The sequence below is a fragment of the Euprymna scolopes genome, chromosome 6, assembly GCF_053919585.1.
Source record: "Euprymna scolopes isolate OS-2025 chromosome 6, ASM5391958v1, whole genome shotgun sequence".
NCBI lineage: Eukaryota > Metazoa > Mollusca > Cephalopoda > Sepiida > Sepiolidae > Euprymna > Euprymna scolopes.
In genome coordinates this window covers 136,547,413-136,605,367 of record NC_136487.1, presented here as the reverse complement: position 1 = coordinate 136,605,367, position 57,955 = coordinate 136,547,413, and the positions used below count along the sequence as shown (strand labels likewise).

The 57,955-nt window shown below is 36.5% G+C and overlaps 1 protein-coding gene across 1 annotated transcript; it reads right to left on the bottom strand.

Moving 5' to 3' along the window:
• Positions 1–302: 302 nt before the first annotated feature.
• On the bottom strand, positions 303–31,550 carry LOC145277975 (midasin-like). Its single transcript, XM_080130110.1, has 2 exons — positions 31,338–31,550; positions 303–17,167 (listed from the first exon to the last, which is right to left on the bottom strand). The coding sequence occupies exon 2, from the start codon at positions 17,060–17,062 to the stop codon at positions 734–736; it is 16,329 nt and encodes a 5,442-aa protein (XP_079986236.1). The 5' UTR covers positions 17,063–17,167; positions 31,338–31,550; the 3' UTR covers positions 303–733.
• Between the last annotated feature and the right edge of the window lie 26,405 nt (positions 31,551–57,955).

Below are 57,955 nucleotides of genomic sequence, written 5' to 3'. Positions count from 1 at the left end.
AAAATCACACACCAACCGTTTTGGAGTATATAGGAAACAAACGCACAGAAAGTTCCTTTTATATAATAGTTGATAGATAGATTACTATACTTATTGTTAAATTATATAGCTATCTTATTTAAATTTAATTTGCTTGCTACGAATGGTACTATTATATTTAGTGAGTTTAGAAAACTTGAGTCTTGAAAATTTGACCCAAAAGATTGCAATTTCGGAAACTTGTCTGCCCCCCCCCCCCTCGCCACAAGATTTCATCAAGAATTAAAAGAAATGAGAACAAAACAATACATAAAACAATCATATCAAAAAGGTATTTTTTTATTATAAGATGATACGTTATATAAACAGCAAATAAATGTAGGACTCAATTTTTCCAATAATACAAAAAAAAAAAATAAAAAATAAACCCACAAATAGAGTTACTTAAATATGTCCATCTTGTTAAAAACAAGTTGTTTTATTACATTATTCAAATTTTACAATACTGGATAGAACAAATGCGATTATATGTACGTGTTAGCAAGTTATGAACTAAATTTATAGAAAAGGACTGCCACAAAGAAGAAAAAAAAACTTTTTTTTTTTTTTTAAAATGCTAAGTTCATTTTTAAAAGAAGTCTAATTCAGAATTTGGTGGGTTTCTCATAGACTTATGTGTTCTTGTCAGTTTTTTTTTATTTTTTTTTTTTTATTTATTAATGTTTGGCTAAAAAAGGTTGGAGAGTGAAGGATATTATTGTTGTTCACTAGTAACCAATTCAAACCACTGTCGTAGGGCATCACCCAGTGTTTGTGGCAATGAGTCTATATCTCTTAGGATGATATAAAATGGAAAAGGAAAATGGTCCATGTAAGATTTTATTTCCGGAAGCTGACCAGCCTCTTTGAATATGGGAATCCTGATGTCAAGGATAGAATCCTTGTTCAACGGGTTATCAAGCACAACAAAGACCACAAAAATGTTGGCACTGCGAGCCTGACGGACAGCAGCTTTTACAAAGTCCACACCTTCGGCAAATAAACCTCTCCCGTCGGACACAATAAGCAGAAGCTGTGAAAGGTCAGGGTTACTTATTTGGCCCTGGTGGTGCTCGCGAGCCTGCAATAGCATAGATGTCGAATGCTGCAAGAGCTGAGCAATGTTCGTCTTTTTCTGGGCAAACGTAAAGTGCTGTAGCAGACGGGAACCAGATTGATAGCTGAAAGGTTCGTTGAATGGATGGACAACTCGTACGCACTCCCCAAAGCTACAAATCGACAATTCCCCAACTTCAAGCAAGCTGAGGCCGTTTGCAATAACGGCCAGAGATTCAAAGGCAAGTTGTTTCGAATGGTTATCCAACATGCTAGAGGAATCGTCAACTGCCAATAGAATCTGGTAATCACGTTTGCTTGGTTTTGTACGACGAAGCCAGATTTTGTCTTTGCGGAAATGACTGGCAATGTAAGGAATCACTTTCTTCATGTTGATTCTTTTGCCCGTACGGTAATCACCCTTTAGCTTTGTTGCTCGGGATGGTTCAAGAACAAGGCGCAATTGTTCACAGAGCTCCTGAGACAAGTTACCTGTCACTTGTTCGTAAAGCTGCCATAAATCGTTCGCTTGCCGTTCTACAGCTGCTGTATTCCCGTACAGCTGGTTATTAGACCAGACAGTCAACTGCTCCTCGATCTCTGCTCGCAATTCTTCGATATCAACCAGGTCGTCCCTATCAAGATATTTCATTGATGTATGGATCGTCGATTCAGGGGGTCGACTAGCATCATCCTTCGTTATCTTATCTTCGGAATGGTCAACTAAACTTTCTATGTCAAAATCCGGTTTTGGAGGCATAATATCCGCCACAACTTCTTCATCTTCCTCGTCTTCGTCATCATCATCAACAACATATTCTTCAATTTCATCCCAGTTGCCTCCAACAACGTTCGAATCTATCATCTCAACATCATCGTCATCTTCCTCATCATCTTCATCAATGTCCTCTTCGATATACGAGTCATCAGAATCTTTGATGGATTCAATGTCATCGTCTTCATCATCATCTTCCTCCACATCTTCGTACTGAGGTAGGTTTGACTGTTGTTTCTCGGTAGCCACGTCGATCATCTGTTGAGTGTAATGTGATGAAGCATCGGACACATGCTGGTAGAGGTCAGACTTCGAATTCTGTTCAGCCTCGTCTTCTCTCTGCTCCTCACCTTCTGTTGGATGATGGACTTCTTCGAGAGTTTTCATGTGCTTTTCGTACTGTTCTTCCATGCTTCCAAGACTACGGTCAGCATCATTGCTACTTGGCTTCAGACCTTCAGGCTTTTGATGGCCTTTAGAAGTAGAACCCTTTGTAACGTCTGTAGAAGACTTGCTGGGGAAACTTTCGATCTCTTCTGAAGGAGCACTTGCACCTTCAACCTGTTGTTGCTGCTGTTGGTCACCGTTACTTTCGCCACCAATATCTTGTGCCAAATCTGATAGTTCAGTATTTTGTTTTTGGTCTTCGCTGACACCATAGAATTTATCGGTGTGGGCTTCTGGGGTTTCATTATCGTTATCATCTTCTTCCATGTTTTCTTCTTCACTTTCAACTTTCTTTTCCTTAATTTGAGGTGCTGCTTCCGAAGACTCCTCTTCCTCCTTATCAGCTTTCTCCTTCTTGTCTTCATCTCCATCGTCCACATCGGCATCTTGCTTCTCTCCGTCACCATCTTCTACATCATCAACGTCCATCGGAGCAGCATCCTCAGGAGTCTGGTTTTCATCCTTTTTCGACGGATCTTCCTTTTCAGCAGCATCATTCTTATCTTCTTCATTGTCATCAGCAGCAGCATCACTCTCTCTTGATTCTTCAGTTTCCTTAAACTCATCAGGTTTGGCATCTTCAGCAGTGGGAGGACTCTCAGGAGCGGCATTTTCGTCTTTTTCGTCACCAGCTGCTTCTGCCTCATCTAGTTTAAGATCGTCCGGAAGATCAAGATTTTCAGCTTTCTCGTCTTCTTTTTGATCCTTGCCGTGATACGGATCTACTTTGTCATCGCACTCGCTCTGATCCATCGATTCAGGTTCATTGATTTTCTCTTCAACATCCTCCTCTTTCGTTTCACTTTCTGCTGGCTTTGAATCTTTATTTGGTTTCTCAGATTTGTCATCGTCATCACCATCCTTGGCAACAATCTCATCATCACCATCTTGACCAGCACCAGGACCTGTTTCATCTTTTTCTTCAGACTTTTCTTCGTCCTCTTCTTCATCCGAACCCCACATTTGATCATCAAGTTTATCTGCTTCTTTGCTATCAACCTCTCCCATTTTTTTGTCCAGATCGTTCTCGGCTTCATCTTCGGATTCATCATTTTCATCAAATTCCTCATCGGGGTTGTGAGTTTTGCCGTCAAAATCATCTGACATTTCAATGGCATTATCTTCAGCTTCAACATCAGGCTGCTCCTCAGAATCTTGTTCTGGTTTCTGCTGTTTATCTTTCTGGTTTACATCCTCCAACTGATCCTCGGTTTCTATTTGGTCAGAAACATCTTTGACACCTTCCCCTGTGCCCATGCCGCCACCTTCTTGGTCCTCAAACTGGGTCGCTCCTTCTTGGGTGTTTTCTGAGATTTCAGGAAGCACATAGAAACCTTTGGTGGCTAGCTCAATGAAGTGAACCAAAAGACTGTTGTAAAGCTTTCCACTGATTTGGTGAGTAATTACCAAGTAGAGAAGGTAATTCTCAATTAAGCAACTGAAGAGTTCAAGCAAGGGAAGACAACTCATCAAGGACTGTAACCACATTGATTTCATGGAAACAACTGATGAAATTTCCTGGTGGTTGCTTTTTAGGATATGATCCCAGGATGAAGTTAATGTATCAATAACCTGGTTTATAGTTTGCATGAGAGTGTCACAATTTAAGTTTTCGATATCATCAAAGAGAGTCTTGTGCAGATGTTTAGTCAAATGGCCGTTCAAGATTTCAGTGTCACTTTCTGTTGAAACGCCAGATTTTTCTGAGGTCTCGGATTCCATCTTCTTGGATTTTTCTTCCATTTCTTTACGATTTTCCAGCAGTTTCTGAATGGGGAAGAGAACTTTTGCAATAAGCTCATCAAAATAATCCTTCAATAAATTATCGTCAGGAAGGGGCTCAAACGGTTTCTCAGAATCCTCTTCTAAAGATACTGTGGTCAGCTGTCTCGGTTGGCCTTGACACTGTTTTATCAAAGCGCTTATCTCATCAGGCCTCTGCTTTTTATGCCAAAAGAAGAATGCATCAGTTGCAGTTTGGATCTCAGACTGCAAGAACGTTAGACACTCTGTGAAGGAGCTGTCGGATCCATACTCAGGCTCCACAAACATCAACTCAATTTGCTGCAAGGGAACAAGTGACTCACGCAAACGTGAATAACCCGACTCGAGTACGTACAAATCATTCCAAGAATAAAGAGTTTTATTCCGTAATTTTGTCAACAGTTTCTTAAAGATGATTTTCAAGTGGGACAGAATTTCTTCAACCTTCTCCATGCATATATTCCATGTGGGGTCGTTAATTGACATGAACGAGGACTGTGGTAAAGTGTGGGCTGGAAGAGGTGTGTGACAAGAACCGTGATGTGAAGAGAGAGGGCAGCATTTAAGAAGGATCTGGAATTGGCTCAAACCTTGTGAGCATTTAACGGCAACGTTTTCTAAGCTGCTCAACCACCCAGAGAATTCTTTCTGAGGCGGCAGGGAGTTGGACTTGTGCAAATTGGGGCACTTCAGGGTGGTGAGAATTTTGCGCAACTCAAAATAGTTGGTGGACAACTTTGACAACATGCAATGTTGGTCAAGGAGAATCTGATTCATATGTTCACTAAACCCACGGCATCGATCGATGTTGGCAAGGCCAAAATCTTTTGCTTCTGGGTTCTGTAGAATGGTTTTTAACTGGCTGTGACGGGACAAACAGTTCAGGTAGAACTGTTGGCTGGATATCCACATACTCTTAAAGACTGGTTCATGAATATCCGAGGTTGTACCTACGATTTCTACAGTGGCTCTGACATCAACTGGACTGATATACAAAAAGGCATCCCCATGATCTTCTTCGGATCGAATCAAACCCTTTTTATAGGACAAACCTATTTTCGACAAGTGCCTGTATAGATTAGCTAAGCCTTGCCTCTGTTTCAAATTTATGTGTTTGGCTTCTTTTTTCTGCTTCTCTAAACTGGACGACTGCTTGACTGTCAATGTTTTTCGTTCCTCGATGCCTTCAATCAATTCACAAGTGAACTCGTCGTATGCCAGAAGCATTTTCGGATACGGAATTTTCTTCTGGAAATTCATGTAATGTTTGTTTAACCTGTATAAAAGAGTGGGAAGCCGAGACAATAAGCTTCCTTCAGGTGTATCGGATAGGCAGATGTCAGGGGTGACATTAACATTCTTAGAGCCTTCTGCCGACATTACTGATTGGAGCCAAATTTCAGGTGCAAGTTCTTTTGTTTCGGATTGTTGCGATCCAGCAGTGTTCTTCACAAGCACACTTTTAACGGATTCCAATAGTACTTTCTTAAATGTTTGGATGTGCTTATGGATGGTTCGATGCGTCTTTTCTGTCGCCTGCCGCAATGCCCAATAATTAATGTCACTCCATCGGGCTATTTTCACAAAACCTTTCAGTTCCTTTTCAATTGGAATACGTCTCTGTTCGATTTCAGATTCAACCGCTGGTAAAAACTGTTTGTAAAATTCATGGATGTTCCACAAAAGCTTCAATAAAAGTTTCTGTTTCGGAGTAGACTCGATGTTTGCTAGCTGACAATGGAATGCATATACAATTCGCAATCTGACTTTAAATTCTCCAAGATTGGAATTTTCCAAAAACTGTTTAAGAGAAGCAATAATTTCTTTCTCTAAATCTGAAGCTGGTTTAGATGTGTCTGCATCTGACGTTGGTTGAATGAAAGCAAACACGAGTTGGTAAAGATGAAACCACCATCGTGAAGCCTCACTTTCAACTTCATGATGTGTCATGTCTAACGAGTTCTTCCAGTAACCAAGTTCAAATTTGCGCCAATCTACAACAAGGTTAGAGATATCGTGCAGCTCTGCTTCCAAGGAAACATGTTTAGCTGCCACACTTTCCCAATCTTGGGCCTTGTGCAACAGGAATTCCAGACCAGATAACACTTTCATTATCGGGCTTGTCAGCGGAAATGACAGAATTCTGTTGGCTATTGTTTCGAGTTGTTTCAAAGCAGGATGCTCTGGCCATTCCTCCTGCAATTGATGCAATTTTTGCAGAAGACGTCGGATAACTGGCTCGCACTGAATAATCTCTGTGATATTGGCATCACGATACACATCATAGCAAGAGTCGGCAACAGGGTTTTGCACAACACCCAGCTGTGCAAAAGATGGCCGACTTATTACTTCTTCCAAGGCCGCAGTTACCAATAAATGTCCACCAATCACCCGATTGTCATAAGACTCATGCCAACATTTAGCTAGTTCTGAAGACAATGATGTAATGGTCTTGTATGTGAGGAAGAATGGTTTTAGAAGATCTACATTAGTGCCAGTCTCCTTTGGCTCTTGTTCACAAATCATCCAATGCAATGGCTTGGTGAATACAGTAAACAGCTGTTGATGAATATTGTAAATCTCCTTCATTTCTTCCTTAGACAAAATCAAAGAGATGCTGCCATCACTGTCGGCAGTGTCATTAGTCTTACTTTCGTCTGGCTCTGGCAGCTTTTCCGAGGAAAGTTCACTTGGCATGAGATCAACGAAATCCTTCTCAAAATTTGGAAATCTCTGCTGAAAATCTTTTTCACCGAGACGTTCGTCATCCGGACCACTATCATGATAAACAGTTTTGAATCGATACAGGCTTTCCTTTTCTTGTTCCAGTTTCTTTTTTTCCTCTTCTCTCTTCCGCCAGGCGGACACAAAAAGGTCAAGAATGTTGGAAAGGTGACCGAGAACATCCAAGGAGAGCTGACGAGAGGACAGGACATGGTTTTTCAAATGTAGAAGACCGCTAAGTAGAAGCCGAGAGAAAACTTCTTGGTTGGCTTCCAACTTCTCATTCTTTTCGGATATGAGCGTCTGACTTAGATGGAGTGACTGATCACATGTTAAAGCCATGGACAATCTTAACAAGTCCGGAAACGCATGACTGCAGCTGGGGAATTTACTCATGCCCATGTATAGGTCCTCAAGCCAGGAATGTCCGAGTTCTTTTGGCTGGCTGTATAATTTGGAAAGCCGATTCCGGTTGTTAGCGACCTGTAATGCTTGAGCAATCAACCCAAATCCATGACTCATCCGATGAAGGGATGAGTAAAATGGTGCCAAAATATCTTTGTAAACGGAGTAATCATCGTTCATGTTCTCTATGAAATTGTGTAGTGTCCTTTGCCATGTATGCACCTCCTGAAGGAACTGTGAAAGGTCATTGCCTGAGGTAGCATTTGAAGAATTGAGAGATTTAGCTTTGTGCAGAAGGTTCAAGATGGATTCGCAGGAGCCACCCGACTGCAAAAAGTTTTGGTAATCCTTTTTAAGCATCGGAAAGAGAGAGACATTCGGCCTGTATGCTGTTCTACTCTGTAAGCAATGAACCTTGTTCGTTAACTTCTCACGATGTTCCATTAGCCAGATGATGTGTGGATGTAACTGATTATGACATGTATCAGTGAACGAGCGACCTGTCATCAATTCGGCAAAGACGTTTTCCATGTTAAGCTCGAGGCTGATCATCTCCAAGTCCTCTTGGCCATGAGACAGTTTCAGTTTGTCTCTTTCGACAGGATCAAGATGACCGCGAGGGCCCAGAAGGTAGCTCTGTAAAAGACCAACAAGGACCAGACTGGAACCTGTGCCCATTATAGACGATGACTCGTCATACATAAACATTTCTTGAACATTAGTTATGGCCTTTTTCGTCAACATAATCACAACATCATCAAAGAAAGAACATTCTTTGATTTGAGAGAGAAAGGTTTCTAATTTCTCTGTGAAATGATAAGGATTCATCATTCCGGATTGATTGGTCAATACATGTAAATCAGGAATATCTGAATCACAGAATTGGGGTAAGCTCAAACCAATCACAGTTAGAGTGTGCTGAAGAGTTTCCAGGATGTTTTTTTGTTCAACATTCTTTGCATTGAATTGGGGCCCTGACAGCGGTGCCGTATGAACCCAAAGATGATTTCTGATTTGTGCAAAGAGCTGTGCTGTATCCTTGTGGTGACCAATTCCTACCTCAGGGAGCAAGATACTGGTGTCGCTGAAAATGTGTGCGCTATCATTGAGAGATGTGGTATTGACATGATTGGAGATCAATTTGTTGAGGATTTCTGACAAACAGCTGCTGACTGCAATTCCAGGTCCTTTGACATCAGGCGAGAATAAAGTTATCTCGCTAGTTTTTGAATCCGACTTCAAACTGTTAACGGAGTTCTGCCACCAATGTAGATAATAACAAAGGAAAATCGAGGAGAAGAAGATTTTGGAATTTCCTTGCCCTAAACTGGTGAAAAGTTTTTGATATTCGGCCAAGTTAAGCGGAGACACGGGTAGATGCTGTTTCATGAATTCTATCATACACGGCAGCCACGTGGCCAATTGCGGCTCCTGTTGCTCTAACAATAAATTCAAGATCCTTCTTTCCACAGCCAAAACGGTATGTTCATACAATGGCCAAAGCTGTTGCTTGATGTTTACAACTGCAGGGACAATACTATCGGAAGACGAGGTTTTAGAAGTCTCTTCACCGTCATCGTCTGCGATAGAGACGACGCTATTGATCTTGTTTTCCAAATCTTTGAAGAGTGACTCAAAGATATCAGTTTCTTCTGATTTTATGCTAGAGTTGGAACTAATTTCAGAAATCAATTGCAAAAACTGATCCGTTATGGAAGTTCTGTCCAACTTTAGGATGTCTTCCAAAGTATGAGTTCTCTGCTGGTTTTTTCCTTTACCAAAAATCTCGATTTGTTTAGCAAGATTCTCCAACTTTTTCCATCGTTTGTATTGTTGCTCAGAAACAAATGGCTGTGGATTGCCCCAGCCAGCAAGCATTTTCTTGAACAACTTCGAAGCAGAGTTTTGGTTGCTAAGTAATTTATGAATGTGATTGATAACTTTCTCGATTTTGTCTGAGAGTTTCACAGGGCTGTTATCTCCGAGGAGAGGCATAAGCAACTTGCTAAATGTCCAGTTCCAAATTAAGCTCAGTTTCGCTTCGGTCGGCAACGAGAGATCTTTTTCCAAGTGCTGCAAGGCAACATCCAAGAGACGGTTTAACCAAGCCAAACCACAATAGATCTGGTAGAATTGCTTATCCGAGCAATCTCCTTGTTCAGTGAAGGCAGCTCGTAATTCCTGTCGAAGGAGCACGAGGACATTGTCAATGTAGACAAACACTTCCAAGTGCGCAGACTTTTCTGTTCTCATGTGCTGGGCTCCTTCGCAAAGTACTTCCCACTTTTTTACCTTTTCTTGGCTCAACTGCCATTCCACAGTGAGCACCTGTGACAGCCTAATTCTGTTTATGACTCCAGTCAATTGGTCAAACAAGCACATAGTAGCATTTGATTCTGACTTGCTTGCGGCTATCATTTTATGCAAAGCCTGCCGATTCCAACGGAAGTCATACGGACCTCTCATCAAGATTTCAGCAGCGTTACTACTGGTTTTCATGCTAACAAGATAATTCTGGAGAATCTCTTTGAGCGGATGGTCAAACAAAGCAACAAGGGTGACCTGGGTCAATTCTGGGAGGTCATGCTGACTACACACAGCTTTCCAACCATCAAAGGTAGACACTTCAGAGCAATTGACTTCCAACTGAACCTCGGTTAGGAGTGGGGAGATGAGCTCGCTGCAAAACTTCCAATTTTGGCTGTGGACATGGTTGGACACGAGATGAATGAAGCTGACTAAAGGCCAACGGGATGTGGACACGTTTGGGCAGCTATACTGAGAAGAGAGCAGTTGCCTGAGGACTTGGATGTACACACTGACCAAATGTTGCGCGTGGGTCAACAGCGGGTGTGAACAATATTGGTGAGCAAGTGGAAGGGAGGATAGCGGCAACTGAGAAATAGTCTTTGAGCCTCCGTTAGTAATATCGATGGTCTCTACGTTTTTGTCAGATTTGTTAAGAATGAAAATCTCAATACCCCTGTTCCGCATGGCACGGGAGATGTTTCCATATTTGGGGTCCATCGTGAAGAAAAGTCTGAAATTGGGGTGGGGTACAATTTCAGGGATTTCACCGTCAATTACACCACGTTCACTCACTGTCAAAACACCAGACGGTTCTAATAAAGCGTTCAACCGATCCAATACGGATGCACTGCAGAAGTTAACATTGTCGATCAATAACCAATCACCTGAAAACAATGCTTTCACTAAAATGCTATTGATCCATTCAAACCCGTTAATGTTTGTGGTACTTTCCATGTGTGTTAACGACTGCTTCAAACTATTAAGTTGAATATCGATCTCGAGCAATTCGTCACTGTCGTCATCATTTAAGTCAAGCAACTGGACAAGTATGAGTTTCAAATCTTTGAGCTGTTTTTTCAAGTATCGGATTTCTTCAGTGTTAGTCAAATGCGCACGTTGGTGTTTCTGCACATCCTTGCAGTATTTATGCCACATATGGTGGATGCATGCAAGATTATTCTCAACATCCGTAAATTGTGAAAGTGGAAGCAGTTTGCGAGAGAGGCTGTCGATCGACAGCTTTATGCTCGTTGCAACCTCTTCAATGTGGCAGCTGATGTCAATTTGCTCAAAACCACCAAGAAGCTCGGTAGTGTCCATGGAGCTGTTCATGGGGAGGATCTGTAGATTGTTGCCAGTAAGATCAGCCAGCATTTGAACCGTGCTGGTTTTGCCACTTCCCGATTCACCGACTAGAATCGTGAGCCAATTCATTTGAACGCATTTCAAGACAGATTCAAGAACAGGAAGCATGCTTGGCAGCAGCTTTAAGTTTTTCTTCACATCTACCGGCATCGAGTGTTCTTCATGACGCTGCAAAAACGAATGGCCGCATTGTACCCAGTCCAGACTCAATGAGAAGAGCCCGCTCGGACGATAGATGGGGGCAATACATGAAAACGTACGCTGGTAGAGTTCAACTACATGGTCTCTATCTGGCTGGGTTTGCATTCGGTCGATGTAGATGAGACTTAGGTATTCACCTGGATCATAAGAATCTGGAGGTTGGTTCTCAATAAGTAATTCACACCAGCGAAACAGATCCCTCAGGTTAAATTCCCAGGGTCCACCTTTGTGGCCCCAGTTACGAGAGCTAACAACCTCACTGTGGATTTTCATGTTGAAAAGGACCATGTTGGAAAGGAGTTTCTCAGGAATTGATGGGAACATGGTGTTTGCTATCAGTTGGAGGTCACCTCGGCTGAGGGTGTCAATGTATACCTTGGTAAATCGATTGAGAAAAGACTTTGGTAATCCTTTTCGCCCACTACCTTGATGGTACGGGTTTTGACAGCCAAATATGCGTGTGTTGGCATGTTGAATGTAAAAGGTCCTCCCTAACTCTGGGACGAATACTTCTCCGCGGTGGTCAAGGCAAGCGTTCAGACCTTCAAGAACTGACTGCGATGCCAAATTTAACTCGTCAAGAATGATCCAGTGTCCAGCCTTAAGTGCTTGTAGGAATGGCCCATCGCGCCAACAAAATACGCCACCATCCCCACCTTCAATGGGTAAGTCAGATCCAAACAAGTCAGCAATATCAGTCTGTTCTGATAAATTAATACGGACCAACTCTCGTCCGGCTGCTGCAGCGATGGCAGCAACCAAACTGGTCTTGCCAACACCAGGTGAGCCTTCCAATAAGATTGGTCGAGAAAGCTGCAAGCCTCGAAGTACTCGTTGCGCATTCATGCAAGTTGTTGGGGCATGAAATGCATACTTTTCATTTCTGTATATGCTAGATTCTACCACTGGGATACTGAAAGGTGGAACTGTGAAGTATGCTTCCGTCCGGGCAATCTGGTTGGGATAAACATGCTTTTTGTCCATAAGTTCCAAGGATTCCAAGTTGAATTTCTGAGTGGAACTATTGTTCACCTGCCAAAGTAGGAATTGCAGACATTCGTCGCGAAAGCTGTGTACTTCTGAATCTCGTCCAGCCTGAGAAGTGGAACCGGTTCCTAGACAATCAAGGAATACAAGACAGGCACCATGCACGTAGGAAATGCAGGGATCAACTTTTGATATATCCATGTAATCGTCCTCATCTTCGTAGGACAGTGAGCAAGTGTTCATGAAATGCACCCAGCAAAGAAGATCTCGGATGCTCACGACACATTTCTTTCCCATATCGGTACAAACAAACCATTCGGTAAATGTTACCATAGCATTGGCTATATCCATCTCTTCTTCTTCGTCTTCATTAGAAGGCCTTTCAGAGAAGCGGATGCTGGGTTGTAAATTGTGTTGGATGATGCTGACCATATCTCCAGAGGAAAGAATTTGTGGACACCAAATTTCAGTAAATCTGTTACGAAGAGCAGGAGAGAGTTCTTTCTTGCCAAAATCACCGCCCGGATTCATTGTTGCAAAGACGCAGAACCCCTCTTTGGCTACAATTTCAGGCACATTTTCTTGATTCTCGATTCCTTTCTCCGCAAGCAATAGGGTGCGTTCTGGTTCTAATATACTGTTCAATCTTTCTAAAACTGAATCTTCAGCCAATGAAATTTCATCAACCAGAAATGGACAACCGTTATTCATGGCTTTCACCAGAGGACCGTCGACCCATTCAAAGAGCTTCTGTTGGCTCGGTTCTTCGTCTCCATTGATCATGTCTTCATGAGACCGAACTGGTCGCAGACCACCCAAGAAGTCTGCACTTTCTGTATTAGAATGGCAATTAACAGTATACAATTCGGTTTCGTTCATTGCTGCGTACAACTGACAAACAGTGGTCTTCCCACAACCTGTTTCACCGACAAGCAAAACAGGTTCTTTGTATTTCATCGCTTGACCAACGAGAACCGCCAATCTTTGAAAATTCGGGGTCCAGAAGATATGCTCATAGTTATCAATAGTCTCTCCAGTAAGTTTCTTCAGCATTTCCGCAGTTGTCGGGGATGGTTCTGGTGCAACGTTGAACAGACTGTCAGGGGTGACTTTTCTGCGAAAATATTTCTGTAGGGCTTCTTGAACAATGTCTTCCTCTTCAGGCTTTCGCATTTTGCCGGCTAGGAGCATGAATCCATGATCGGCCATATGCTGGTCCCAATCATAATTGCTAGTGTCCACACCTGGGCAGTGATAACGGTCAGCCCAACGAAAGAGGTCACGCAGAGTCATAAATCCATGTTTTCCAGCAAAGATACCAGAACTGCTCCGACGAGTCTGGAGTTCCAACATGACCTTCACAAGTTTTTTGCCATAAGAACGTGGAATGTCACACCTTTGACTAAGAATCGTTTCTAATTCAATGCTTGGGATTTCGTCGAAGTGAAGCTCGATAAATCTGTTCCGGAAGGCTCTTGAAAGGGTTTTCCTTCCACCATAGAGGCCAGGAGGGTTTTGAGTGGCAAAGAGCATAAATTTTGGATGAGCTTTTACCATTTCCTGAGTTTCTGGAATAAACAATTCACGGTTGTCATCCAATAAACGATTCAAAGCTTCAAGAACATCAGTTGGAGCCAAATTCAATTCATCCAAAATTATCCAGAATCCTTGTCGCATAGCTTGTACGAGGATGCCCTCTTTGAAGACCAATTTGCCCATACTATCAGCAGCATAAGTACCAAGATACTCTTGTAGGTCCGTATGTTCATGGTTGTTAATACGGACACATTTATTTCCACTGGAGGCAGCAAGCCATTGAACCAAACTGGTTTTACCAACAGAGGTTTCTCCTTGAAGTAATACAGGGTGCCGCCCCATAGAGACAATTCTTGATAAGTCTTTGAGATTTGCACGGACAGAAGGTGTGAGAATATATTTTTCCGGGACATTCACTTCACAATGACCAGTTGGAATCCAGTAGCCTTCAATGCATACATGTTTACCACTTGGTTCAGGCATGGGTCGTTTCAAAAAGGATTTGGGGTCATTTTTTTCAAGGAGAAATCGAGAGGCAAGCTGTTCAACGATCGGGTATGATGAACGGTCGAGTTGGGTTAGAAAACTCATACAAACACATTCGTAGAGTGAACGAGTCACATTTTGAGCTGGATTGAGAGCGGAGCACATAAGAGAACGACAGAAAGTTCTTAAACTGTAATGCGGTTTATGACCGGTTCCGTCAGTGAGTTGCTTTGCCGCAACCCTTACTACTTGCAGATAAAAATTCACTAATCCGTCAATCTGGGAGGGTGACGGAGACAAACCAGCAAGATAATCATTCACAAGGATTTTTAGATCTTGTGCGTCCGTCAGTTCGTCGACAAAAAATTCCATAAATCGGTTCCTTAAGCTGGGTGTCAGAGACTTCTTACCGACATCTGTGGCTGGATTCATGCAAGCAAACAAACGGAAGTTTGGGTGCCTCCTTATTGCTTCAACATCTCCCCGTTCAGAGAGGACCACAGACCCAGACTCACTTTCTAAAAGACCTGTGAGACATTCTAATGTCTCTGCAGTTGCAAGGTTGATTTCATCCAAAAGAATCCAATCACCGTTCCTCAAAGCTTTTACCAAAGTGCCCTCAACAAAAGCAAATGCCATCGCATCTTCTGTCCTCTGTATTTGAAGTTGCAACTGTTTGAGTTTCTTCTCTTGTTTCTTCCATAATTTCCACATTTCAGATTGTTCAGCTTGATTTTTGACAGCGGACTTTATGGTGTGCTCAAATAATGCCAAGAGGTCTTTCCAGGCTTTCTTAGAGAAACAATTTTCAATGTGTGTTAAAAAGACAATGTTCTGCTTACGCGAGAATGTCTTGCAAAATAATTCTTCAAACGATTCCTTGAATGGATTCACAACAAGTTTCAGATCAACAGGCTTAAAACCCCCAAGAAGGTCAGTGCCATCGCTTTGCTGATTCATATTGATAATGTGTAGTTTATGCTTCAGTTGGTGTGCCAAGTACTGAATTGTGGACGTTTTCCCAGTACCCGTTTCTCCCACCAACAAAACCGGCTCATTATGCAGGACACAAGCCGACACTTTTTCAAGAAGAGCTGTTGATTGCCGAGTAAATGAAAAGGGTGTAGATGTAGTTAGAGATTTCGATAGGTTAAACTTTTGTTTTTGTTTTGGGATAGCAACTCTTCCTATTTTGAATTCAGTTTCAGTTATTTGCAGGGCTGGTTTGTATTTCATGCAGTAGTACTCGGCCTGGTCTTTGGTAATGTTTAACTTTGCACCCATGGCCTCTGCCATTTGAAGACGGCGCTGCGGACAACTGATGCTAAAACAATAGCAATCCAGAGTTTCTTGGAAGACCAGATTGGTGATGGCTGATGATGTTAAATCATGACTGAGAATCCTCTTGCACCAATTGAGGAGATCTCTCGTGGAGATCAAGCGCTTATCAGTAGACAAGAACTTGAAGCCGAGAGATTTAAATTCTTCAACGTCCATTGTTCCTGCATGTTCTCCTCTCGACAAGAGGAAATATATCTCGAGTAAACGATTGATGATGGACTGCAATGAGGGATATTTTTGAGAAATCAATTCATGCAGTTCGTTTCTCGACAAAGGTTCTACATCCACTTTAGTCCAAGACTTTTCTAAAAGAACAGACATGCTGCTTTTCAATGTGTTACTCAAAACTCCGGTTCCAGGAAAAACACGAAGTGTGGCAAAGAGCTGAAATCCAGGTGCAGCCGATATCTGTTGCCCACGATTTGGGATCATGAGGGTGTTGGTTTCCAGTAGAGGTAGTAGAAGCGAAATAACATCCATTGGTGCACGGTCAATATCTTCCAGAAGAACCCAGTAACCTTCGGAAACAGCCCGTGTAAGGACACCTGGTTGCCAAACAAACTCTCCCGGAATATCGGTACATTGATAAATACCAACAAGGGCTCGACTATCAGTCTGATCCCCGAGCTGGAGTTTCAGCAATTGAGGGCTTTTGTGTCTGCCGGTCATTTGAGCCAGGGTTTCAACGAGGCAAGTTTTACCAGATCCAACAGGACCTTGAAGCAAAACTGGTTTACCAAAGACAACAGCTTCTGCAAGGCTCTGTAAATTTTTCATAGTGGATGCCACAGGAATGAGTGGACACTTTGGATTTGTCTGTTGACTAGATATCAATTTTGGCAAAAGAACCCCACTAACTGACACTACTTTGGGGCTGAGCAGTCCATTGTCTGCAAGATAAGTGGGGACTTGCAGTTGTTTTTCATTTACAATTAGGCTGTTTCCAGATAATTCTGGCCATAGAAGCAGTTTTCGATAACGAAGTGAGAGTTGAACAATCTCTTCCTTTTGAAAATAATGTCCCATAAAGACGTCCTTCTGCCGTGCAGACATCTGTAAAAATGTCGCCAAAGTTTGAACTGCAAACCACTGCACATCCTTATTCGAAAAGGTTAAAAACGGAAACAAATGTTCCAAAGAAAGGACAGTTTCAGATTCTTTGCCAAGAATAACAACACATCGATATGCTGTTTGGATTAAATCCAGATGCATTTCTGACAAAGGTTGGTGGCTGGTGTCTAATTTCACTTTCTTTGACTTTGGTTCTTCAATATCGCGGTCTGTTTGAAGAAATGGTGGGCTCGACTTCAGGTAGCAGAGAAAAAAACGTTTTAATGAGGGGCAAACCGTTACAGCCTTGCTTAAAGCAATGCAGAACATCTGGTGCATCGTAACTCTTTGTTCGGGTGTCGCTTCTTGGACGACATTTTTGACACGCTCAACCAAATCTAGCAGAATTGTGCTGCTACAATGGGTCACATCCTCCGTGCACGTCGGCTGTACAAATAACTCTGTGAAAAGTGCCAAGACTTTTTCCTTATCATTTAATGTCCATTCCTCCTTTTGTTGAAGGTCTTGAAACTTGGAGGAACAATACTGGTTTCTCTTGCAAAGCTGGTAAACAATATCAGTTAACGGCGTTGCCATGCTGGATGATTCAATTTTTATGGTACGTAGGGTTTTTAATTCCAATCAAAAGGGTTTCCTGTCTTCTCACTGAGTGTCCAACACCAAGCTACTGCGTGAAAGCCTCTGCAAGAAGCAATAAATAGGTTGTTGTCAGGATCTGATTTCATACAGTAATGCACGATGACAAGTTTGTCAAATACTTAAGGCCAGATCCTAGTTGAAAGCTGCAAATGTGTACATGACTAAGAAGCAAAACCTCTATATAGGAGGGGGGTACTCATGTGGGTGGGGACGTGATTTGAATCAGTTTCTAACAACTGCATTTCAAAAATCATGCTTTCTTTCGGTTTCATTTCATGAACTGACAGCGTTTTCTCATCTAGATTTTGTATTAATCATTTAATATTTAAAAGCTTTGTGAACATTACACTACGATAGAAAATTATTTTCTTTCTTGGATAACAATATTGAAAATTTAAAAAAGGAAATACAATATTGTATCGACAAAATTGATCTTATCCTAGTCGCAATTGTTTATACGCAATTCATAGACAAAATGTAAGTAGAAATAAGCCCCATATACTCTATAAACATATAGAATAATGACCAGATTGGTCAATGTGAGTAATAACCAATTCAAATATTGTAAAAATGCTAAGCATAAAACTGAAGATTTCATAATAGGATCTGCCCTTAAGATAGCAGAAAAAACAAAAAACAAAATAAAAAGAAAAAAAAAGATAATTTACAAGTCAAATCACAATGGAAACTTAAATATATAACCAGTCACTTTCACAATTAAAAAAACAAAATGTTACTCATAATAAAATTAAAAAATATAAAACAAAGTGGAATTCATATTGAATACAATAAGTATTAAAATATATTCAAATCCAACATAAAACCAAAAATTTTTTTTAATTGAATGAGTATTACAAACCAGCCAATTTAGTTCATAAAAATAGGTAAATATAATGAAATACACTTCAATTTTGATAACAATTCATTTTTTGGCTTATTTTGATCAAATTTGAATGTAAACAAGTTAATCTTTTCTTTATAATTGTATAATTATCGTGTTAAGTTTTTTTTTTAGGTTACCATTTTGAATAATGGAAGATTTATTTTTAATCCTATGTTTTTCCACTTGATGTTTATGCTATGTTAGGACAATTAATCGAAATCACGAATTAAATTTTTTTTTTTTTTTTTTAAATCAGAATTTCTTGGAAGTATCAGTATCAGAAAAATTTTAGTTTAATTTCCAATTCCTAAAACGATTTTTATTTTATTTTTTTTTGTTTAAGACTTTTTTCTATTGCTGGTATTTATGATAAATTTAAAACTTCTGTAAAATTTATAGATCATCAAGATGACACCAGAAGAACTGTCAGGTGAAAATGGCAGAAGTGGATAAATAAGGAAATAAATACAGCGAAAATGAGAAATATAGCTGAAAATTTCACAAGTTTATCAAAATTTTGGTGACAATGCATAAAGAGAAAACATTAAGAAATTTGTGAACTTGAAAATTATATCTGATGTAGCCCCCCCCCCACCCCACCATTTTTTTTTTTGAAAGGCGATTTTAGAATTGCAATTATAACAGAAATGATATTTGCATCAGAATAAATACAGTAGAAAGTGGAGATTAAGTTTACTTTTGGCAACGTTGCAACTCTCACTTCGCTTATTTTGTCCTTTAGTCCTCACATGCCAGGATTGATGCTTCTGACAATGGGAGAATTGCCGTTTTCTGGATCTGTGACTTTGTAGTAGCATTTCTTTTAGCTCCTTACATCAAATTGATTTATGCCTTGCCTGGAGCGATTTCCATAAAGATATTTTAAAAAAATATTTAGAATCATCCTATTACTAATTTCTATGCATATAAAAACAGTCTCATCTTAAAGAAAAAGGGACACTTGTCTAGTGGATTTAATTTAGGGTTTTAAGTTATCTTCCAAATCAAAGTTGAAAATTTTAGTGAATTAAATTTTTACCCAATTATAAAATTGTGCTTCTGTCTGTTTTCACAGTTCAAATGTTTTTATTGATTTACTATTAAAAAATTAATAAAATCTAGCTTGATCTTTACTGCAATGTTATTTTTGCTTAAAGTAATGGGATTTTTCTCTTGTTCAAAGTCTGAGTTTTTAGTTACACGCTTGTGAAATTTTACTTTGAAACCAATAGCATACACATTTCTTAAAAAGGTTAAGAAACATAAAATTACAAAGAAATAAGGAAAGAAAATTCCCAGGCAGCTAGAAGAAAAAGGAGGGGGGGGTCGATTGATGATGGCCTTCCTATCAATTATCTTTCCTTATTCATTTGTAATACTACCTTCAGTGTGAACTTTTTCTTTTTTTTAACATTTGAAGACTATATATCTCTAAAAGTGAACATGTCTCTGTGTGAGTGTGTGTGTTTACACATTTTCCTATGCAATAACTCAATTTTAAGTCTACAGACTTGAAATTTGATACACAGGGTACTGAGATTTGGGAAAATCTTTGCAATCAGTTTTCGGCCAGAAATTTGGCTGTTAAGGGGTCAAAGTTCAACGCTTTGACCTTTGAAAACTCCACCAATTGTGGGTATAAACACTTGAAATTTTAGATATAGGTTCCTTGGACATGGATCTTAATAACTTGATTTGAGCCCAAAACAATAAATTTTAAGGTCATAATATGGGTCAAAGTTAAAAAAAAATTTGACCACTGCTGTCTCTACCAAATTACTCAGACAATTTCTGGTCTAAACATTTGAAATTTTACATAAAGGGCATTCAGAGATAGGGCAAGCTTTTTAATCGGTTTGGGTCGAAAAATTGGCTTCAACTGGGCACTTTTCTACAGGGGGAGGGGCGCTTTTTTTCGAAATTTTGAAAAGTCATCCTCTCCTTTCGATTGTCTAGCCTTAATTCAAACCTACATCACTTCCGGTTTGGCGGTGGTTGTAACAGCAAAGATTTCCCCCCCGTTCTTTTCCTCCTTTGCGGTACGGGTTTGAGCCTACTTTCCTACTAACACTTTTTTTTTTGCTCAACATACACCTCCAAACACCTAGGCAACGCCAGGCTGAAATGCTAGTATACAACATAAAAAAAAAAAATTGGGGAGAAATGTGTAGTTATAGTTTGCTTGAAGCATTGCTGGTAAGCAAATGTATAAGAAGGCTGTTAGCAATGTACATGTTGAATTGATATATAAACAAAAACAGACAAATGAAGGTTGTTTTTCAAAATCCTTCACATCAGTAAATATGGACTTAATTTTTTAAATAAAATTCTGGAAAACTTGATTTTTATTTGGAAACTTTTTTTCTTGGATTTGAATTTTTTTTTTTATTTTACTTACTCTCCCATAAATTAAAATTAAAAAAATTGAAAATTTAATGTATGCATTACAATTATTTTTTACCATATTCGAATATAGACAAGAAAATTAAAAAAAAAAATTTTTATTGTACATCCTCTGAAATCTTTGTGAGGGGGGGGGGGTGTAGTCTTATTATAAAAAAAAAAAACCCTGAAAGTTAATGGTTTTTCAAGTAAAATTAAAAATAAAAAATCATTTACATTTTTCTTGATTGCATTTTTCTTAGAAACTGGTAATTAGCTGTAAGAAAGTAAATAATCAATTTTACCTTTAAAATGGAGGAAATCCTATCTTTGTATCATAAACTGACAGAATTCATAGAAAAACAAAAAAAACTAAAAGTTTACACAGGTTGTTCTATTGCACAATTTTATGACATTTGAGTCATTTCAGAACCATTAAAAAGTGGGCAGAAACAAGGTTCCTTGGATTATTTTTCAAAGAGGCCATAAGTAAGCCAAGGTGAAGAGCAAAGGGATTAAAAAAAAAAAAAAAAAAAATTGAAAAAAAATTTAAAATTTAAAGCATTTTGCAAAGTTTGGATATTGCCTCACTCAAAAGAAGGTTCCACATTTTTGTACTAAATTTTTAACAAATTATTGCATTATGTTTTAATATCCAACAAGTTATGGTTAGGTACTATTTTGCTCTCATTTCATTCTAGTTTTACCCTTATTATAAAATTTAATTATAGGCAATTTACATATAAAAGGTCTTTCAGGATACAAAAAATTTGAGGTACAAAAGCTAAGCCGGAACCAATTCCACTATACCCGTCTTTGTCAAAAGAAAAAAACTTATGCAGTTTTATCCTACTTCTTATAATAACAAAGAGCAGTCGAACAATATATGCAACAATTACCAAATTATAGAAAATTTAATAGTCTATCAATCTGCATAGTCTTTGTACACTTTGTTATATTTTAAATTTTATTGGTCGCCCGACAAAAAAAGGGTGGACCTGTAAATTCACCCTTGTCCATTCGTCTGTCTGCACTTTTCTTAATAACTAAGTCTTGGAATTTTTGCAAATTTTGCACAAACATTAAACATGATACCAGTAAAAAAAGTGGTACCATAAAATATAGTTAAAAAACAAAATATTCTCATCTTGACCAACAATAGAAACAGGTTGGTCCAAAAAGTTGAATCGTGCTAAATTTATTTTTGATCGTTTTTTTTTTTTTTTAAATTTCAATAAACTTTTTGAAACTTTTTTCTTGATAGGCCTGGCGAAGCATCAAGTATTCAGCTACCAACAAGAGTTGAATTACACTACAAATCTCGGTTGTGGAAAAGAGAAAATATCAAAAATATGAACGATATTTCGTTTATATTTTTCTGATATTTTCTCCTTTCAAGAAATATAAAGGACCAGTGGGAAAATCTTTCATTGTGCAATCTTCCAAATTAGCATCTATCCATGCCTGAATTGAGAAACATAGAAGTACTCTTCTTTTCAGAATATTGAATACAAGATGGAAAAAAGCAAATTCACACAATTTTCTTATTTCAATTCAAGCTACACCAAAAAGCTGCTGAAACAGCTTGCAATACCAACGAAGCGTCTGACCCAGGGACCGCTACTGAACGCACAGCACAATGGTGGTTTAAGAAATTTTGTGGTGGTGATGAATCTTGAGTGTAGTGGTCAGCCATCGGATTTTGACAATGATCAATTAAAAGACTTAGTTGAAGCCAATCACATGCATAACTGTTTGAGAACTTGCTTCTGAATTAGACAACGTCTACGATTTTCAATCACTTAAGATATTGGAAAGAAAAAAAAAACAGAAAAAACTTGATAAATGATAAATGGGTGCCTTACAAATTGAACAATAACCAAAAGAAATGCCATTATGAAGTTTCATCTTCCATTCTTTTATGCAACAAGAATGATCAGTTTCGATTGGGTTGTGACTTGCGATGAAAAGTAAGTACTTTACAACAACTGATGACACTCAGCTCAGTGGTTACATGCCAACGAAGCTCCACAACACTTCCTGAAGCCAAAGTTGTACCAAAAGACGGTCATGCTGACTGTTTGGTCTGCAATCAGTCTCAGCCATCAGTTTTTTTGAATGCAGGCAAAACTTTTACAGAGAAATACCGTGAACAAATGGATGAAATGCATCAGAAACTTTAACAAAATACAGCATTAGTCAACAGAAAAGGCCACATTCTCCTCCACGACAATGCCTGACTGCACATTGCTAAATTTACCGGGCAGAAGTTGAATGAATTGGGCTATGAAACTGCCTTATCCGCCATACTCTCCAGACCTCTCGCCTACTGACTACCACTTTTTAAGCATCTTGACAACTTTCTGCATGAGAAATGCTTCAAAAACCTAAGCAGTATCAAAAACGCCTTCAGAGATTTCATTGTCACCAGAACGCAAGATTTTTACATTACTGGTATAAATTCACTTATTTTGCATTGACAAAAGGGTGTTGACTCTGATAGTGTTTATTTCGATCAATATATTTTTGTTTAAGCCGAGATATGTTGATCTGAATTTAAGTTAAAAGCCGCAAGAACTTTGTCAACTTGATATTTTATGTAGAAGGACGTTTTGACACAAGTTATCAAATAAAGCTGATAAAAGTACAGAAGAAGACATCACTCACAGAAAAAAATTATCAAACGTATTAAATAAAATTTTCTACCTTAACTCAAATAGCAATGTTTATAAAACTTGATTTCACTCATTCCTCTATAAAATCAGTTTTCTCAACATTTAATGGAAGCCACATAAGAAGAGCAAAATTATATGAAAACTTTCCTTGAACAGATGGAACTTTCCAATGGCGAATCCCTCCCTCGATAAAATTACGAGAATGGGGTTGACTTGTTTTTGAAAACGAGGCCGGATTGATTTGTAAACATCAATATTCAAAAATGGTGCAAATGAATTTATAAGTAATACATCGGTCTTAATATCAAAGGACTACTTGCTAGCAACAATTTTAAATGTGACATTCGGTCGAAATAGGCCTGAATACAACAAAAAATGGCATGTTTTCATTTGATTTTCAATACCAAAAATACCGTTGACTATAACAGAAAAATGCCCTAATTGTTTTCATCCATTTTGTGTTTATTCTTTATAAAAAATATATTAATTTTAGTTACTATCCTTCCTCTAGCTGACCACTTTTTTGATTTGTTTATGAAACGGTATACAGGGTGAAACAATAAAATTGTCGCCCTAAAAGATACGATTCGAGTTCTGTTTGATGAAAACCGGTTTTCTGTTTTTGTTGTAGACCATCTACTAGTTGGTCACTTGTGTACAAATCCCAAGAAGAATAGGAGCCTGCTATCATGTCTGAAAGTGCCACAATGTTCAACGAGCGAGATCGGAGATGTGCCGATGTACAACTCCTGCTCTACCAATCCAAGTTATGACAACAGAGCCATTGCAAGTACCCTCAAAATGCATTGCTTAATTGCCACGAATAACAGGAACATGCCCAGAGTGATGAAAACAGTTTCGGTCATGGTCTTTGGTATGGTTTCAAGTGAGGGCCACATATTCAAAGTAAGCTTGAAAGTCAACACCAAAATGTACCTGGATGTGCTAAAGAGTGTGGTGATCCTCTGGTGCAACTCAGACTCTGGGTATGGCAGCAAACCAAAGAACGACTGCTATGACTTTGTACCCTTCTCTCACTGGCCCCTCCCCCAACCCCTGATCTGAACCCGCTGGACTACTTTGTTTGGTTATACGTCGAGAACATTAACGTATGACCTCCCCTGAATACCAAAGCCAGTCTGATCGCCACTATCTGCTGAGCTCCCGTCGACGCTTGTGGAAAAGACATGCTCCCAGTTCCAGACCTGTATCAAGGTGGTGATTGAAGATGAAGGAGACTACATTGAATAGATGTTAGCTCTACTACATAATCAAGTTACCTTAATTGATTTTATCAATAAGAGCAACAACTTATTATACCCTGTATTTTCCGGGATAGTTTTCATTTTGCAATTTAACTGTGTATGAGGAAGCAGTTTTTAATACTATATATAATTTTTTTTTACTGAAAAAAAAAAAAAAAAAAAAAAAAAAAAAAGGTTTAAGTAAAAATAGATTTGGGATTCATGTCACTAAATATTTTATGTGACTAAAATAGGAATCAATAAAAGTTTGCAATGTAGAATCCATACAATTGGTGTCCTTCCTTAACCCAATACAACAAGACTCAGAATTTAATAAAGTATATGGCGTACATATTTGTTTCTTGGCCACTTTTTCAGTTTGCTGTCTACAGTAAAAAATGCCAGACTTTTACATTTTCAACCCTCCAGGCTTTACCTTCAAACTCTTTGAAAAGGGGACAGTTTATTGCTAATCGTCTAAGGCGCTCATATCGAGAAATGCCAACAAGGCTTTTTTTTTTTTCCAGGTCAGAGTGCTCTTTTCCTAGGGCACAATTCCAAATCCCACTTTCCCCTGCTTGCCGGGAGAGAAACATACGCATTGATTTAGTGCAAATAGCACAGAGGGGTCTGAAATTTGAGCCTCACTTGGTACTTGGTCGACGGTGTCACAATAACAGTCTCCTCTGTTTTCATCCGTGTGGGCTTATTTATTTTTGATTTTATTTAGGACTTTTTGAGCAATTCTCGGGACTACAAAGGAGAAGGGCATGACACTATATTTGCATTCACCCCCCCCCATTATATAACAAATAAAAGCTGCCAAAGATAAGTTACTCTTCTCTCTACCTGATAAAGTTTTTAGGGTGCTTATATGTCTAGGTTACTGAGATATTTTTTAAATAGTATTTTAAAATTACGTTAAATTTTTAAGGTATAGTTTAAGTGAAAGCACAGAATAGTTACAAAAGACCCTCGCCATGTTAAGAATGGGTTTCTAAATGACATTATTTCAGCGCGGTAACAGATGCACATGTACCATTTTTACTTATTTTAAGATGCTTTTTAAATTTGAAATAAGTATTGCAGAGTTGTTAACTTAGAACAAAATGGCGGAAAGTTTTCGGAGTTTCGATTTAAATAAACACTTAAAAATAAGCTAGGTAGAAGTCTAACTTATGATGGCTATACTAATCGATGTCTTGAAAAAAAAAAAAAAAATTCAAAGTGTTAATTTCGGGTTTGTATTACTGTACACAGATTCGAAAAAGTTGTCAGAAAACATAAATAAATGTTATCAAAGGCAAGATAAGTAACTTTTCTACCTTAGTGGATAATTTTTTAGTGTTTTTATTCAATGTAACATGTTTATTCAGCTCGAAAAAGTGTTTACCGATGTAGTGAAAAATTAAAAATGGCGCCCGACTATTTGACACAGTAAAAATTTTTTTTTACATGGAGGTCACTACTTATCAAGGCCCGGAAGCCACTCGGGGATAAGGGTTATTGTGTGTACAGTAATCAATGGGATAATATCGTAGTAATCGTTAGTATTGAAGATTTGATAAAGTGTCTTACTTAAGGGGGCAGTTCGCCAGGAATTTGTTTATGTTGAACTTGAAGACATCCAAATTGTAGTCAAATGGGAAACAGGCAAATGGAAGAGAGTTCCAGACGTGCACTTCTAAGAAAGAAGCTTTGTTCATGGAATCTACATTTTGATTTAGGCACAGATAAAGAGTGGGGGAAATTAATGACAGTGGTTTCAGCTAGATGGGTGTTTATTGTGAAAAATTGGCGAGGGGGGGGGGCGAGAGATTGGAGCTCAGACGAGCACTTCCGATGGAAATAACGATAAAATAAAGACAGGCTCGCAACATCTGTTGTGGGAGAGAGATTGCAGGGAAGAGAAAAGGGCATCCCCCACTAAGCCACGAAACCTATTTTGTACTCTGTCAAGGCAGGATAGGCTGTTTTTAGCAGCTCCTGCACAGATGTGGCAGCAGTACTCCACCCTTGGATGTACTTGGCTTTTATACAGATAGAGAATTGCATCAGTAGTGAGATATCTCCTGGAGCAGTAGAAGGATCCCATCATTTTCCCAGCGACCTTAGCAACAGACTTGATGTACGTGTTCCATTTCAGATCAGGAGTAAAGATCAAACCCAGGAGCTTGTCAAAACATGAAATCTCCAAGACAAGAGCCATCCATTTCAATTGATGTTAGATGAGGAACAGAGCGTTGATGACGTAAAGTTAGGAGCTTGGTTTTAGATGCATTAAAAGTAACCAGCCATCTCTTCCTCCACTGAAGCACGCGCTCAAGATCGGAGGAGAGGGAATCAGAGAGCTTTTTCATTTACGGCCTTTGATGTGTTGCCGTAGATGGTTGTGTCATCAGCGTAGATGTTAACGAATGATTTAAGTATGTGTTTGGGAAAAGGAGTTAAAAATAAAACACTTGACAAAATACTTGTAAGAAATTCTCCAGAAATAAGCAAGCTTTTTATTGGACGGTTGCTCTGCCCACGGATTTATTTTAACCAATCAAATTGCATGTTATAACTAACTGCCGAGAATGTTTTCGGCGCCAAATTCCCTTTTCAGATCAGAATCCAAAAAGACGCAGCGTTGGATACACGTGAATTTCTCACTCGAATCGAGGCAGCGAAAATACTTTGCTGCTTAGAGACGTTTTAAATGCCTAAACGTGGAGCAGAACATTATCATTGCAATTACCAATGCCCTTAAGTAGGGTGAATTATATTTGCACGCTTGTGCTACAATTTAATGTCTGTCAAGACGAATTTAAGGTCTACGGTTTTACCTGCCTCATCTGCTATTGGACTGATTCTACAAGGACTCCTCGCATATGCCCAGCTAGCAGAATCCATCTAGAAAGACACCCCTACATCTCCAACCTGCGCATTTCTTTGTCAGTGGGAATTCAAACCCAGCCTTCATCGAAGACTAACTATTATTCCCTTCGGGAACGTTACCAGCCCATAGTGGCAGATAGATGAAGATGACGCAGCTTTTGCAACATGGACCTTTTTTACTTTAATAAAATTTACATTGAAGTCTTAAGGTGAGCTTGTTGTAATTTCCGTTTGGTTTTCTTACATTCTGCCAGGGGCAAAAACCTTGTGAGAGAAATCTCACATACTGTTAAAAACCCACCGAATATATGTCAGCTTATGTCACGGTAACATATATTAAGTGAGTTTCTAACAGTATTTTGTCTAGTTTTTTTACTTTTAACTCCTTTTCCCAAACTTACCGTATCAAACAGAGTCGGGCGCCATTTTTAATTTTCCAATACATCGGTAAACACTGTTTTTCGAGCTTAATAAACATGTTACATTAAATAGAAACACTAAAAAAATATCCAGTTAGGTAGAAAAATAACTTATTTTGCCTTTGATAACATTTATTTGTTATATATTTGTTTTTTTTTGACAACTTTTTCGAATCTATGTGTATACTAATACAAACACTAATTTTCTGCAGTGACACCGACCATGTGCTCTAACTGTTCACAAAGTGAAAACGGGGCTCGAATTTCAGACCACTCTCTGCACTATTTGTACCTATCGATTCTTATAGCTTAATAAATGAATAAATAAGCTACCAATCTTTTCTTTCTCCCAGAGACGAAATAGTAAATCTGCAGATAGAGTATATATGAAGTCCGCAGCAAAAAGGGTCAGATAAAAAGAATTTACTTTTCTAAAAAAATAAAAAAAAATAAAATAAATTTTTTTTTTTTTTTAATATATATAAAAAGAAATTAAATATTTTTTAGATTAGGTTCACCGCACACCGCCACAATTTTCTTTTAAACGTTTTCGACTATGCTGAATACGAAAATCGCATTGAAATTTTGCAGAAATAATTAGTTATCGAGATATAAAAAGTTGTATTATGCATTGTAGTCTTAAGCGGCCATCTTTTTTACGCGCGTACAGTGTCAGTCATAGATGAGTAGATTTGTTTATGGCGCGCGCAGGCGCGTACAAAAGATGGCCGCGAAATAATAAAATGCATAATACAACTTTTTATATCTCGATAACTAATTATTTCTGCAAAATTTAATGCGATTTTCGTATTTAGTATAGTCGAAAACCTTTAAAAGTCGTCATTTAAAAGACAATTGTGGAGGTGGACCTAATCTGAAAATGAAAAACAAATTAAGAACAATAACATTTTATTTTATACTAAAAATAATTAAGTAAAATACAATTTTTCTTTATTTGACATCGTTTGCTGCCGACTTCGTATCTTCTATTTCTCTGCATCATCATATTTAGGTTAAGTGGTTGGTTAAATTCAAGAAAAGTTCCTCGACGCTTGCTGCGGGCCTGTCAGTCTAAAATTAAACACCATAAAAACATATCCAATATAAAATATGACCAAAAACTTGGTGTTTGCGCATTTATGTACCACCGCAGTCAGTATCGCACTATTTTTTTTTTTAAATTGTATTTTACGATTTTTTTGTTTATTAAATTGTTAGGTGAAAGTACACTACAAAACACCCTCTTTCCATGTTAAGAATAGCTTTCTAAATAATAGCGTTATTATTTCAGCGCGGTAACAGATGCACAAGAAACACCCAATAGTTTTGCTATTAAGATTTATTGAAATTAAAAATAAATAAATTTAAAAAAAAAACACTATTTTGGGAATATTCTGTTATTGGATAAGTGTTTTTTATGGCGTTTGATTTTAGTTTGACAGGCCCGCAGCAAGCAGTTTTTTTTTTGGGGGGGGGGACTTTGATTGAATTTAACTCCATATTTATTTTATTTATATTCATTAAAAAAATCGAATACTTGAAAAATCAAAAATATCACAATTACTAAGCCGCAAACACGAATAGAACAAAAGTCTAAACAGGAAGGGGATTTTTTTTTTTTTTTTTGCAAAATCGCGCCAAGAAGAAACATGGCAGTAAATAGTTGTCTTTCTATATAGTGCCTGTATTACGGCTGAAGCAAATGTTTTTATACAACAGTAGTGATACTATCGTGCTGAAATAACGTTATTACTTAGAAATGCATTCTTAATATGGGGAAGGAGACTTCTTTAAACTATTTTGTACTTTCACTTAATTTTAAAAAATATCGTAAAAATTGAATTTAACTTGAAAATCATATCTAAAAAAAAAAAAAAAAAAAGCACGGTCCATATTCTGCATAAATAAAATTTCAGACCTCCCTTGTGAGCTGTAGAAATTAAATCATAAGTTTTGCTTTTAAGCCTAATTTTTTACCAAAAGTTAAAATATCTAGTTTTCAAATCAACTTTGAACAAGCAGACATTTATTTGAAAAAGAAAAAAAGAGACCGGCCGGCATTTCGTGGATGTGCTAAATAAGAATTTTTAAAAAACCCATAAAAAAAAAAAAAAAAAAAACAATGGTAAAATATATGGTTAGATGCGTTGATGCTCGTAAACTAAGAAAATCATTTTCGAATGCGCCCCTGTCGTATTAAAGAATTAGAAATAATACATCTTATTTATTTAAGCAGTTTTTAACCATTTTAGTCAAATCGTATCCATGAAAATTCCACGGGGTTCACGTAGATGAAAGCAGTCATTTTCTGCCTTTCTCATTCAGGCTTGCCACGAGGAGCGTTAGAAAATAATCTCAGCTGAACTTAAATATTTAAACCCTCGAATAATCGTTACGGAAAATTAAAATACATAAACATATAATGGTTTTATAATAAAGATAGACATTAATTATCAGTTTAAAACGATTGATATTTTGTTTTGATTCATGAAAGCAATATGTCATGTCGCTTTCTACACGGCAGAAATTTAGGTAATTATTCAAAACTTTAAAAAATAAAAGGGGAACCATTTTAGTGAAGAAAGTCTGCGCTTAAAAAAAAAAAAATTATACAAAGGATATTTTACGGATACTTTTAATAAAGGAAAAATTCTTTTCAGACTTAATTAAAACAAGCTTAGGGCCAGAGTTTAAATTTTATTTTTTTAAATAATTTCTATCCAACTAACAATGACTACCACCATCGTCAACACTACAATAGGAAGCCTTCAACATTTCCTCAATATATTATAAAAAAATTAAATTTATAGACAAACTTATTTTTGGATTTTATCAAAGAAAAAAAGCTTTTCTATTTAAAATAAAAATCGGAATTTGAATATTTGTTTTAATGTTTTTATGCTAATTTCGTACACATGTATATTGTAATAAAACAATATAAAATACAAAAAAATTTTGTGGGACTTTTTTTCTTTTTAACTTCCTATGTTAAGAATGGCTTTCTAAATATTTCAACATGGTCCATATTTTACAGAAATACCCTTACTTTTAATTCAGATCATAAAATATTTTGTATGCATAATTATTTTTAGTCATAAATTTTAGCTCAAAACGATTTTTAAAGCTTAAAAATGTATTTAAACCGATTTAACTAATGATGTGTGAGAAGATATAATTTAACAAAGTCTAGCGTGTGTGTAGAACAAAACAAATGATAGGTTAAATAATTTTTTAAAAATTACAAAAATATATTTACATCATGGAGAAAAGCGAAAGAAAACACCATGTCGGTTATCGTTTTGAAAAAGACATTACTTGTTAGTTTTCTACACTGAATTAAAAAGAAAAAAAAAAAACCTTAATATTTGATTTAATATACATCATATTGCAAAAATTATATTTTTAATTGAACTACATAAAAATATTTTAGAAGCCGGTTTTCGACAACAAAGAGCAGTTTAATTTCTTCTCCCCCCCTCCAACCATCGTCCTAAAATGAATCGCTAAAATAATTTTAAGTCTTGATTTTTTTTTTTTTTTTTTACTGATTTCCCAAATAAAAATAAAATTTCTACGAGGATTGACTGAGTAAAAATGACCAGAAAACGTAGGTAAAAATTAAATAAATTCACCAATATCTTACAAACCGGGATATTTTTTTTAATACAGAGGGAAAAAAAAAAAAAAAAAAAAAGTATTTTAAATAGATAAAAATATGTTTGTAATTACCCTGTTATCTCTTTTGTACTTGCGTCTGTTTCGGCAGCGGCCCATCTTTTTTTATATATATATAAGGATAAAAATGAAATCAAGATGAAAAAATAGAATTAATTATTATTATTTTTTTTTTTTCTAAAAATAAAGCAAAGTTTGAAATGTTCTTCTAAGCCACGTGTGTTGAACGAGAGGCCATTATCTAATGTTTGAAAATATACAAAACCCGGAACTGTTCGCATTTCTCACGTGAGAATCTCACGATATTTGCTCAGCGTTCCCTTCATTCTTTACTTAAAATCACGTTAATAAATAAATAAATAATAAAAAAAAAGAAAACAATATAAATTTAATTTTTATAATCCTTGATTAATAAATCCATTAATACGCATTAAAGTTTTACGTTTTTTTTTATTACTTAAATAAAACTTTGCTTCGTTTAATTAATTGCCGATTTCATTTTTTTTATTCGTTAATGTGAAAATCAGGTTTGCAAAACCTAAACTCAAGTTTATTTTTTTAGCATGATTTTAACTGCGTTTACTTTTTAAATTATGTATTAGCAATAAAAATGTCTTTAATTCCGCAAAGATTAATAAATAAATAAATAAATAAAAACGCACACTTAAAAAAATTTTTTTATTTAAATAAAACATTGAACAAAGACGATATTTTTTTTTTTTTTTTTTTTTTTACTTAGCAAAAGAAAAATAAATAAATAAATAAAGTTTCTTCCCCTATCTGCAATTCTTATTAATCTAACTGTATTTAATCCAGTGGAAACATTGTTTTAATTAACTAATTGGAAACACTTAAAAATAGTTGTATATTTTATTTCAACAGATAATCGAATACGTGTCCCTAAATATTTTTCAGAAAAAAACAAAACAAAAAAGGCAAACAATAATTGCAGCCAAATTTTCACAAACAAAAAAGCCAAATTGATTTAAAAGAAAAGAAAAAAGAGTGTGTATGCGTAAACTATATAAACATTTATATAGTTTTCACGTCATTATTGTTATTTTCTGTGCTTGTGTAGATTGGTGGTGATGTTTTAAACTGACACATTTCATATACATATATATATATATATATATATATATATATATATAAAGTGAAAATGTCTGTGTGTGTGTCTGTCTGCCTGTCCGTGTACATTTCCCTACCAAATTACTCTGTTAATTTTCAGTCTACAGACTCGAGATTTGACATAAGGGGTATTGAGATTTGGGAAAATCTTTTTGATCGGTTTTGGGCCAGAAATTTGGCTGTTAACGGGTCAATGTTCAACGATTTGACCTTTGAGAACTCTACCAAACTCCGCAGACAATTTCGGGTCTAAACACTTGAAATTTTAGATATAGATTCTTTGGACATGGATCAAACTTTTTAATTTTATTTGAGCCCAAAACAATAAATACTAAGGTGGTAAAATTGGGGTCAAAGTTCTTTAAAAAATTGACTTCTGCGGTTTCTACCCTCAGCAAATTTTTGGTCTAAATATTTGAAATTTTACATAAAGTGTATTCAGACATAGGACAAGCTATTTAATCGATTTTTAGCCGAAAATTTGGCTGCCAAGGAGTCAAAGTTAAAAAGATTTTACATATGCGGTCTCCTGCAAACTTTTAAGCCAACTTTTTGGTCTAAACATTTAAAATTTTACATAAAGGTGTTCGAACATGTTTTCCTCACATATACACACCCACATGTACGTACACACATGCATGCATATACACATCCTCATACACACACACACACATGTATGCACACATACGCGCACAAGAACGCACACATGCGAAACGTCACTTCCCCTGAAAGGAATTCTAGACATGCGCAGTCAGAACACTCACCCCGATATAAAAGTCCACAACACTATTCAACTTCCTCTTTCTTCCCTTTTGCCTGGTTTTGTCAACCAGGCAAGTTCGGCATCCATAGCTCTTGGTTTGAAGACTTTTCCACGTGGACGACTGCTATCATGAATGCACGGTTTTGCTGAGGCAAATACTCCCTGTCTATTTTCCTTTCTACGTGCGGGACGGCCATTTCTCATCCTCGACTTCATCCCTTTCTTTTCCACGCATGTAGTCGTCAACGCCTGAATGAACACGTGTTACACCTAAACCATTTTATTTTTGACAGAAAATAAATGACATGTTTATTTTATCCAGCAATTGAGTTTTGTTTCCTTCATTCCATTCGTTTCATTATTTTCTTTTGTAGCGAGTTAGGATATTTATATCCTGATCAACAACAAAGGGTACTCAGACATGCAGCAAGTTTTTTAATCAGTTTTTTACGAAAGTTTCACTGCGAAGAGGTCAAGGTTGAAATAGTTGACCTTTGCAGACCTTACCAAACTCCTCCACCAATTTTAGGTGAACTTGAAATTTTAGATGTAGATTACCTGGACATGGGTCAAACATTTTATTTTGTTAAGGGGTCAAAATGGGGGTCGAAGTTTAAATTTTTTTTACCTCTGCAGTCTCTATAGCAGCTAACGAATCTATTATATAGAAAGGCATTACCGTACATATGCACACTTTTTAATATATACATATGCACATAAAGTTATGAATGGTACATAGGGCCCGGGCAAAGCCGGGCTGAACTGCTAGTATATATATATATATATATATATATATATATATATATATATATATATATATATATATATGTATATATTGAAGAGTTTACTCCGAATATGTCCATTTTTTTATTAAGATTTCTTCAGAAAAAACAAAACAAAAAAAAAAAGAAAAACAGAGCAAAATAAAAAAAGTATGTAAGTTTATTAGTTAATTTTTTAATCTTTCCCATGCGATTTGATGACATTTATAGGTTTTCTGAAAATGAATATTAAAGTGTATCAACATTAACACTGCACATGAATAAAAACGCACAAGACAAAATTAACATTATGGATGAATGATCTATTAGCACGTGCCAAAACAAAATGGCCGTCCACGCTCGCTTTATTTACAAATGCACCATAAAAGTAACTGTTACGCCCTCTCATGATAAAGGGCATCAATAGTTTCATTGGAGTGTAAGGGAGATAACCCTGTCCAATATATTACATCCCTTCAATCTTACTCCGGATCACAAACATAGTCTTCAAATTTTTTTGGTTGTCTCCGAATACGTCCTAACTTTCAAGAAGGTGGTGATGCCAATTTTTCTACCACTGCTGGAGTCTCTACAACTTCTTCCATATGCTTGCTCTCAGATACTAAACTTTTCTCAGGAACTTCAGGTGTGATGGAAACTTCAGGTGTACCGGAATACTCAATATTCACTGGAGCATTATCTGCTTGCATCTCAGGCATAAGTCCCACTGCTACCAGTGATGGGAGTTTCACAAGTTGGTCCGCATGTCTCCTTACTAGCCCTCTACCGGTTTCCACTTCAAAATTCACTGCTCCCAACTGTCTGGTAATGGTACCTTCAATCCATTGTTGAGTAGATCCATAGTTATGCACAAGTACAGGATTGGCTACTTTAAATTCACGAAGCGGTACCATTACTTTGCTCCCCCTTTCCATTTTATTTTTCACATCCAGAGCCTTGTACTTGTCTGGCTTTGCCAAATGAAACGCCGTTCTAAACTGTTGTTTGAACATCAGCTCGGCAGGAGAAACCCCGGTTGATGAGTGAGGAGTTACCCAATAAGTGAACAAAAATCTGTTCACCTTAGTTTCAAGTGTTGCCTTGTGGTCTATTTCCATCCTTTTAAGCGCTTCCTTGAAGATGCGTATACTGTGTTTGGCTTGTCCATTTGAGGAAGGATGGTAAGGAGCTGTGAAAATGTGCCAAATTCCATTGGCATTCATGAATGCTTTGAATTCTTCACTTGTAAAACAGGGGCAATTGTCACTCACGATTAATACCGACAGTCCATGTGTCGCGAAGGTCCCTCTCAATTTCTCAATTGTGGTCTTAGCAGAAGATGATTTCATTATGCATATTTCAATCCACTTTGAATGAGTATCCAATATTATCAAAAACATATGCCCAAAAATGGACCTGCATAATGTAAGTAGACTCTCTCCCATGGTAAACTTGGATATTCCTAGCAATGAATGGGAGCCTTGCCAGGGTTGCTTTGATGAAGCATGCAGCTTCCACAAGCTTTACCGACTCTCTCAATATCTGCATCCTGATTTGGCCACCACATATAGCTGCGAGCAAGGGCCTTCATCCACACGATCCCTATGTGTGTCTGATGTAATTGCTGCAATACTTTCGTTCTAAGTCTAGAATAGGTCTAGATTGGTCAAAATGAGTTAAAAGAGGTGCAGAACGCAGCATCTTCTTTGTTTCTTCAAAGGCCCTTGTTTGTCCAGCACCCCATACCCATGGAGTACCCTTTCTCATTAAGCTATGAAGCGATTCCAGTATTGTTGATGAATTCGGCAAATGACTATGATAATAATTAAGTGCGCCAAGGTAGGCTCTTAATTCCGTGATGTTTTGTGGCAGAGGTGCCTCTGTCATGGCGGCTACTTTGTCTGGAAGAGGTGCTGTGCCTTCCTTACTAATTCTGAAACCCAAATATGTTACTTCAGGAAGGAGAAACTTGCACCTACTTTTCTTTAATTTTAATTCGGCCTTATCCAGGGCAGCAAGTACACTCTGTAAATTCTTCAGATGACTACTGTCATCACTACCTGAAACCAAGATGTCATCCACACGCACCTTGCAAAAAGGGATGGTTTTCAATCTTTTGTCCATCTCCCTTTGAAAAATCCCTGTAGCACTGTGTACGCCAAATTGTAGTCTGGTGGGCTGCTATAATCTTTGGTGGGTGTTTACTGTTAGCAGTTCCTGGATTTCTTCATCCAATTCCAGTTGCAGATAGGCATGGCTCAAGTCGAGCTTGCTAAATTTCTGACCGCCTTTCAAAGTAGAAAATATATCTTCTGTCCAGGGAAGGGGGTAGTTGTCACATGGTGATGCCCGGTTTACTGTTTGCTTGTAATCTCTGCAGATCCGGATGCTCCCATTATCATTTTTGGCAACTGGTACAATGGGGGCAGCCCACCTAGAGTACTCCACTCTTTTGTAAATTCCCTGGTTTTCCAGGCGATCTAGCTTTTTCTCCACATCCGCTTTTATGGCATAAGGCACTGGTCTTGCCCGACAAAATTTGGGACTCCCCGTCTTATCAATAGGTATTTTCACCTTAAAATCTTTTAAACATCCCATTTCTTCACTGAACAGCGACTCAAATTCTTTAAGAAGCTTTTCCAACCTCGAAGGGGAATCTTCCTGGTATAAAGTAAACATGGCTCTCCAAACTAGCTTTACCTTATTTAACGAGTTGCGGCCAAGAAGTGTCGGTACATTTCCTTTCACTACTAGCAAAGGTAGTCAATGCTTTAACCCTTCCTGGATTACTTCCATGTCTGTGGTCCCATGTGGTTTAACTAACTCGCCAGTGTATGTTCTTAACTTGACATGGCTTTCTTTTAGATCACGAATTTGGCCAATTTTCTTGAACTTTTCTAGGCTCATTACTATGCATGAAGCTCCTGTGTCCACTTCCATGACCACATTCTCTTGATTAATTAGTAGTTCCACTAATACTGGTGGTGTGCAAAGTGTAGCAACTGTGTGCAAGTCTAGGTTTTCCATTTCTTCTGCACAACAATTTTCCTCCACATTGTTCACCACCCTGCTTTTCTTTCCCTCGTGCTGCTGAGCTAGCAGGCCTGCTCTCTTCCTGTATACACTTCCGATGAGTATGCCCGATTCGCCTACATTTAAAACATTCCTTGTTTTTAAACTGGCACTTGTCCGCCTGGTAGTCAGTGCTTCCACAACGATAACACTCTCGTTTTAATGGCAACCTGTGTACAGACGTTTCACTTTCACTCGTCTGTGCTCCCAACATCAACTTTGAATATTTACGTGCTGATTCCATGGACACTGCTATTTCAATGGACTTGTCCAAAATTAGCATCCTTTCACCAAGCAAGTGCTCCTGTGTCTTCTCATCTTTCACTCCCACAACCAAACGATCACGTATGTGTTCATTTAGTTTTTCTTCAAAGTTGCAATGCTCCGACATTTTTCTCAGTGTGGCCACATATTCACTGATGGACTCGCCTTCTCGTTTGTCCCTCGTATTGAATAAGAAACGTTCATGTATCTCGTTGGGGTCCGGCCTGATGTGTCTCTCCATCAGAATACACAGTTCTTCAAATATTTTCTGCTCAGACCTGTTTTTGGCTAAACCTCTGAGAATAGCATTATGTTTTGCCCCAATAACCGACAAAAATATAGTACACTTCTTACCTTCATTCAACACATCATTGGCAGTAAAAAAACTTTACTCTCCCAATATAATGTGACCATTCTTCTTCTGCACTATTCCATTCTTGAATTGTGCCTAGCAACGCCATTTTTATCCGTTCCTCAACAACTTTTACTGGTTCATTAGGTTGTGGGTGTTCACCGCTTTTATTTTTAAATTGTCTTGTTAGTCCTCTGCATGTTTCGTTCCTCGTCACCAATTAAAGTGTTTCAACATTAACACTGCACATGAATAAAAACGCACAAGACAAAATTAACATTATAGATGAATGAGTTGTTAGCACGTGCCAAAGCAAAATGGCCGTTCACATTCGCTTTATTTACAAATGCACAGTAAAAGACTGTTCGTCCTCTAATGATAAAGGGCATCAATAGTTTCATTGGAGTGTAAGGGAGATAACCCTGTCCAATATATTACAAATATCACATGTAAAATTGTCACCAAGAAATAGTTTGTACAGACGGTATGCTTTCCGACGGCAAGCCAAACAACACATGTGCACACATTGTTTTGCTTATCGCAAGACTACTTGTCAGCGACAATTTTACGTGTGCTGTTCATTTTTAAAATATCTGAAAACCGAAAAATGTCATCAAATTAAAGTGAATATTAAAAGTGGAAAAGAACAACAAATTGACCTTTTTTTGAATATTAAAAATTTTCTTTATTAATTCTATATAGAAAAAAATGGCAATATTGACTTTATTAGCGCACAAGATGGTGGCCGTAAACAGATGGAAAAAGTGGAAGGGAATGCAAATTTTAGCGAAACAAAATTAGCGAGTCAACTGTACAGCCTAGCAAAAAAATAGTAAGGATATTGCGAAATCAGCAATTACGACAATAGACCAAAATATTCCTCTGATTGAAACAGATGCATCAGACTGTGCTATTGCTGCTTCTTTGAGACAAGCTGATCGTCCTGTGACCTTTTTTTCAAGGACCAGCTCACAGGCTGAACGATGACACCCACAATTGAAAAAGAAAACCTATGCCATAGTCGAGGCATTAAGAAATGGACGCCACTTTAAACTTATTACTGACCAAAAATCAGTTGCTTTTATGTTCAACTCAAGCAAAATAAAGAATGAGAAAATAGCAAAGTGGAGAACTGAGCTATCTTGTTTCTTCTTTGATGTCAGATGAGTATGCTGTATGGCATCAAGTGGGATAAATTCCGAACGATACATAATAATCTCTCTCACCTTGGCATTACTTGAGTTGTTCATGCTGTGAAGTGTAGAAACTTGCCTTTCAAAGTAAAGGGAGTAAAAAGAATTACAAATTCCTGCCAAACATGTGCTGAAATAAAGCCTTGCTTTTATAACCCCAAAACTGGCATTTTAATAAAAGCAACACAACCGTTTGAAAGACTCAATCTTGATTTTAAAGGATCGCTATCAAGCAAAACAAGAGCCATTATATATTAACTGTTGTCCACGAATATTCACGGTTTCCTTTTGCCTTCCCTTGCTCAAACATATCGGCTACTGCAATTATACAATGCTTCTGCTCACTATTGGCCGTCTTTGGAGTCCCTCCCTATATACATTTGAACCAACGGGCTTTTTTCATGTCAGAGCAGTTTCGACCATTTCTACAGGAACGAAGAGTAGCTACAACTCCCGGAAACTCTCTACAACCCTAAGGGTAACAGCCAATGCGAAAGATATAACGGCATTATTTGGAAGACCATTCATTTAGCTGCATCAAATAATGGATGTTTGATTGATAATTGTTATCCTGGCCAAAGAGTCCTTCGGGTGATGATGCTGGTGCATGGATCAGCTGCTGTGATGATGATGGATCCTGGCCATTGTGCTCTTTGGTCTCTACACGGGTGTGGCTGTTGATGTAATGGCTATAAAACTTTGACTAGACGGATAACGTCACACAGAGATTGATATGAACATTTCTGTGTGATGTCATCCTGAAATAGTCTATTCGTAGGTAACATAGGTTAGATCCGCCACCACACACACACACACACACACACACATATATATATATATATATATATATATATATATGTTGTGGTGGATCTAACCAATGTTACATAGACTATTCCAATCTTAATAGACTAATCCAATCTTAATAGACTATTCCAATCTTAATAAATATCAGAAGACTAAACTGTAAGGCATCAGTCGACACCCGGTACTTGTACTGGGATTGTCACTAAAGTGTGGTGTCTGCACAGATGCTGCACTCAAATTAATTATCCTTAGACAATGGAGGGAAAAACCCTTCTATACTAAGGCAATTTTATTTTTGAGGGGAGCTGGTTATCTCCCACATTAAACCGACCTTATGTCACATTTTGTTTCGTGGCAAACAAATAAATAACCAGTCGATATCCAGTACTCGTACTGGACTGGTGGCTGAAGTGTGGTGTCTGCTTAGATGCTGCACTCAAATTAATTGTCCTTAGTCAATGGAGGGAGAAACCTTCCTATACTAAGGCAGTTTTACTTTTGCCCCTTTTGAGGGGAGCTGGTTATCTCCCACAGTAAACGGACCTTGTGTCACATTTTGTTTCGTGGGGAACAAATAAATAACCAGTCGATATCCAGTGTACAATCCTAGGTCATTCGCCGGCTACAATGAACAACCCACCTACTGTATGCTTTGCAATACATGTTGTTAATTCATTTTGGCGTTCTGTTTTTCTTTGCAACATTTAATAGGGCTATAACAGTGGCAACGTCAGATTTCAAACTCACAGAGGTCACTCAATTTTAAAATACCCCCACCATGCAAAAGAACTCGCGACAGAAAACTGAATCAAACCAAGCAAGTGTTCAGAAAATACTGGTAAAAGGGGGAAAACAGGAATTTCCAAAAAACAAATAAGTGTGTGGACGTAAAAGTTTGAATTGCAAACTCATGGAAAGTAAGAATATTTTCATATTGTTTTTTTCTTCTCTTTGCTTGCCACTGTTACAACATCTTGGAATACTTATAAATACAAAAGAAAGAGAAATATGAATTATTTGTGTCTTTTTCTCACGTCATTAAATAAGTATGTTAGCAAACTGTTTTCTTTTTGGCTTACTAAAAAAATACATATGGTTTTCGGGTCTTTTTCCCATTGGTCAACATTTTTTTATGCTATGAAAAGACATTTGTTCGAATGAATATTGAATATTTCTCACAGTATATATTTTTTTCTTTTCTATGGGAAAAGACATTTGCTTGGAATTTAAAACTATGGCCAATGTTTATTTGCAATATTATTGAAGGAAACGAATTACTGTTCCCTTTCCCCTCAGTTGTTTTAAGAATACTAAAACCTGGTTAATTTGTATACGGTTTGCTAATTTCTGTAAATTCAGTATTTTACTCATCATACAAAAATAGATGCCCTACAAAGTACATTGAACAATTATTAAACTGTAAATGGAACAACAACAACAACAACAACAATTATTTGAACACCAGAAACGCTCAGATAAAAAACAACAACAATTATTTAAACAATAGAAGCACTCAGTGAAACACAACAAAAACAACTAATGAGGTTAGAGGGCCAGCAATATGGAAATCAACAACAAATGAAAGAGCTGCTTATTCAAGCCATAAAAAATAATACATCCACCGATAATACTATTGCATTTATACAAGACTCAATATGGAATATGATTGACAATTTCTGCTATGGACCTGAAGAAGGTAAATCATTCAAAGCTTATTTTTGTCAGTATGAAAATTTTTTAGTATTGACTGCAAACAGTGGTCGGACCAGAAAAAGGTTCATTTACTATTACAGAGATTAGAGACGGCTGAACATTAGCTCGAAAGTCTCTTTATTCCATAAGCGTTGGTCATGTCTGAATTTGCAGAAGAATTACAAAGATGATTTCGCAACATACACAGCCATAGTAAATAAACATTGCAACAAATTCAAACTTGCAGACCTCAGTGTAGACAATTTTAAATGTTTAGTATTTGTGCAAGGCCTGATTTCTGGTTGAGATGCAGAAATTAGGAGGCCTGTCGTAAGAAAATTAGAAAATAAACCAAACCTAATCCTACAAAAGTTAACAGGAGACTGCAAGACAATAGAAATTATTAAAAAAAGATTTGATGGATATCGACGCTGAAGTCGTGCAGATAAAAAAAAGCAGCCAGGTAATTTAAAAAACATGCAGAAATAGAATTAAATATAAAACCAGAGTGTGTGAGGTGGAGAGTGAAAATAACGAAGAAGGGTTGCAAAAATATGTGACTATAAAAATTCATGATAAAGAAATAAAAATACAATTCGATTTGGGTTCAGACCTTTCAATTGTAAATTTAAATACCTGGAAGAAATAGCTCGGACCGGATTCATAAATTTAAATCATGGAACCAGCCAATCAATAATTTTTGCTAAACAAAAATAAAATGTACAACAGACGGCCATGCCTTGAAAAACAAATTAAATGGAAACTTTTCTTGTTCTCGGGCACGAAAAGCCAAACAGTAGGAGCAAACAAACCGATACTGTTGTAGACCGAACAAAAGTAGCTCTCTTCTAACTAGAACATTGCCTAACCACAAACCAAGAAACCAAAATCAGGCAGCATACTCTATCACTATTCCTAAACCAATAACGCCCTCGCCAACCGACTCAGTCATAAATGCCTATGCAAGTGCAGGCGATTTTTCACCGGATATGGAAACGTCAGCTACCCCACAACAGGTACGAGTCACAACTCTATTTTTCCCAGTATTGGAACATTATTTACCGAGAGTCAAGATCATTCAAAGATATTACGTGCAGCAAAATAATAGTACTTAAACTATTTTTCTACAATATGAAAGAACACCTGTTTTATCTGCGTCTTTTCAGAATAGACAGTTCCTCAGGTTAACAACACTAGTAGAAAGCTCTGGGACAATATTGTCCCTTGTCTGATGAATTACTACTAGTGGGGTTCTAGGTGAGGTTTATTAAGTCTACCCATTTAATTACTTATGGCGGAGTCTACCCATGCAAATGATCAATTGTTTTATTAAATTCTTGCGATTAACACATGAGAAAATGGCAATAAAATGTTTTTATGATTAGTATAGAATGGCCAGTAATGTACCAGATTATCAAAAATAAAAAAGCAAAAAACAGCCATCTTTAAAGATTTATAGAGGGTGCTCAGTTTCTAATACAACACTCTAGTAAATCGATCACCCATTTAGAACTACTCAACGTTTTTAGGCCAAATTTTGCAAATTTAGCCCTTTTTAAGCATTTTGGCCTAAAAACGTCAAATGGTTTCAAAATGGGTGATAGATTTACTAGAGCATTGTTTTAGAAACTGAGCACCCTCTATAAATCTTTAAATATTGTTGTTTTTTGGCATTTTTTTTTTTTTGATAATCTGGTAGATTAATGTCCATTCTATACTAATCTGCTGAAAAGTTGTTTTTTTTTAAATAAAAATAAAAAAAATATGGGAAGAGGGGGGTCTGTCTTGTACCCGTTGACCAGAATAACAATTGTAGACAATATTGTTAGTTTACTCTTTGCATAACACTAATCATAGACACATGACCATTTATCCAATCAAAAACCAACAGCAACAAGGAAGGGAGATCACTCTAAAAACCTGACAATAAAAAGAGAACTATTTTTATCTTAATATGTAATATTTAATTTAATATGTAACAGAGCACGCATGGGCGTGTATGAGAAAATTATCAGCAGCCGAAGGATAGCCGTCTAGCCAAAATATGAGCAGCAGCAGCTGTTAAAGCACCTATGCAAATTAGCAAGTGAGCGCGAGTTTGCATCACAAGAAAAGTAGGATAAAAATACACCATGTGGTTGAGGGGAGAAGCAATTGGCTGCCAGGCAAGATGGATGTGTAAAGTCGAGGATGAGAAAGTGCTGGCTGACGTCTGCTGCGAGGTGGTGGAGAGAAAGACTTTTAAAAAGCACATGTCTGTGCGAAAAGACTTTTGCAAGAAAGTGAAGTATACTGTTTTGGGGGAACCATGAATAAATGCATTTCGTTCGCACTTGCAAAAAATGCTGAGTCGGATTTTTATTTCTTTCTGTTGTAGACCCGTGCTAGGGGTTACAAATGAAAGAAACCACAAGTAGTGTAAAGTGTATAAAATATATGTATTTATCATAAAGAATTCAGGAGCCATTAAAGTGGTATGAGAGGAACGTGTTCGTAGCATGCGGTTAAACATGATATTAATATCTCCATTTTGTCTCTGAAACCAGTGTTATTCATAAGACTGGTTGATTCCACTTAGTTCTTAAATAGGGGTGATTTGTACCCCATAGCACTTTACTTTGTTTGTTTTTGTTTGTTTGTTCTTGCAATATTACAAATACAAAAGGAGATGACTTAACAAATATCACGATATTCTTAAACTGCTATTCTTAAACTGCTAACAACAATTGGGATAGTAATAGAAATTGTGAAACAAATGGTTCACACAATTACATTTGTGACAGCTTTATACAATTTGGCATGTTCATGAATACACTGTATATTTGATGTGGACCCAGGCTGGGACCATGAAAGACAACTCAGAACACGATATCAGTTTTAAAGATGGGTTAAAAAAGGAACACGTTACAGAGAAAAGATTTACTCGTCACTCAGATATCAGTAAAATATCCAATATACATGAGAGTACTTGGCTCTTGATTAATATAGGATTTGGTAGAGTCCATCAGTGGGTAGATAATGGTCCGATAACAATATTATGCAAATTTGGCGTCATATGATGGATTTGTTATGTAAGAAATGATAGGAGAATAGGAAAATGTATGTGTAACGTAAGTCTTCAAGACAGGCTCAGATCTGATGAGCACAGAGGAAGATTAAATCTGGACAGTATAATGTAGATCTCATCCTCTCCCCTCTTGCCAAGAGCCAATGGGAGGAAAGGATTTATTAACTGAACAAAAGTATAGGAAGTGTTCTGCTGCCCTGCTTCCCGGTTGAATACAATATAGTAGCCTTCAAATCCAATGTAAACAAATTCTTTTGAACCACCTCCATAAATAATCAAATTCTACACAGTTTATACCATTAACGATTACTATACTACCACCTTACATTCATTAACCCTTATCCTTGATCGAGTGACCTGCAGACCTTGATACGTGGTGACTATCAAGTAAAAAAAAAGTGAGTTCAGTAAAAAGACGATGGAAAGCCTCCAAGGTTTTTTGAATTCTTGAGATAGGAAGATGTCTCACAGTTGGTGGTCAGTTTTTGAATAGTGATAGGAGTGCCCAAGAGGGTGAGCCATTTTTGCTTACTGATCATTCTTAGACAAGGAGAAGACTATTAGGATTTTTGATGCTGAGTCAATAAATTTAGGAGTCAGAGTTAGTTTTAAAACAGTTTTAAGTTTGGGAATAACAAAAGGGTTTATTCATTAAAGTTATCTACACCATTTTTTATAGGATGAAGAAAATTAGAACAGTGTCCAAGTGAAGAAATGAAGAGTTAGAAAGTTTAGCTACAACTTTTCTCCAAGCAGTAATTCTTCTGGTGAAGAATAGCTGATGCTTGGAAATCCAGTGGATCACAGGCAGGAAAAATAGCAATGAGGTGGGTTGTCCTACTAAGTTGCTTTCAGGAATCTCTCTGATCATCGTCCACGATTCTGAATGTACGTGTAAGAGAGAGAGAGAGAGAGAGAGAGAGGGAGAGAGAGAGAGAGAGAGAGAAATTGAGAAAAATTCAGAGAGATATAGCATTTACATATCAGTATATGTAAATGCCATCTCTCTGAATTTTTCTAAATGGAGGGATGACTTGCCAGGCTGGCTGGGACCGCCATTTTGTCATAGGATTTTGTTCTATTATAGCATCTATCGAATTCATTGTGAATGAAAAGTAATATGGTTAAGCTTAAACATGGAAAAGTAAAGGACTAGTTGTTCAAACTGGAAAAGAAAAGGACAAGATATTCTAGTAAAAAATATAATAAATTTATAACTTAAAACATTTGCAGCATTAAGAATTGATTATAAAATGTTATAAATTGAATAAAAAAAAATTCTTATTGTTGCAATATTTTAACTTATAAATTTATTATATTTTTACTAGAATATCTTGTCCTTTTCTTTTCCAGTTTTAACAACTAGTCCTTTACTTTTCCATGTTTAAGCTTAATCATATTACTTTTCATGCTCACATTTTTTTTATTGTAATCCATGATTTTTCCAGGTTTCCAATAAATTCAGTTGTTCTTTGTTTAATTTCAGTCTTATTTTTTTGTCCCCATAAACACATATGTAATAATGTACGACACTTGTCTGCTTTCAATAAAATCCCTCCAATTATCTCTCTTTCATGCTTTCATTCTCTCTGTTTCACTTGTTACTTATCTTTTTGAGACAGCAGTGAATTAGTAGCAACACCTCCTTACATATTTTTATGATCTTAACACCAGTAAATTCATCATAACTTTTGTTTTACTAAACAAAAATTGAAAAAAAATTTTTCACAATATAGCTGAGGTGTAATAATTGTTTGAAATTTGGTTGAAAAATGAGTGAGTGGTCAACCATATGTTCAAACATTACCATGTTTGAATGATATATATAAAATGACTCTTGGTATATAGGGTTGTTCCTACATGGACCAGAAACTGATTGCCACAAGGGCAATCGTCTTTCAGTGCAGCATTTACCAGAACAGATACTACACTTTGATCTTTGATGCCCGGGTTTCCTCTCCATTGATGTATTTATTTGCTTCCCCACTGAGCAAATTAGGCACAAGGCCGTTTTTTAATGTGGAAAGTGAAGGGGAAATGGGGATCAGCTCCATAGTCAATAGTGACAATTGGTATGAAGGGTTTCCCCTACATTGACCAATAACTGATTGCCACAAGGGCAATGGTCGTATATGTGGGGTTGGTATTTATTTGCTCCCCCACCGAGCAAATTAGGCACAAGGCCGATTTTTAATGTGAGGAGTGAAGGGGAAATGGGGACCAACTCCCTGGGGAGCAGGATAGTGACAATTGGTATGAAGGGTTGCTTCTACATTTACCAAAGTCTTATATGTGGGGCTGCCCCCACATATGGTCTTTGCTTGAATTCTGTTGCCCAGTCCACGCAGGGCCCGAGTGCAGCTGAATTGTGTTTCCTCTCCATTGACCAAGGACAAATTAACCTAAGGGTAGCATCAGAAAATTGCATTCATCTGCAAAAAATCCAGATAATTTGCATATTCTTTTAAACATTCATTTTAATTAATTCCCTATTAGTTTTTTTCGGTTTTCTTATCGGATAATCATTTTTAGTTAACTATTACGTGTAATTATATTCATGCAAACCTCTTTGTGTATATATTTATGTATGCATATATATTTTTGTTTAAAAAATTTTGCCTACCAAACTCCTCTGTCAGTGTTTGGTCTACAAACATGAAACTTTATATATAGGGTATTCGAACCCATGCAAAACTTTATATTTGGGTTTTAGCCGGGGAAAATGTGTGCAAAAGTATGAAAAATTAAAAAAATGGCATTTGCTAGGTGAAGGTCGAACGACGGCATTATGAATATGCATGCGCGATGTAATAGCTATTGGTTGATGTTTTAATTTTTAGCTTTGCAGTAAACATCTCTTTATAGTACAGTCATTAATGTCAACAGAAAAAGTAAATCAGAAGCTAAACGTTTTGGTTTCGATTCTCTTTGCTCGGGCCCTATGTACTGTTTATAACTTGCCCTATGTGTGAATACACTTTTTGTAAAATTAAAAATTTTAGACCAAAATTTGTCTGAGTAATTTCATAGTGACCGCAGGGGTCAATTTTTTTTTAACTTTGACCCCGTTTTTGATCCCTTAACATTTATTATTTTGGTCTCAAATCCAAATACAAAGTTTTACATATGTCCAAATTACCTTGGAATTTGGTAGAATTTGGCAGAGGAATTTGGTAGAATCTGCAACAGTCAACTTTGATCTTTTGGCAGCCAAATTTTCGCCCCAAAACTGATTAAAATGTTTGCCGCATGTCTTAATATCCGTTATGCATAAATTTTAAATGTTTAGACCCAAAATTGGCTGAATAGTTTGCTAGACACCACAAAGGTCAAATCTTTTGAACTTTGACCCCTTGGCAGCTCAGATTTTCGACCCAAACCGATTAGAATGCTTGCCCTATATCTGAATACCCTTTATGTAAAATTTCAAATGTTTAGACAAGAAATTGGCTGAGTAATTTGGTAGAGACTGCAGAAGTAAACTTTTTTTTAACTTTGACCCCAATTTTGACCCCTTAACATTTATTTTTTGGGGGGTTCAAATCAAATTAAAATGTTTGATCCATGTCCAAGTAACCTACATTTAAAATTTCAAATGTTTAGACCAAAAATTGGCAGAGGAGTTTTGTAGAGTTTTCAAAAGTCAAATCGTTGAACTTTGACCCCTTCACAGCCAAATTTCTGGCTGTAAACCGATTAAAAAGATTTTCCCAAATCTCAATACTCTTATGTCAAATCTCGAGTCTCTAGACCGAAAATTGACAGAATTATTTGGTAGGGAAATGTACACACACACACACACACACACACACACACACACACACACACACACACACACACACACACACACACAGACATTTTCACTTTTATAGATATATATAGATATATTGGGTCCAATATAATATAATAATAAATACAAAATCTGTATTAATCAAAATATCATAATTAAGCGTATTTTACGACCGGGCAATGTTGGACGGCCTGCTAGTATTTAACATAACTCCTCTCTTGTTCCTATTTACAATGCCTCCCCACTGGACAGTTAGACAACAGGGTCGTTTTTTAATGTGGAGAAAAGGAACAAAAATAAAAATTGTCTCAGTCGCGAAGGATTTCTCCTCCACTGACAGAGAACAAGAAATTGAAGTGCAGCATCTGAAGAACAGATACTACACTTTGATCCTTTTTTTTTTTTTTATTATTAATCTCCAAGGTTTACGAAATAAAAGGTTTTGTAAACCACTTGTTTAAATGTGTGTGTGTTTTTTTTTTTTTGGGGGGGGGGTTAAATTTGTTTCACTTGTTTATATATTTTGTTTCTAACTTTTTAAAATTAAAAATGTATCTATATTTTTATTAGTCTATCTGTCTGTCTGTTCCACCTTTACTCAGAAACTACTGGGCCAACTGAGCTGAAATTTTGTAAGGACCTTTGTTATAATACTGTGCAGCAAACTAAGTTTTATGGTATTAGTTCAATGCATGGTTAGAAATTAATAGAAATTAATAGGGATTAGTAATTAAGTTCCATTTTTTCTTGGAAACTACCTTGCTGATCTGACTTATATTTTGTATGGACCTTTGTTATGATATAGTGCAGCGAACTAAATATTATGGTATCCGTTTGTTGCACAGTTAGGGATTTATTGGGATTAGTATTTAATGCAAAAATGAGCACAAACTTAACCATATCCAACACTCAATTTGGCATAAAGCACATATTCTAAGTCATCATAACGTTTTTAACAGGATAAAAAGTCTATTTTTTAAAATAAATTTTGGAAGTTGATGAAACAAAAACATTTTTACAGACAAGTGTGTGTGCATATGGTTTTGTTTATGATTTAACTAGAAGTAAAAGAAATCTGTGTCACGCCAACATGTGTCTTTTTTTCTTTTTTTTTTTTACATGGAAGTCACCACTTATCAAGGCCCGGAAGCCACTCGGGGATAAGGGTTATTGCATGTACAGTAATCAATGGGATAATATCGTAGTAATCGTTAGTAATGGAGATTTGATAAAGTGTCTTACTTAAGGGGGCAGTTCATCAGGAATTTGTTTATGTTGGACTTGAAGACATCCAAATTGTAGTCAAATGGGAAACAGGCAAATGGAAGAGAGTTACACAGGCGTGCACTTCTAAGAAAGAAGCTTTGTTCATGAAATCTACATTTTGATTTAGGCACAGATAAAGAATGGGGAAAATTATTGACAGTGGCTTCAGCTAGACGGGTGTTTTTTGTGAAAGATTGGCGAGGGGAGACCAGAGATTGGAGCTCAGACGAGCACTTGCCATGGGAATAACAATAAAATAAAGACAGGCTCGCAACATCTCTTCTGTGGGAGAGAGGTTGCAGGGAAGAGAAAAGGTGCATCCCCACTAAGCCACGGTCTATTTTGTACTCTGTCAAGGCAGGATAGGCTGTTTTTAGCAGCTCCTGCCCAGATGTGGCAGCAGTACTCCATCCTTGGACATACTTGGCTTTTATATAGATAGAGAATTGCATCAGCAGTGAGATATCTTCTGGAGCGGTAGAAGGATCCCACCATTTTTCCAGCGACCTTGGCAACACACTTGATGTGTGTGTTCCATTTCAGGCTAGGAGGAAAGCTTATCACAACATTGAGCCTCCCCTAGATGAGAGCCATCTATTTCAATTGATGCCAGATGGAGATCAGAGTATTGATGACGTAAAGATAGGAGCTTGGTTTTAGATGTATTAAAAGTAACCAGCCATTTCTTCCCCTACTGTACCACACACTCAAGATTAAAGGAGAGAGAATCAGAGAGAACTTTGTCATTTACGGCCTTTCCTGTGTTGCCATAGATGGTCGTGTCATCAGCATAGATGTCAACGAATGATTTAAGTATGTGTTTTGGGAGATCATTGATGTAGATCAGGAAGAGAGTTGGGCCCAGGATGGACCCCTGAGGAACTCCAGCATTAATACTGCAGGCTTCTGATTTCTGCCCATCAACCACTACTCTTATGAGCCTATCAGAGAGAAATGATTTAATAATTGAGAAAACATTTCCAGTTATACCGTAGCTGGAAATCTTGTGAACTAGGCCTTTAGGCCATACCTTATCGAAGGCTTCTGATATGTCAAGAACAATTGCCCTGGAAAGGAAGCCTTTGTTGAGAGATTCACTAATCCTATAAGATATAAACATTAGCACATCTGCTGTAGATCTGGCAGAACGGAAACCATATTGCATGTCACTAAGAAGGTTATTTCTGCTGCGGTGGTTGACTACTTTTTTATTTAATATGGATTCCAGCAACTTAACTCATGACACACAGGATACTTATTGGTTTGTATTGAGAGGGAGATGACTTATCACCTGAATTCTTAAATACAATGCATACTAATGAGTTTTTCCAGGGTGTTGGGAAGCACTTCTTCTTAAGGCAATGCTTAAACAGTTTTGTAAGTATGGGGGCAAGTTCTGGTTGAAGCTTTTTCAACACTATAATTGGAATGCCATCAGGGCCACTTATTTTACTGGAATCAAGGTTCTTGATTAGCTTGGCGACCTCATGCACGGATATTTGTATGTTACCTAGCTTGTTCTGTGTTATAGGAGGAAATACAGGGAGTTGATGGCCTTCGTCGCATAGGGTAGAATTAGCTGCAAAGTTCTTGGCAAATAGTTCGGCCTTGTCTGATGCTGACGAGATGACCTCAGGTCCATTGATGATAGTTGAGATAGAACGTGTTGTTTTAGTCGTTTCTGATTCTGGAATGTCTCAAGTGTAACTGATTTGGCTTGGTGTCCGAGAGCTCACCAGATATTGGCCAGTGCTTGTATGGACACTTGATGTTGGTGGTGAGTTTCTGAACGGATACAGCCTTTGTAGACATTGATTTCTGTACAGTGTCAACAGTTTCGTTGCTTTTTTTTTTTGTGTCTAGTTTTCTAATGTCCTTTTGTGACCAGTCAATAATGCCAAAGCTGTATGTCACCACTGTGTTACGTTATTGTGATGACTAGAGGTATTCACTGCAACGTATATATTATAGATAAAAAAAGAGTAAAAAGAAACAGAGAATGGAGTTAAAAAGAAAATAAATTTATTGCAAGCAAAAAGAAAAATATAACAAAAACTATTTTACAGTAAATAAGTTAAAAGTACTTAAATAACATTCAAAGATATATTTTCTTTGGTCAATATCAAGATTCAGAAAAATCTATATTTACCAAGATGTTGTCTGTTGTGGTTTGTTTGAAAAATGGTTTATTAGGCTTGACGTTCAGTGTGCTTATTTACGACCAGGTTTCATTCATTTCTCATTATTTGGCTGGAGTTAGATTTTAGCAAGAAGGTCACCCCAACTTCGCGTCCCTTTCAATTTGGTGTATGAATCAATAACTGATTTTACAAACGCATTCTCTTCTATTTATAGCAATTGCTGGAGAATGTTCCAGAATCCAATAATTTAGGACACTTAGTTTTTGGAACCTTCTGGAACCAACGAAAAAAAAAAAACTTTTTTCAGTTATATTTTAAAGGTCTCTAGAAACGCTTAAAAGGATATTTTCATTTTCTAATATTAAAGTAATATTATTTTATGTTATCTTATATATTATTTTAATTTATATATTATATATTTATTTTTGCATTATAAGTTATATTTCATTTTATCGTATAATATTTCAAGTATTATTATATTATTATAATATTTAATTATATAAATAAATATTTTCATTATAAATTATTTATTAATTATTATTTTTGGTTAATTATATTATTTTGTATAAGAAATTGTAATTTCTTCAGATTTTTTAACAGGAAAAGATGTCCTCATATGACAACTGGCATGACAAGTTGGCTGATAGCAGTTATTTTGCTTTTGATTGTAAGCTGTATTGCAAATTTTTCTGACATGGCATATATATCCTTTGCCGTTTTTTACTCTTATCTTGGTGTTCTGAATTGAACTATTTTCTTCTATGCCAAGATATTTGTATTTTTTCTGCTCTTCTAGTGTTTTGATGTCAGTATCTCCATGAAGCGGTATGCTTTCCACTTGATCTTCTTCCCAGCTCTAAGAAAACACTTGGCACAGTTTGCCAAGCCAAACTTCATTCCAATATCAAGAATAAGCAAGAGTCAGCTTAAGCCAGCATCTGACCTTGAATCAGAAAAGTATGAGTTGCACGATGACGTTCACTCTACACAGGTCTGTACGTTTCTTTCTTAGAACTGCCTGCCTATGGAACACTGTTCTGGTGGCGTTCTTCTTGACCGACTACAATATCGTTGCCTTCAAGTCCAATGTAAACAAGTTCGGAAAAGTCTGACAATGTTTACTCTACACAGGTCTGAACGCTTCTGCCCCCCCCCCAGCAACCTGATTTTATGGTGCCTAGGTGCATCCCAAAATCACATGTGAGACGTGATTTTTTGAGAACTGTTTGAGACCATGGGCATTAAAAGACCACAGTCGCCATCTTAGATCTTTTCGTTTTTCCTTTTCAGCTTGCACGACAGACAGACTTGTGGTAAGTCTTCTCTATTTTCCCCACAGACCTGGCATACAGCTGAGACTATCCATGAAGAGCAGGTGAATAACTCTTTTGTTTGGGTTAGGGTTAGGGTTGGCGATCCTGGCACTTTGGTTTTTATTCAGTAGTTTACTTAGGGTATCTATCGCCAGACAAACAAGTGAAGGAGATAAGCTACCTCTTAGGAAGATTCCTCTCTGAATCTTGACATCAGGGATTCTTATTGTTCCATTAGTGTAGCTTAACACCATGATTATATGTATAGCCAATGTATATTTGTATGATTCTACACATTCTAGTTCTTTGATGCCAGTCTCTTCGTAAAGCTGTATGTTTTCTGGAGCTATGAGGGAGCACTTGGAACATTTGTCCAAACCAAACTTCATTCTTATCTTTGAAGAAAATATGCACAACCTGTGTTGTATTGTTGGTTCTGGGTCAACACCAGATGGGTGTGTAGATCAATTATTATAATTGTGTTTCATAATCAAAATAGAATGTTAGCTAAAATAGGTATTTTATAATAAAATATTTACAATAAATGGGAATGTTATGAAACAGAGGCATTTAACTGACAACTGCCTGCTTTCCAGCTGACTACAATATGGTCGTCACAATATGGTCGTCTTCTAGTCGAATGTAAACAAGATGAGCCATTTCCCTTAAGTAATCTAATTTACTAAATGTACACTACTAAAGATTACTACGATATTGTCCCATTGACTACCATGCACTATTTAACCCTTATCCTCGAGTGGCCTCTTGGCCTTGATAAATGGTGACTCCTATGTAAAAAAAAAAAAAAATTTAGGAATTTCTAGATAAACATTACTGATTATGTAAAGCCATCAGGTGATCTTTAATGCTAACGTGGACTAATGGCATAATGACAAAGAGAGATAGGTTTAAATATATGTAGATTTTAGTCTGCTGGGAATTTGAGAGAGACAGTTGAGGGACAAGCGAGCTGGTGGCTGGTCCTGATTGCTTTGAACCCTGGGGAAACTGTTGGGGCAATGTCGATGGAATGTAGAACTTAAAGACAAGCGTTCAACTTTCCAAGTTGAGAAACATTCTGTGAATAAAAAGTTGCTGAAAATATATCTGAGACTTCTGGTCGATTCATTGGGATGAATCTTCATTTGCAGCTTCTGAGAGCTGTTGAAACAAGATCCAAAGATGTTTTCCCTGATTAGCGAGATGTTAAACCTGCCAGAGAACTGCTATTTGTCCCTTTTTTGTTGTAAACATTATATGTCCACTATTAAACTGTACCTGCTAATATATCAACACTGCCATTATACATGCATCAATTCAACGAACAATATGAAAACTAGAGATGATCACGAAATAGAGAACACTATACAATCACAACAAAGCATCACACACATGAACGTTAGACGACACAAGTAAACATTATACAGACCTGTTATATAGACCCCAGTATGAACATACATCGATTTGGATATTTGTTTATATAACAAACTCTGCTATATAACACCAGCAAGAATGGATTTAAATCGTTTGGACTATTTCTGTAGCAGGACTGTTTTTTTTCTGATTTTGTCTCATTTGTAAGATAGTATTGAAATTATTATGCAATCACTAACTGGGTGTTCTGCGATTGTATGAAAAACAACCAATCACAGACTACCTTTTTTAGAGTTTCATCAAAACCCCATGATGAATGGGCTTTACAAACACCCTCCTCCTTTCGCTCGTGTGACGTCCTAGCGTCAGCACATTCTCGTCATCTAAACACCAGAACACGTGTGAAATTTTCATACAGCACAGAACTCAAGGCTCTATTTCTTCAAAAAGACGCAGAAAATATAAAACTGCTAAACAGATGTATCTTTCAGATAAGTTTGCTGCAAACCGACTTTTTGCAAGAACTTTTCTTTTCTTTCCACTCTTTCTTTGTAAATACAAGTTCTTATAACATTTACAATAACATTTTCTTATAACATTTACAATAACATTTTCTTATAACATTTACAATAACATTTTCTTGTAACATTTACAATAACATTTTCTTGTAACATTTACAATAACATTTTCTTGTAACATTTACAATAACATTTTCTTATAACATTTACAATAACATTTTCTTGTAACATTTACAATAACATTTTCTTGTAACATTTACAATAACATTTTCTTATAACATTTACAATAACATTTTCTTATAACATTTACAATAACATTTTCTTATAACATTTACAATAACATTTTCTTATAACATTTACAATAACATTTTCTTGTAACATTTACAATAACATTTTCTTATAACATTTACAATAACATTTTCTTATAACATTTACAATAACATTTTCTTGTAACATTTACAATAACATTTTCTTATAACATTTACAATAACATTTTCTTATAACATTTACAATAACATTTTCTTATAACATTTACAATAACATTTTCTTGTAACATTTACAATAACATTTTCTTATAACATTTACAATAACATTTTCTTATAACATTTACAATAACATTTTCTTATAACATTTACAATAACATTTTCTTATAACATTTACAATAACATTTTCTTATAACATTTACAATAACATTTTCTTATAACATTTACAATAACATTTTCTTATAACATTTACAATAACATTTTCTTGTAACATTTACAATAACATTTTCTTATAACATTTACAATAACATTTTCTTATAACATTTACAATAACATTTTCTTGTAACATTTACAATAACATTTTCTTATAACATTTACAATAACATTTTCTTGTAACATTTACAATAACATTTTCTTATAACATTTACAATAACATTTTCTTATAACATTTACAATAACATTTTCTTGTAACATTTACAATAACATTTTCTTATAACATTTAAAATAACATTTTCTTATAACATTTACAATAACATTTTCTTATAACATTTACAATAACATTTTCTTATAACATTTACAATAACATTTTCTTATAACATTTACAATAACATTTTCTTATAACATTTACAATAACATTTTCTTATAACATTTACAATAACATTGTGTTGTGTTTCTTTGTTCTTGTTTTACAGATTTTCTTTGCATGTATATATTCACTTTTTTTTTTTTTTTTTACATAGGCATCACCACTTATCAAGGCCAAGATGCCACTCGAGGATAAGGGTTAAAGAGTGTACAGTAGAAATTGGACAATATAGTAACCATTAGTAATGAAGATTCGGTAAATTTGTTAACTCATATGGAACGGCTCATCAAAAACTTGTTTACGTTAGACTTGAAGACAACCATATTGTAGTCAGCTGGAAAGCAGAAAAACGGAGGACAATTTCATAGGCGTGCAGTTCTAAAAAAGAAGCTTTGCTCATGGAATCTATGCTTAGGTTTAGGCACAGATAAAGAGTGGGGGAAACTAATTCCAATTCTTTCTCTCAACTTGCCACCCTGAGTTGAATCGTTCTCTTCTATGCCAGGTATTTGTATTTTTCCTGCTTTTCTAGGTCCTTGATGTCAGTATCTCCATCAAGCTGTATGTTTTCTGTTTGGACCTTTTTACCTGGCTCTGAGGGAGCACTTCGAATATTTGTCCAAACCAAACTTCATTCCAGTATCTTTGGATAAAATGTGTATGACCTGCAAGAGTCGATAAATCAGTAAGATCATCCACAAAGAGCAGGCAACTGACTCTTCTGTTTGGGTTCTGTTGGCGATGTGTTCTCAGGTTGTAGGCACTCTGCAAAGTCATTTATATCTCCTGAAGGGAGAAGAATCTTCAACATGCCAGTCACCTGTCATCATTAAACATATAATCATTGCTTGTAAAGATCTCCAACAAACGTTACATATTCCAATAAGTTAATTGTGTGTCTTTCTATTTTATATCATGTTCATGATATGTTTGTACTTTTGAAAAAGTCTTCTATGTAATACAATATTTATATGTTCATGTATCTGTATTGTTGCTGTCACGTGTGAATGAATAAGAAACTTTATTTAAGAAAACCATAAAACAGATAAACTATATCCATTAATAATTAGTTTATTATACAAGAGTTTTTACAATAAATTTTCCTACTCACTTATACAAGGAAAGAAAATTCATTTTAGTAGCATAAAATGTAAAAGTTATCGTCCTTGAGTTTAGAGTATCCAGCCATGACAGTATTCTCTTTTTTCATTTTTATATTGTTTGTTATCCAAATGCCAGACACTCACCTGCCATTTATTGTAAAAGAAACGTTTTATCAAAGAACGTATGCATCGAACGGATACCCTAATACTTACTTTGATACACCATAAGGATTATTTTGATGCTATAATATAAAACAGAAAACATGAAGGATCTGTTGAACAAATTTCATGTAGGTAATAGATTTAATTTTCTGAAAGTCACTAGATTTTACAAGAAAATTTGAAAAATACAAAAATCTTTTTACCCACCTCTCAAATATAGTTACGATTATATGTAAAAAAAAACAACAACATATGACCACCCAATAATACTGCAAATAACCTGTGGTTAAATGATCAAGTGTTAATATTGAGTTGGAAGCCATGTTTAGTTTCAGAACAGTTTCCGGTGGTTAGTTGTTCTATACAAGTCCTGGAGATGACAAGTTCTCAATGGACAGCTGTTCTGTGCAGGTTCAGGATTTTATAATTTTGTAGCCAGGGAGCAAAAGATTCTTCCCGTATTGACACGAAGGAAACATATACAAGGTTGCTAAAAAAAAGTTTAATTTTTATGGAGCAATTCTGGTTTCTGATTGGTTGCTAGCAGAATGTGAATTAATTTGATTCTTCAGTTCCTATCAGCAGCGCTTATAAATAGAATCTCCCAACTCTAAGGGACTATACCCCATTATAAGCCAAAAATATTGCAACAGTTTATCATGCTGCACTTCCAGCTTACAATATCTGGGTTCAAATGTGACACATTGCATTCAAGACTTGTTATCTTGTTATTCCAAAATCCAACTACAAATCAACATAGTCCCTGAAAAATCAGCCATTTTTATATTCAAACCGGAAGTATCTCATTTGTATATGAGTTGATAAGAGCGCCAGCATATAA

Bases quoted from the DNA above. Each gene is read 5' to 3' on its own strand.
- LOC145277975 (XM_080130110.1), bottom strand. From the start codon at position 17,062: ATGGCAACGCCGTTAACTGATATTGTTTACCAGCTTTGCAAGAGAAAC.